Source organism: Panthera pardus, unplaced genomic scaffold (genome assembly GCF_024362965.1).
Source record: "Panthera pardus isolate Hobbes unplaced genomic scaffold, ASM2436296v1 HiC_scaffold_24, whole genome shotgun sequence".
Classification (NCBI taxonomy): domain Eukaryota; kingdom Metazoa; phylum Chordata; class Mammalia; order Carnivora; family Felidae; genus Panthera; species Panthera pardus.
This window is the reverse complement of record NW_026526810.1, coordinates 15,382,643-15,454,731: the sequence shown is the minus strand read 5'-3', so window position 1 is coordinate 15,454,731 and position 72,089 is coordinate 15,382,643. Positions and strand designations below refer to the sequence as shown.

The window sequence follows — 72,089 nt, the reverse complement described above, 5'->3', positions numbered from 1 at the left end:
AGGCATTCATTAAAAATAGCCAAATGGAGGGGAGCCAAGATGGGGAAACTGGATGGAAGTTTTTTGTGTGTCTCGCATCCATGAAATATAGCCAGACCAACACTAAAACATCCTGCACACCTAGAAAACTGATCTGAGGATTAACACAACAATCTTCACAACCTGAAATACAGAATTCAGCAGGTACGCAGCACAGAGAGGCAAACTTGGGAAGAGAGAAGCCGTGGAGGGCAGGGAGGCACTTTTGCATGTGGAGAGAGGATGGAGACGAGGCGGGGGCAGAAAATGGGGAAAGTACCCCTCCCCAAAAGCAGCTTGGAGAGAAAGTGGAAAATTGGAAAGAGCCACAGGGACTAAACTAAAAATGGAGAAAGGAGAAAAGAGAGGGTTCAAATTCCATTAAGACTACAAACAAGAGGAGCACAGAGTCTGCAACTCCACAGCTCCATACTTGGTGGTGCACTGGTGGGAAGGGTGAATCCCCAGGAGCAGAGGGGTCTGGGAGGTTCCTGGGCCACATGGGGAAAAACGGTTCCACTGCTGGAAGGACATTTGGTAGAGACTGTTGAGGCCACCTCATCCCAGCAGACCCCAGAGAATGGCCACATTCATTCGTGCTGGAACAAGGTCATGAAGGGTGAAGCCTGGTGCCAGATGTGTGTTGTGATTTTCCATAATCCCTGAAACTCTGCTGCTACACTATCTCGCAAACTTTTTCTGGGGTTGGCTGCCACCTGGCCAAGTCTCTGTGCATCAGCAGCAGCACAGTTCCACAAGAATTCCTGGGTGCAGCTGGCATTTGGCCATTGCTTGGTGAGACCCTCCACAGAGGGACAGAACGGGTCAAAGCCACAGTCCCTCAGAAGTAAGGGACCAGGGAAAACAGCCACACCTGAGACAAAACTTGGGAGAGAGGTACTACTTGGGGCTTGGTCATGGACAGTGTAAAAGCAGGGAGTGGACAAGAGGTGAAGACAAAGGGCAGGTGCACGATTGTTGATCGGGGAGAACAGAGTTCCGATACTAGAGACTGGGTAGCTGGGTGACGCCATTTTCACTGCTCTTGGGCATGCACATACACACCTACCAGCACCACAACAATCCACCCCAGTCGGCTAGCACCGCCATTTAGTGGAGAACGGAGATGTTACTCTAAGCTCCGCCCAACTGGTCCAACCTCACTCTTCAAGAACACAATTCTCACCACCTGCTTAGTTTATGGAGTATAAAGTGCTTCATGGTCTGACTTCTAGGGGAAAGTGAAGTGATTTCAGTGATATTTCAGTGTGTTAGCAAGTCCATCTATTCCATTTTCTTTATTTTTTTCACTTTTTCATTTCTTTTGCTTGAATAGAGAAATAGAAAAAATTCATTTTTTATTTTCAAATTTTATTAAAAATATTTTCTTTAATTTTTTTACTATATTTTTTACTTTTGTGTAAATTTTTTCAAATTCTATTATACTTCCATCATTTTATTGTAGTCTACTTCACTGTATTCACTTTTTCAAATTTTCAAACAATTTCTTTTTTTCTTTTTCTTTTTCATTTATTTTCTTTTTCTTGAATACAGAAAGAAAAATTCATTTTTATTCTCAATTTTTATTAAAAATATTTTTCTTTATTTTTTTACTATATTTTTTACTTTTGTGAAAAATTTTTCATATTCTATTATACTTTCATCATTTTATTTTAGTCTACTACACTGTATTCACTTTTCCAAATTTTTAAATAACTTCTTTTTTCTTTTTTCTCTTTTTCATTTATTTTCTTTTTCTTGAATACAGAAAGAGAAAAAAATCATTTTTTAAAAGTTTTTATTGAAAATAGTTTTCTTTAATTTTTTTTCTACTACATGATTTAGTTTTGTGTAAAATTTTCAAATTATACTTTACTTCCATCATATCATTTTAGTCTACTTTGGTGTATTCATTTTTTTCAAATTTTCAAATGATTTCCTTTTTTTTCTTCCTGCCCCCTTTTGTGTCTAATCTATCAAGACACTTTCAACACCCAGACCAAAACACAAGGATCTAGCACCATTTATTCGATTTTGTGTGTGTGTGTTTAATTTTTAGTTTTAATATTTTTAATTTTAATTTTTTCTACATCATTAATTCCTTTTATCCCTTCAAAATGACTAAATTAAGGAATTCACCCCAAAAGAAAGAGCATGAGAAATGACAGCCAGGGACTTAACCAACACAGATAGAAGCAAGATATCTGAACCAGAATTTAGAATCATGATAATTAGAATATTAGCTGGAGTCGAAAATAGATTAGAATCCCTTTCTACAGAGATAAGAGAAGTAAAAACTAGTTAGGATGAAATAAATAATGTTATAACTGAGCTGCAATCACTGAAGGATGCCACGGCAGCAAGGATGGATGAGGCAGAAGAGAGAATCCGCAATATAGAGGACAAACTTATAGAGAATAATGAATCAGAAAAAAAATAGGGAGATTAAAGCAAAAGAGCATGTTTTAAGAAGTAGAGAAATCAGTGGCTCATTAAAAAGGAACAAAATCATGGGGAGCCTGGGTGGCTCAGTTGGTTGAGTGTCTGACTTCAGCTCAGGTCATCTCACGTTTCATGAGTTCAGGCCCTGCATCAGGCTCTGTGCTGACCTGCTTCGAATTCTGTGTCTCCCCCTCTCTCTGTCCCTCCTCTGCTTGTTCTCTCTCTCTGTCTCTCCAAAAATGAATAAATGTTAAAAACAAATCTAAAAAAAGGAACAGCATCAGAATCATAGGGGTCCCAGAAGATGAAGAGAGAGAAATGGGGGTAAAAGGGTTATGTGAACAAATCATAGCAGAAAACTATCCTAACCTGGGGAAAGACATAGACATCAAAATCCAGGAAGGACAGAGGACTCCCATTAGATTAAAAAAAAAAAAAACAAAAAACAAAAAAACGGACCATCAACAAAGCATATCACCGTCAAAGTCACAAAATAGGTAAGGAGAGAATCATGAGAGCAGCAAGGTAAAAAAAAAAGTCCTTAACCTACAAGAGAAGACAGATCAGGTTTGCAGCAGACCTATCCACAGAAATTTGGCAGGCCAGAAAGGAGTGGCAGGATATATTCAATGTGATGAATCAGAAAAATACGCAGCCAAGAATTCTTTACCCATCAAGGCTGTCATGCAAAATAGAAGGAGAGATAAAAAGTTTCCCAGACAAAGAAAATTTAAAGGAGTTTGTGACCACTAAACCAGCCTTGCAAGAAATTTTAAAGGGTACTCATTGAGGGGAGAACAGATAAATAAATAAATAAATAAATAAATAAATAAATAAATACCAAAAGCAACAAAGATTAGAAAGAACCAGAGAACAACACCAGAAACTCTAACTCTACAAGCAACAGACTGGCAATAAATTCATATCTTTCATTACTCATTATACACCTCAATGGACTCAATGCTCCAATAAAAAGACATAGGGTAACAGAATGGATAAGACAACAAGACCTATCTATATGCTGTTTATAAAAGACCCACTTTACACCTAAAGACACCTTCAGATTGAAAGTAAGGGGATGGAGAACCATCTATCATGCTAATAATCAGCAAAAGAAAGCCACAGTAGCCATAATTATATCAGACAATCTAGACTTTAAAATAAAGACTGTATCAAGAGATGTAGAAGGGCATTATATCATAATCAAGGGGTGTATAGACCAAGAAGACCTGACAATTGTAAACATTTATGTGCCAAATGTGAGAGCACCCAAATATATAAATCCATTAATCAAAAACTTAAAGAAACTCATTGACAGAAATACCATAATAGTAAGAGACTTCAACACCGAACTCACAGCAATTGATGTATCATCTAATCAAAATATCAACACGGAAACAATGGCTTTAAGTGACACACTGGACCAGATGGATTAACGGATATATTTAGAACATTTCATCCTAAAGCAGTAGAATATACATTCTTCTCCAGTGCACATGGAACATTCTCCAGAATAGACCATATACTGGGACACAAATCAGCCCTAAGTAAGTACAAAAAGATCGAGAACATACCATGCATATTTTCAGACCACAATGTTATGAAACTCGAAATCAACCACAAAAAAAGATTTGGAAAGGTAAGAAATACTTGGAGACTGAGGAACATCCGACCAAAGAATGAATGGGCTAAAGAGGAAATTAAAAAGTATATGGAAGTCAATGAAAATGATGACACCACAACCCAAAACCTCTGGGACACAGCAAACACGGTCATAAGAGGAAAGTATATAGCAATCCAGGCTTTCGTAAAGAAGGAAGAAAGATCTCACACAACCTAACCTTACGCCTTAAGTAGCTGGAGAAAGAACAGCAAATAAAACCCAAAACCAGCAGAACACAGGAAATAATAAAGATTAGAGCAGAAATTAATGCTATCAAAACCAAAAACACAGTAGAACAGATCAATGAAACCAGAAGCTGGTTCTTGGAAAGAATTAACAAAATTGATAAACCACTAGCCAGTTTGATCAAGAATAAAAAGGAAAGGACCCAAATAAGTAAAATCAAGAATGAAAGAGGAGAGATCACAACCAACACAACAGAAATGAAAACAATGAAAAGAGAATATCATGAGCAAGTATATGCCAATAAAATGGGTAATCTTGAAGAAATGGACAAATTCCTAGAAACATACACACTAGCAAAAGTGAAACAGGAAGAAATAGAAAATTTGAACACACCCATAAACAGGAAATCAAATTAGCAATCAAAAATATGCCAAAAAAAACAAGAGTCCAGGGCCAGATGGCGTTCCAGAGGAATTCTACCAAACATTTAAGGAAGGGTTAACACCTATTCTCCTGAAACTGTTAAAAAAATAGAAATGGAAGGAAAACTTCCAAACTCTTTCTATGAAGCAAGCATTACCCTGATTCCAAAACCAGACAGAGACCCCACTAAAAAGGAGAATTATAGACTAATTTCCCTGATGAAAATGGATGCAAAAATCCTCAACAAGATATTAGCCAACCAGAACCAACAATACATTAAAAAAATTATTCACCACGACCAAGTGGGATTTATACCTGGGATGCAGGACTGGTTCAATATCTGCAAAACAATTAACATGATTCATCACATCAATAAAAGAAAGGACAAGAACCACATGATCCTCTCAATAGATACAGAGAACGCATTTGACAAAATACAGCATCCTTTCTTGATAAAAACCCTCAAAAAAGTAGGGATAGAAGGAGCATACCATGAGATCATAAAAGCCATATATGAAGGACCCAATGCTAATATCATCCTCAGTGGAGAAAAACTGAAAGCTTTCCTCCTAAGGTCAGAAACAAGATAGGGATGCCCACTGTCACCACTGTTATTCAACATAGTATTGGAAGTCTTAGCCTCTGCAATCAGACAACACAAAGAAATAAAAGGCATCCAAATCGGCCAGGAGGAGGTCAAACTTTCACTCTTTGCAGATGACATGATACTCTATATGGAAAACCCAAAAGATTCCATGAAAAAACTGCTAGAACTGATTCATGAATTCAGCAAAGTTGCAGGATATAAAAGCAATGCACAGAAATCAGTTGCATTCCTATACACCAACAATGAAGTGACAGAAAGAGAAATCAAGGAATCGATTCCATTTACAATTGCACCAAAAACCATAAAATACCTAGGAATAAGTCTAACCAAAGAGGTGAAAATTTTATACGCTAAAAACTATAGAAAGCTGATGAAAGAAATTGAAGAAGACACAAAAAATGGAAAAAGATTCCATGCTCCTGGTTAGGAAGAACAAATTTTGTTAAAAAGTTGATTCTACCCAAAGCAATCACACATTCAATGCAATACCTATCAAAATAACACAAGCATTCTTCACAGAGCTAGAACAAATAATCTTAAAATTTGTATGGAAGCAGAAAAGACCCTGAATAGCAAAAGCAATCTTATAAAAGAAAACCAAAGCAGGAGGCTTCACAATCTCAGACTTCAAGCTATACTACAAAGTTGTAATCATCAAGACAGTATGGTACTGGCACAAGAACAGACACTCAGATCAATGGAATATAACAGAGAACCCAGAAATTGACCCACAAACGTATGGCCAACTAATCTTTGACAAAGCAGCAAAGGATATCCAATGGAATAAATACAGTCTCTTCAGCAAGTGGGGCTGGGAAAACTGGACAGCTACATGTAGAAGAATGAACATGGACCACTTTCTTACAACATACACAAAAATAACCTCAAAACGCATGAAAGACCTCAATGTAAGACAGGAAGCCACCAAAATCCTCGAGGAGAAAGCAGGCATAAACCTTTATGATCTTGCCTGCAGCAACTTCTTGTTCAACACATCTCCAGAGGCAAGGGAAAGAAAAGCAAAAATGAACTACTGGGACCCCATCAATATAAAAACTTCTGCACAGTGAAGGAAACCATCAGCAAAACTAAATGGCAACTGACAGAATTTGAGAAGATATTTGCAAGCGACATATCAGATAAAGGGTTAGTATCCAAAATCTATAAAAAAACTTATCAAACTCTAACACCCAAGAATCACATAATCCAGTGAAGAAATGGGCAAAAGACATGAATAGACACTTCTCCAAAGAAGACATCCAGATGGCCAACCGACACATGAAAAAATGCTCAACATCACTCATCATCAGAGAAATACAAATCAAACCCACAATGAGATACCACCTCACACCTGTCAGAATGGCTACAGTAACAACTCAGGCAACAATAGGTGTTGCCAAGGATGCAGAGAAGAAGGTTTCTTTTGCATTGTTGGTGGGAATACAGGCTGGTGCAGCCACTCTGGAAAACAGTATGGAGGTGACTCAAAAAACTAAAAATAGAACTACCCTACGACCCAGCAATTTCACTACTAGGTATTTATCCAAGGGATACAGTTGTGCTGTTTCGAAGGGACACATACACCCCAAAGATTATAGCAGCACTATCAACAAGAAGCAAAGTATGGAAAGAGCCCAAATGTCCATAGATGGATGAATGGATAAGGAAGATGTGGTATATATATACAATGGAGTATTACTCGGCAATCAAAAAGGATGAAATCTTGCCATTTGCAACTATGTGGATGGACCTGGAGGGTATTATGTTAAGTGAAATTAGTCAGAGTTTTAAAGACAAATATCAAATGACTTCACTCATACGAGGACTTTAAGAGACAAAATAGATGAACATAAGGGAAGGGAAGCAAAAATAATATAAAAACAGGGAGCGGGACAAAACATAAGAGCCTCATAAATATGGAGAACAAACAGAGGGTTACTGGAAGGGTTGTGGGAGTGGGGATGGGCTAAATTAGTAAGGGGCACTAAGGAATCTACACCTGAAACCATTGTTTCACTATATGCTAACTAATATGGATGTAAATTAAAAAGAAATATTAAAATAAAAAAAAAGAAGAAGAAGAAGAAGAAGAAGAACTGTTGTCCAGGGAGCCCTCCCTCTGGGACCCCTGTCAAGACATCAGACGGAACTTGTCATGAGCTTTTCTTTTTCCTCCTAAGGAAGAAAGTGCACTTTGAATTACTGAATCTAAGTCAGGCTTTCCTGAGCCACTTCCTGAGTACACTCTTTGGGACTACCCAGGTGTTGAGGGAGTTGAGGAAGCAGCCTATGTACCAGCTCCCTACTCTTTAATACAAGACTATGCAGAGCCACTTGAACACGCTGACGTTTCCCCTCTCTCCTTGTGGGCCTGGTTTCAAGTCTGCCAAGTCTCAAACATATTGTGGGCAAGATCACGTGATATTTGTGTCATCACTAACCTTTGGGAGGGTGCAAGGAGATCCTAAGAAAGAATTGAAGAATATCCAAAGCACAAGCTTTATACAAAAGTAAACCCATTGAGCTGCGTTATCCAGAATTGGAAAACATTCAGGTACCCCCACCCCATCCCAAAATCAGATGATTTTCTTCTATGAAACAGCCTAGCCACAATACGTTTTGGAGCATGAAGAGAAGTGGCCAGAAAATGGAAACTTAAATTTTAGTATGATATTGCAAATGGGCTTATTTTTTTAGAGGAAAAAATGGGATGGGATTGCATATATTCAGTGCTTTATGGCATTATATCAAAATGAGGGAAATATAAATATACATACAAGGGAAATGTAAATTTTTTAAACTAAAAACCAAAGCTAAAATCCTAAAAATGCTTTCTATACTAAAATACCAGTTTGATGGTGTGCCTGGATGGCTCAGTCAGTTAAGTGTCCAACTTCAGCTCAGGTTGTGATCTCACGGTTTGTGAGTTTGAGCCTTGCATCAGGATCTGTGCTGACAGCTCAGAGCCTGAAGCCTGATTCAGATTATGTGTCTCCCTCTCTCTCTACCCCTCCCTCCCATGCGTTCTGCCTGTCTTTCTCAAAAATAAATAAACTAAAAAATTTTAAAAAATACGTAAATGATGAAGAAGACCCACTCCTTCAGGTCCACATAAAGTTAGAGGTCTTTTTCCCAAATCCCTGTCTCTACCTCTAAATTGGCCACTGGGTCCTAATGAGTTCCTCCCTTATTCCCCTGACACTCAGACCCCAGCTCCTTCAGCTATGTCAGTGCCTGCCCTTAATCTTTATTAGTGCCCTCAAATCCATTTCTGACTTCTCCTGTATCGTTTTATCCTCCCTTACCAGATATCACTTCCAGTTTAGAGACCAGTTTTAAGTCTGAGACTTGAATACTTTCACTGAGGCAAGTACCTGTTGGAAACAGGTATCTTATCAGTGTGCAGTTCCCATTTTATACTTCAGACATATACAATTGGAAGTCACACACCAAAGGGGTATGGGCTAACCACATTGAGTTTATAAATTCAATGCAAGGTATCTTTTCTACGCACAATCCGACCTGGGAAGACTTTTAAGCTTTTCGAACCACTTTTCTAATGGCAGAAGAAAAATATTTGCTAGCAAAAGCCAGGGAATAAGCTGATACAGAATATCAGCCAGGTCAGGCTCTTAGAGACCAAGTGAAGAGACAGTGCTGGATGCTGACTCTGAATGGAATCCTAACTCCTTTGATGGGAGAGAGAGTTTAGGGTGCTTTCATAACCTTCTTTTTAAAGCTGTGCAAGAGATTAGTATATCTCCTATAAACTTGTCAAAATTAAGGGAGAGTCAACAAGGGACAGTTGAGAATCTATCAGTCTTTTTGGAAAGGCTTCAGGATTGCTTGACATGGATTACAAACTTGGAAGGCTTAAGGTAGTCAAGTGGTTTTCAGTACCTAGTTCACATCTAAAAGTGCTCTAGAAATCCATAGGAAACTTCAAAAATTGGCTCTAGATTCCACACTAATCCCACTCATTTCATAGAGTCAGCTTTCAGGATGTACAATAATCAGGATGTGATGGAGGGAGAGAAAGAAGAAAAGAAAATGGAAAAACAAGCTGATCTCTTGGGAGTAGCTCTACAGCTGCACAAAGTAACCAATGAGAGGAAAAGACACTATAGGTAAGCGCTGTGTGCTCCCTCCATGGGAACAAGAGGGTACCAACAAAGTTGAGGTCCAATCAATATGCAGATTGTAAGCAGGAGAGGCATTGGAAATGGGATTGTCCAAACCTGAAAGGGAAGGGGGAAGAGAAAAACTGAATTATTTTAATTGTTCCTCACTGAAGATGAGATATAATCGGGTCATGGGCTCTCCAGTTGGTCTTGGAAAATCAGACCCTCACCTCTATATAACCTTAATGGTGGAAAGACAGCCAGTAAATTTTTTACTCATACCAGAACCCCTTTTTCTGTGTTTAATACCCAAAAGGGTGTCCTTTCTAATGAAAACTGTAAGACAAAAGGAGTCTCAGGAAAAGGAAAGACAAGATGTTTCTGGAGACTTTGAACTGTGAAATAGGATCAAAGTTGTTAAAAAATATATTTCTTGTATGTGCCAGAGTGTGTTGTTTTTCTTTTAGTGTGAGACATTTTTGTTCAGTATGAGGGCACAATGAGTTGGAAACAGAACAAATTAAAAATCCAAGTCCCTAGGGGCACCTGGGTGGCCAAATCTTGATTTCAGCTCAGGTCATGATCTCATGGTTCATAGGTTTTGAGACACGCATCGGGCTCGGTGCTGACAGTGCAGAGCCTGCTTGGGATTTTTCTGTCTACCTCTGTCTCTGCCTCTACACCACTTATGTTTTCTCCCTCTCTCAAAATAGATAGATAGATTTTACTTTTCCTCTGCAAAAAGTGAAAGTTTGACTTCCTCCTTGCTGATTTGGATGCCTTTTATTTTTTTTCTTTTATTGTCTGATTGCTGAGTCTAGGATTTCCAACACTATGTTGAAAAGTAGTGGTGAGAAGTGAGAATGGACATCCCTGTTGTGTTCCTGACCTTAGGGAGAAAGCTCTCAGTTTTTACCCATTGAGGATGATGATAGCTGTGGGTCTTTTGTATCATATTTATCATCTTGAGGTATTTTCCTTCTAGTTTTTATCAAGCAAGGATGCTGTATTTTGTCAAATGCTTTTTCTGCATCTATTGAGAAAATCATGTGGTTCTTATCCTTTCTTTTATTAATGTGATGTATCACATTGATTAATTTGTTGATATTGAACCATTCCTGCATCCCAGGAATAAATTCCACTTGATCTAAGTGAATAATTCTTTTAAAGTATTTTTCAATCCTGTCTGCTGGTATCTTGTTGAGAATTTTTGCATCCATGTTCATCAGGGAAATTTGTCTGTAGTTCTTTTTAGTGAAGTCTTTGATTTTTGGAATCAAAGTAATGCTGGCCTCACAGAATGAGTTTGTAACTTTTCCTTCCATTTCTATTTTTTGGAACAGCTTCAAAAGAAGTGGTGTTAACTCTTCTTTCAGTGTTTGGTAGAATTCTCCTGGAAAGTCTTCTTGCCCTGGACTCTTGTTTTTGGGGAGAGTTTTGATTACTGATTAAACTTTTTTACTGGTTATGGGTCTGTTAAAATTTTCTAATTTCTTCTTGTTTCAGTTTTGTTAGTTTATATCTTTCTAGGAATTTACCCATTTCTTCCAGATTGCCCAATTTGTTGGGTTATGTTTGCACATAAAATTCTCTTATAATTGTTTGTATTTCTGTGGTGTTGGTTGTGATCTCTCCTCTTTATTAGTGATTTTATTTGGGTCCTTTCCTTTTTCTTTTTGACCAATCTGGTTAGGGGTGTATCAATTTTCTTAATTTTTTCAAAGAATGAGCTCCTGGTTTCCTTGATGTGTTCTAGTGTGGTTCTTGTTGTTGTTGTTGCTTGTTAACATTGATTTTTGGTTTAATTTTTATTAGTTCCCTTCTTCTGCTCGTTTTGGGTTTTATTTGCTGTTCTTTTTCCATATCTTTCAGGTTTAAGGTTAGATAAATCTGAGCCCTTTCTTCCTTCTTTAGGAAGGCTGTATTGATATATGCTTCCCTCTTAGGACTGCCTTTGCTGCATCCCAGAGGTTTTGGGCTCTTGCGCTTTCATTTTCATTTCTTTCCATGTACTTTTACATTTCCTCTTTAATTTCTTGGTTAATACCTTCATTCTTCAATAGAATGTTCTTTAATCTCCAAGAATTTATGGTCTTTCCAATTTTTTCTTGTGGTTGATTTTGAGTTTCATAATGTTGTGGTCTGAAAATATGGAACGTATGATCTCTATCTTTTTGTACTTGTTAAGGACTGATTTGTGACTCAGTATGTGATCTTTTCTGGAGAATGTTCCATGTGCGTTGGAGAAGAATATATATTCCGCTGCTTTAGGATGAAATGTTTGACTCTATCTGTTAAATACATCCAGTCCAGTGTGTCATCCAAAGCCATTGTTTCCTTGTTGATTTTTCTGCTTCCATGATCTATTCATTGTTGTAAGTGATATGTTGAAGTCCCCTACTATTATGGTATTATTATCAATGAATCTCTTTATGTTTGTGGTTAATTGATTTATATATTTGGGTGCTTCCACGTTGGGCAGATAAGTATTTACAGTTGTTATTTCTTCTTGGTAGGTAAAACCCTTAATTATGATATAATGCCATTCTTCATCTCTTGTTACAGTCTTCATTTTAAAATCTAGTTTGTCTGATATAAGTACGGCTAATCCAGCTTTCCTTTGATGATCATTAGCATGGTAGATGGTTCTCCATCCACTTACTTTCAATCTTCAGTTGTCTTTAGGTCTAAAATGAGTCTCTTGTAAGCAGCATGTATATGCATCTTGTTTTCTAAGTCATTCTGATACCTTATGTCTTTTTATTGGAGCATTTAGTCCATTTAGAGTGAGTGCTGAAAGATATGAATTTAGTTCCATTGTGTTGCCTGTAGAGCTGGTATTTCTGGTGATGCTCTCTGGTCCTTTCTAGTCTTTTTTTGTTTTTGGTCTTTTTTGTTTTGTTTTGTCTTTTCTCCACTCAAAGACCCATCCTTAAAATTTCTGTTATCAACAGATGCAGAGGAGTATTTCTTCTATGGGTCAAAATATTTTTCTGCCTCTTCCTCCTCTTACTGTTTTTTTTTTTTTTTCAGGGCACATGCTAACTTACCATGCTCATGGCCTCCCAATTATTTTATTTTTCTTCTTCCCATACAGTGTGTATACTGGTCTTTGTAAGCACAGAGCAGTTCTCAGAATACTTAATAAGAACCACCCAAGGGATGCGGAGATTAGGACAGAACTCCAGTCTGATGTAGGTTTGACAGCAGAACTCAGGCACCAAACCCACTATCTTCACTACCTCAGCAGTAGCCCAGTAACTCTTTCCTTTGTATTTGACTTTTAGAACCTCCCTACATCCATGCCACACAGAATATTTATTCAGCTGCAACTCTTGAAGGCAAGACTGGGTTTATACGTTCATTGATAAGTAAAGTGAGGACCTCTCTGAGGACCAGAATATAGTTACCATGTCCTACAAATTGAGGCATCTCATGGATTCTTAGTTAAGATATAGCCCTGAGAAGCAACGGTGGTTGAAGTATATCCTTGGAAAGTGTCATTTTCCATTAATCATCTGGGGAGTTCTGCTCTTAATTCATCAGGCTCTCATCGACAGTGCTGGAGGATGGCATTTGTTTTTCTGACTGAACCAGAAAAATTTCCTCCATTTGTGTACTTGTGTTCTGTTAGGGGCACTGAGGGCATGGGCATTGGTTTCACACCAGCCCAAAGGAAATACATCCATGGATTCTACAACTATAGTACATTCATGTATGAGCTCCTTAGAACCCACCTGGAGCCACAGGTAGGAGCCTCTCACTGCAGTAATGGTGGCAACACACACTTCTTCAGGGATAAGAATATTCACTGTCTCAAGCTTCATATTCTCTTTAAATTCATGCTCAGAAATTGGCGGAAAAAGGCACCTCTGGGGAGTAGTTTCAGCACCACACTGTTTGAGGTATTTGGTCCAATCAAATTCTTGGCCAGGGTATCCAGGAGGGTGGCTGAGGTGTAAAGCATTTTTCAGACTCCATTGTATAGGGAAAATACCAGGACTGTGGGCATGGCATACAAAAGATCACCTTGAATGATTTTCTGATTTCAAATCATCCATTTCCACCAAGAAATACTTCTCATAAGAAAGCTTTACTACTGTAGTAGGAGAGATCCCACAAGGTGACCAGGGTTCCACAGCTTCCCATTTCATATTTACAGAGAATAAATGAGTACTAATCACTTGTCCCTAAATAAGTATGATGGCAATTGCTCTTCCTCCTCATCTTTCAGTTTGGCAAAATCTCTTGTCATTTGGCTTCAGATGTCAGATGGCTAGTGGGGGCTAAAGCTCATATCCTTACCGAGCAGCCCAACCTACCTGATGAAGAAATGGATCCAAGTAATACAACAAAATTCTCAAAATTGTCAGAATTTTCAAGTTCTTTCTAATGCAGCTTCAGTAAAAATCAAGTAATCAGTGAGTCTTGGAAAGGTTAACATTCTAACCTAGAGCCAGGATCAATGAGATCTAAAGGATTCCTTCCATTATAGATGCCCTCTATCAGTACACCAGGGGGATTGAAACCTCTCCTCAGGGACTGCCGCAGAAACTCATCCCAATCAGACACTATCTCTGATGTCTTCTGGAGTTTCAACGGTCTTTTTTTAAGTTTATTTATTTTGAGACAGAGAGCGGAGGAGGGGCAGAGAAAGAAGGAGAGAGAGAACCTCAGGCAGACTCTGCATGACAGCACAGTGCCCTATGCAGGGCTCCAACTCACAAACCATGAGATCATGACCTGAGCTGAAACCAAGAGTCAGACGCTTAACCAATTGAGCCACCTATGCTCCCCTCAATGGTCTTCTTATTCTGGTCACACCTTTCAACCAGGTAGAAGTCAGCCTTCTTGATGTCACACCAGAATTCTGCCCTCTGGCCCATCCCCATAGCTATTGCAGGGGAGGAGGAGCAACTGCTCACAGGTGGTAATGATGGTGGTGACCAGCCCAGTTGGTTTCAAGGTCTGTTTTCACAGCCACCTCCAGTCTTATCTCAGGATCAAACCTATTTTGCAAATGTGTGTCCACATGTTTAAAAGATCCATGGGGAATTACAGTGGACCCTGTCTCTTCTAGATAATATTCCCAGCTCAATTCCACTTCTTCCAAACCAGATCCAGCATCTGCATCAAGTTGTTGCTACTGGCTCATTTCCACAGAACATGAGCTATCTCCTCCCCACACAAAGGACAAGCCTTATGGTTGTGCTAAGATCTGAAGTTTACATGTAGGTGTCAAGTATCTGTTCAATGGGCATTCATGGGTCCAAATGAAAATGCTCTAAACTCTTCAGTTGTTGTCCCCCAGGAAGAAGGGCATTCTCCTAAATTATCACAACGTCATTAAAGCACTTACCAGGAATTTTCATGTGCACCCTCACTCAATCACTGGCTTTTCCTCCTCCAGTGCTCCTTTTCTTTCTTCCTTTCCCTGACCTGGCATTTCTCCTACTCCTGCTGCCCTCTTTCCCTAGCTCCCGCCCTCCTTCCTGCTGAGCTCTATGGGGCTGGTGGCTGGCTGGCAGCTCTTCCTGCTCTCTCTGCTCTGATTTTAAAACAAACACCTACTATCAGGGAAATACAAAATCAAAACCACAATGAGATACAACCTCAAACCTGTCAGAATGTCTAAAATTAACAAGTCAGGAAACAACAGGTGTTGGTGAAGATGCAGAGAAAGGAGAACACTTTTGCACTGTTGGTGGGAATGCAAACTGGTGCAGCCACTCTGGAAATCAGTATGGAGGTACCTCAAAAAATTAAAAATAATGACCCAACAATTACAGTACTAGGTATTTATCCAAAGAATACAAATATGCTGATTCAAAGGGGCACATACACCCCAATGTTTATAGCAGTGCTATCAATAGTAACCGAATTAAGGAAATATATATAAATAGACGATACAGACATAGATAGATATAGATAGATGATAAAGATACAGATATACATGTGTATGTATGTGTGTGTATATATACATAATGGAATATTACTAGGTTATCAAAAATAATAAAATCTTACTATCTGCAACAATGTGGATGGAACTAGAGTATATTATGCTAAGCTAAATAAGTCAGTCAGAGAATACAAATATATAATTTCACTCATATGTGGAATTTAAGAAACAAAAAAAAAGGATGAACATAGGGGAAAGGAAGGGAAAATAAGATAAAAACAGAGAGGGAGGTAATCCATAAGAGACTCTTAAACAGAACAAACTTCGTGTTTCTGGAAGGGAGATGGGTGGGGGTATCAGCTAAATGGGTGATGGAAATTAAGGAGGGCAATTGTTAGGGTGAGCACTAGATGTTATATCTAAGTAATGAATCACTTACTGAAACCAATATTTCAGTATTACCAATCTACTCCTGAAACCAATATTACAGTATTGGTTTCAACTAACTTGAATTTAAATTAAAAAAAAAAGAAAAAAAATAAATAAAAAGTAAAACAAATATCTTCCTGATGTTGGTTCTTGTCACTATTATCCTAAAGATGTCAAAAACTATAAATACACTGGAGCATCCTTGGGAGGTAAGTTCCCTAGTAAATATAAGTAAGATCACAGCAAAGGGAAACTACCTAAACAACTGTTGGATTTACAAACCAAAATTGGAAGGTCTGTATTTCATCCTGTATAAATGACTTTGACATAAAATGTGTTATGCATTCCCCTAAATCATTTGAAACTCCCCCTTGCATAGCCACAGAGAAATTCAACATGTAAATCTTGCTTCTATTATCAATGATACCAAATGGAGTGGAAGAGAATATCATTCTTAAATTGCATCTCAATGCAAAAACCATGTTATAAATGCACTTCTGATACAGGTAATGGTAGTCAAGAAGGCCTATTTTCTATAGTTCCTTTTAATGTTTATGATAATTAATTTTCAAATGAGACTTGCTGGTATTCAGAAAAGGAATATGATAGTACAACTGCAGAAAGATCAGTGTAGGGCATGGACAGGATTGGCCAAACCTACAGGATTTGGGGAACTTCTCTATTTACCACCCAAGGCATTTAACAGTGATGACCTGGGATTAAATAAATCATGCAGTCACATGGAATGGACCTTTGTCTTCTATATGCAGGGGCAGTCCAATATGGGGCCTCAAGTTGTTTAACTGGCTTGACTCAACCCAGTCCTGCAGATTCTGCACACAATCAAGGGTATATTATTCATTTGTGGATCACCCAATCATTAGCTTCAAATGGGCTGTTCTCCAGCTGGAAATTTTATGTTCACAATTTTTGTTCATGTGTGCATTGATAATGTCCAGTTTCTTGGACAATGTACTTTGGGTCTAATGAGTCCCAGGAGAATTACCATATGCAATCATACTAATCTTTTCAATGGGAAAAAAAGCCCTAGGACTGATCCAGGCTGGCATTGGATTGGCTTTTGGATTAGCCACGACTTGGGGAGGTTTCATATATCATAAAGTTACTCTAAGGAATCTAATACACTAGGGACATTAGATAAAAATATAGGCAACACCCTCAAATACTTAAACATTTCTCTGGATTCCTTAGAATCCAGTGTTAGACAATAGATTGACCCTAGACTACTTATTAGCAGATGGAATAGGGAAACTATATTATATTATAATTATATATATATTTATATAATTTATATAATATGTATAATTATATATAATTTATAATTATATATTTATATATAATATATGTTATATAATATTATATAATATATATTATAAACTACATTACAACTATATTATATATTATATATATATATATATATATATATATATATATATATATACACACACACACCTCATGCTATACCTATATTAATACTTCAAGTAAACTATAGATAAATATATAAAAAATATTCTGGACAAGGAAACTTGGCTACATACTTTTAACCAAAAGAGATAATTCCCTGGTGAGGTTCTGCAGGCTATAAAACAGCACTATCCAGTATTACATGGTTTCTTTCCTTTCTGGGGTCACTACTAATCCTACTACTTTTATTACTATTTGGATCTTGCATACTTAAGTGTATGGTACAATTTGTGCATACTGCATAGAGGACATAAAATTACAGATGGTAGTAGAAAAAGGGTATGAACACCTTGGGGTTAAACTTGGTGACCCACAAACATATCTAAAACTAGCTGAGAAAAAAATTCTGCTCTTCTATCAATCCTATGACTATATCCATGTTCAGCAGGAAGTAGCTACAGACAACGACTTTCACCTGATGCCCCTCACGAATGAGGAGCAAAATAAAACTGGGGGAGGGATTTTGTTACCAGAAAGACCTCCAATGAACCCTCTTCTTCTTCACAGGAGTGTTTGGCCTTATCTTTTAGCGGTAAACAACAGGAAGAACTCCAAGCAGCCTAGGCCAATTTGAGCTTGACCAATTCATGCCTGCACAGATGGACCATGAAGTGACCAACAGTTAACCTCTACCTCATTAAAATGTCAAAACCTCCGTCCAGAGAAGAGCACAAACCTCAATAATATAACATGTAATGTATGTATAGACATGTTTCTTTAATATATATGTACAACTTTGTGCCCACCACAGCATATGATGATAAAACTCCCCTTTCTGAATATTTATCCTAACCCTAAATAAAAGAAACTCACTCAACCCTGCTTGAGGAGTCACAGCTTTGGAAGTTGCTTTCTGTGATTTCCTTATTTGCTGCAAATAAAGTTTCCTTTGTGTGACAACTCCACTTGATGTAATCTCTATCTGTAATTCACCAAAGAGTGAACTCACATTAGTTAAGTTATAGTTTGGCTACTGGGTTTCTTGATAGCAGCGGTTTTGGCAGAAGTATCAGTGAGATGGTTCCCTTCAGCCTCCAGAGAGTTGATTCTGGAATGCCCAGGAAACTTAATAATAATGAGACCTGTCAGCAAATGCATGCCATCTAATGCATTTTGGACACCAAAGACATTTTTAATTTTATTTTCATCGGAGTAAGGAAACTGCATTGTTTTCACATCATTATGAATTTATGAGCTATCCCAAATGCATACAGACTATTGGTATAAATTTTTGTGGTGTTATTCATGGCTAAGATACAAGTACCTAAGTTTCAATTAAGGGTTTATGACTCAGCTTGCCCTGCCAAATCAGCCACATATATAAAATGATGCTTTGATGACTTAATAAGCAATTGCAGTTGCTTGCCCAATGTAATACTTACCATTTTCATCCTTTAAATAAGAATCATCATCATTCCATGAAAAATCACCATAGATTATAGGAATTTCATGTAGATTTCTTAGAAAGTCAAAAGGTGATCTGTCAACAGTAAGCCTTTGTGAGGGATCTTGTTCTGGATCTAAATATGTTTTTTTTTTTAATTTTTTTTTTATTTTATTCTGAGATCAGATGCCCTAAGTACTGAACCTGAGTTGAAGCAAACTGCAATTTTTTCTTTGGAGATTTTAAGTTCCTGTAGGGCCTTAAAGGAACAAAGGTTGTAACAGGTGGATATTATCTTCCTGTGAAGAGGTTTGAGAAGAGAAGCAGAAAAGCAAACAATCCATGTATTGAACAAAGTGGAGCCCACCGAAAGCTTTATAGTATTCAAATTAGCTTTTAATATTTCTGAAAAATAAAGAATCTCGGCGATACCCTGGGGCATTACTGTCCACAATGTATTTCTGTTCTTCCCAACCAACCCTCCTCTCCCTCCCACCCCCTATCAACCCTCAGATTGTTCTCAGTTATTAAGAGTCTTTTATGGTTTGGCTCTCTCCTTCTCTAGATATTTTTTTTTTCCTTCACCTCCCACATAGTCTTCTGTTAAGTTTCTCAGGATTCACATAAGAGTGAAAACATATGGTATCTGTCTTTCTATGTATGATTTATTTCACTTAGCATAACACTTTCCAGTTCCTTCCACGTTGCTACAAAAGGCCAGATTTCATTCTTTCTCATTACCATATAGTATTCCATTGTGTATATAAGCCACAATTTCTTTATCCATTCATCAGTTGATGGACATTTAGGCTCTTTCCATAATTTGGCTATTGGTGAAAGCATTGCTATAAACATTGGGGTACAAATGCCCCTATGCATCAGCACTCCTGAATCCCTTGGGTAAATTCCTAGCAGTGCTATTGCTGGATCATAAGTAGATCTATTTTTGAGTTTTTTGAGGAACCTCCACACTGTTTTTCAGAGCAGCTGCACCAGTTTGCATTCCCACCAACAGTGCAAGAGGGTTCCCGTTTCTCCACATCCTCTCCAGCATCTATAGTCTCCTGATTTGTTCATTTTAGCTGCTCTGACTGGCGTGAGGTGGTATCTGAATGTGGTTTTGATTTGTATTTCCCTGATAAGGAGTGATGTTGAACATCTTTTCATGTGCCTGTTGGCCATCTGGATGTCTTCTTTAGAGAAGTGTCTATTCATGTTTTCTGCCCATTTCTTCACTGGATTATTTGTTTTTTGTGTGTGGAGTTTGTCGAGTCCTTTATAGGTTTTAGATACTAGCCCTTTGTTCGATATGTCATTTGCAAATATCTTATCTCATTCTGTCAGTTGCCTTTTAGTTTTGTTTGTTGTTTCCTTTGCTATGCAGAAGATTTTATCTTCATGAGGCCCCAATAATTCATTTTTGCTTTTAATTCCCTTGCCTTTGGGGATGTGTCAAGTAAGAAATTGCTATGACTGAGGTCTGAGAGGTCTTTTCCTGCTTTCTCCTCTAGGGTTTTGATGGTTTCCTGTCTCACATTCAGGTCCTTTATCCATTTTGAGTTTATTTTTGTGAATGGTGTAAGAAAGTGGTCTAGTTTCACCCTTCTGCATGTTGCTGTCCAGTTCTCCCAGCCCCATTTGTTAAAGAGACTGCTGTCTTTTTTTCCATTGGATATTCTTTCCTGATTTGTCAAAGATTAGTTGGCCATATTTTTGTGGGTCTAATTCTGGGGTTTCTATTCTATTCCATTGGTCTATGTGTCTATTTTTGTGCCAATACCATGCTATCTTGATGATTACAGCTTTGTAGTAGAGGCTAAAGTCTGGGATTGTGATGCCTCCCGCTTTGGTCTTCTTCTTTAAAATTGCTTTGGCTATTTGGGGTCTTTTGTGGTTCCAAACAAATTTTAGCATTGCTTGTTCTAGCTTCAAGAAGAATGCTAGTGCAATTTTGATTGGGATTGCATTGAATGTGTAGATAGCTTTGAGTAGTATTGACATTTTAACAATATTTATTCTTCCAATCCATGAGCATGGAATGTCTTTCCATTTCTTTATATCTTCTTAAATTTCCTTCATAAGCTTTCTACAGTTTTCAGCATACAGATCTTTTGGTTAGGTTTATTCCTAGGTATTTTATGCTTCTTGGTGAAATTGTGAATGGGATCAGTTTCTTTATTTGTCTTTCTGTTCCTTCACTATTAGTGTATAAGAATGCAACTGATTTCTGTACATTGATTTTGTATCCTGCAACTTTGCTGAATTCATCTATCAGTTCTAGCAGACTTTTGATGGAGTCTATCGGATTTTCCATGTATAATATCATGTCATCTGCAAAAAGTGAAATCTTAACTTCATCTTTGCCAATTTTGATGCCTTGATTTCCTTTTGTTGTCTGATTGCTGATGCTAGAACTTCCAACACTATGTTAAATAACAGCGGTGAGAGTGGACATCCCTGTCGTGTTCCTGATCTCAGGGAAAAAAGCTCTCAGTTTTTCCCCATTGAGGATGATGATAGCTGTGGGTTTTTCATAAATGGCTTTTATGATCTTTGAGTATGTTCCTTCTATCCCAACTTTCTTTAGTGTTTTTGTTAAGAAATGATGCCGAATTTTGTCAAATGCTTTTTCTGCATCAATTGACAGGATCATATGGTTCTTTTCTTTTCTTTTATTAATGTGATGTATCACGTTAATTGATTTGCGAATGTTGAACCAGCCCTGCAGCCCAGGAATGAATCCTACTTGATCATGGTGAATAATTCTTTTTATATGCTGTTAAATTCGATTTGCTAGTATTGTATTGAGAATTTTTGAATCCATATTCATCAGGGATATTGGACTGTAGTTTTCTTTTTTTGCTGGGTCTCTGTCTGGTGCAGGAATCAAAGTAATTCTGGCTTCATAGAATGAGTCAGGACGTTTTCATTCCCTTTCTATATTGGGACAGCTTGAGAAGGATAAGTATTATCTCTGCTTTAAATGTCTGGTAGAATTCCCCAGGGAAGCCATCTGGTCATCGACTCTTATTTGTTGGGAGATTTTTGATAACTGATTCAATTTCATCGCTGGTTATGGGTCTGTTAAAATTTTCCATTTCTTCTTGTTTGACTTTTGGAAATGTGTGAGTGCTTAGAAATTTGTCTATTTCTTCCAGGTTGTCCAGTTTGTTGGCATATAATTTTTTATAGTATTCCCTGATAATTGCTTGTATTTCTGAGGGATTGGTTGTAATAATTCCATTTTCATTCATGATTTTATCTATTTGGTACCACTCCTTTTTCTTTTTGAGAAGCCTGGGTAGAGGTTTATCAATTTTGTTTATTTTTTTCAAAAAAACAACTCTTGGTTTCATTGATCTGCTCTACAGTTTTTTTTAGATTCTATATTGTTTATTTCTGCTCTGATCTTTATTATTTCTCTTCTTCTGTTGGGTTTGAGGTGTCTTTGCTGTTCTGCTTCTATTTCCTTTAGGTGTGCTGTGAGGTTTTGTCTTTGGGATTTTTCTTGTTTCTGGAGATAGGCCTGGATTGCAATGTATTTTCCTCTCAGGACTGCCTTCGCTACATCCCAAAGCATTTGGATTGTTGTATTTTCATTTTCATTTGTTTCCATATATTTTTAAAATTTCTTCTCTGATTGCCTGGTTGACCCATTCATTTTTTAGTAGGGTGTTCTTTAACCTCCACGCTTTTGGAGGTTTTCCAGATTTTTCCTGTGGTTGATTTCAAGTTTCATTGCATTGTGGTCTGAAAGTGTGCATGGTATGATCTCAATTCTTTTATATTTACTAAGGGCTGTTTTGTGATCTTGGAGAATGTTCCATGTGCACTCGAAAAGAAAGTATATTCTGTTGGTTTGGGATGCAGAGTTGTAAATAAATCTCTCAAGTCTATCTGATCCAATATATCATTCAGGGCCCTTGTTTCTTTATTTATTCTCTGTCTAGATGTTCTATCCATTGTTGTAAGTGGAGTATTGAAGTCTCCTGCAATTACCACATTCTTATCAATAAGGTTGCTTATGTTTGTGAGTAATTGTTTTATATATTTGGGGGGTCCCATATTCGGTGCATAGACATTTATAATTGTTAGCTCTTCCTGATGGATAGACCCTGTAATTATTATATAATGCCCTTCTTCATTTATTGTTACAGCCTTTAAATGAAAATCTAGTTTGTCTGATATAAGTATGGTTACTCCAGCTTTCTTTTGATTTCCAGTAGCATGATAGATAATTCTCAATCCCCTCACTTTCAATCTGAAGTTGTCCTCAGGTCTAAAATGTGTCTCTTGTAGACAGCAAATAGATTGGTCTTGTTTTTTATCCATTCTGATACCCTATGTCTTTTGGTTGGAGCATTTAATCTATTTACATTCAGTGTTATTATTGAAAGATATGGGTTTAGAGTCATTGTGATGTCTGTAGGTTTCATGCATATAGTGATGTCTCTGGTACTTTGTGGTCCTTCCAACATTTCACTCACAGGATCCCCTTTAGGATCTCTTGTAGGGCTGGTTTAGTGGTGATTAATTCCTTCATTTTTTGCTTGTTTGGGAAGACCTTTATCTCTCCTTCTATTCTGAATGACAAAGTTGCTGGATAAAGGAATCTTCGCTGCATATATATTTTCTGTTCATTACATTGAAGATTTCCTGCCATTCCTTTCTGGCCTGCCAAGTTTCAGTAGATAGGTCTGCCACTAGTCTTATTGATCTGCTTTTATAAGTTAGAGCATGTTTATCCCTAGCTGCTTTCAGAATTTTCTCTTTATCTTTGTGTTTTTCCAGTTTCACTATGATATGTCGTGCAGAAGATCGATTCAAGTTACGTCTGAAGGGAGTTCTCTGTGCCTCTTGGATTTCAATGCCTTTTTCCTTCCCCAGATCAGGGAAGTTCTCAGCTATGATTTGTTCAAGTACATCTTCAGCCCCTTTCTCTCTCTCTTCCTCTCTGGAATTCCTATGATACCGATATTGTTCCACTTGATTACATCACTTAGTTCTCTAATTCTCCCCTCATACTCCTGGCTTTTTTTTTTTTATCTCTCTTTTTCTCAGCTTCCTCTTTTTCCATAATTTTATCTTCTAATTCACCTATTCTCTCCTCTGCCTCTTCAACCCATGCTGTGGTTGCCTCCATTTATTTTGCACCTCATTTATAACATTTTTAGCTCCTCATGACTATTTCTTAGTCCCTTGATCTCTGTAGCAATAGATTCTATGCTGTCCTCTATACTTTTTTTCAATCCCAGTGATTAATTTTATGACTATTATTCTAAATTCTTGTTCCATTATATTATGTAAATCTTTTTTGATCAATTTGTTATCTGTTGCTACTTTCTGGAGTTTCTTTTGAAGAGAATTCTTCCATTTCATCATTTTGGGTAGTCCCTGGGGTGGCTCCAAAGTGCAGGACACTTCCCCTGTACTGTGCAGAGTAACTGGTGTTGGTGGGCGGGGCCACAGTCAGACCCGATGTCTGCCCCCAGCCCACTTCTGGGGCCACAGTCAGACTGGTGTGTACCTTATCTTCCCCTCTCCCAGGGTCAGGACTCACTGTGGAGTGGTGTGGCCCCTGTCTGGGCTATTTGCACACTGCCAGGCTTGTGGTGTTGCTTCAGTGGCATCTGGCGTATTAGCCAGGGTGGATCCACAAGGTGCACAGGTATGGGAGGGACAGGCCTAGCTTGCTTTGCTGCTGGTGATCCCCTGTGCGAGAGGCCCTGCAGCACTGGGAGGGAGGCAGACTGTAGGAAGTATGGATCCACAGAAGCACAGCATTGGGTGTTTGCGTGGTGCAAGGGAAGTTTGGTGACGGGAACTGGTTCCCTTTGGAATTTTGGTTGGGGGATGGGAGAGGGAGATGGCGCTTGCCAGCACCTTTGTTCTGCTGAGCTGAGCTCTGTATCCCCAGGCTCAACAATTCTCCCTTCCGTTGTCCTCTCGCCCTCCCCGTTCTCAGAGAGCAGAGCTGTTGCCTTTTAACATTCTAGATGTTAAGTCCCACTGGCTGTCAGAACTCATGCAGTCCAGCCCCTCTGCTTTTACAAGCCAGACTCAGGGGCTCTACCTTGCTAGGCAGGCTGCCCCTGCACCGCCCCAGTGCCCTTCCACCAGTCTGTGTAGTATGCACTGCCTCTCCGCCCTTTCCACCCTCTTCTGTGGGCTCTTGTCTATGCTTGGCTTTGGAGAGTCTGTTCTGCTAGTCTTCTGGTGGTTTTCTGTGTTATTTAGGCAGATGTGAGTGAAATCTAAGTGATCAGCAGGACATGGTGAGCCCAGCAGCCTCTTACGCTGCCATCTTCTCTCCAAAACCCCCCATTCTGTTTTGTCAGCTTCCCATGCCATGTTATGTCTGATTCTAGCCTGAAAACTCCAATTTTGTTTCCTTCTTAGACACTCCTTGATTCTTCACCCTTTGTCCCCACTTATGAGGAAGGGAAACTGGTAATCTCTTATGTCATCTTGCCAACCATGTCAAGTATCCAGTTCGAGTCTCTTGTCTCTGTGAAGAATATATGGATAACTCCCAGAAATGAGCCTTAAGAAGCCCTGACACTTGTATCTCCTCTTGCACTTCTTCGTTAAACACCTTATTAATTGTTTCTTGATCCAACGCAGTTAGATTAAGAAGTAAATGGGACTTTGGCTGAGTAAAGTTGGGGACATCTGGAACCACTTTCAAGCTTATAGTCTCAGATCATGGGAGCCCCTTGTCATTTCTCTTTCTTCTCCATGATCTGCATGCTAAGAATGCCTGGGACCAAATCCAAGAGTGTAATCTAGCCAATGTCTGAACCTAGGCACTCCATCCTGGAAATAAGATCCATAATAGTGGCTCATAAATAATACAGAAAATGGGGAGCACCCAATGCTTCCCTGAAGACTCTTCCTTTGGTTGCACATTGAATAATCGGGACCATATTAAACTAGATGAGCAAAAGAAGTTAGTTTTCTTTTGTGACATCACTTGGCCCCAATAAAATTTGACCAGGAGAAATGGACACTAAGTGGATCCCTTAACTTTAATATCATTCTACAGGTGGACTTATTTTACAAGCAGTCTTAAAAGTCATTAGGGATTCCTTACATGCAGGGTTTCATGAAACTATACCAGGATTTTAATTTGTTTAATTACTTCCATGCCTGTGTGGACTCTATCTCTGTCTTTGATTCCAAAGATTCTGAATAAAACTTACTTTCAGATCCCCTCTTTCAGCATACACCACAACCTACATGTTCAAATTCTTTTCAGACTCCTATATCCCCCTTTATCCCCCCAAGAACCTTCCTCTTATCCTAGTCAAGCCTTTAGAGGACCAACAGGGATGGAACCAAGAGTCTCAAAGCTATCTCAGATGAAGTTGCAATCAGACTGTAAGTTAGCCTCCACCTTTACTACACCCACTACTCAGAGTCACTCTCCCCTTGGAGAAGTAGTTGATAATAATGGAGGAGTTTCTAGGATACATGTCCTCTTCTCCATGGGGAACCTAAGAATTTTTAAGGACAAATTTGGTAGATTATCATAAAACCTATAAATTTAGGGATGATTCATCAGCATGAGGCTGACATTTTTGCTGACCTGACAGGATGCTATTGTCATTTTATCTCATTGCTGTACCTTTAATGAGAAGAATCATATTGTAAGAAAAAGTAGAAATTATACAGATAGTCTAGTGACTGTCAACTCTCATCAAGAGATTTAACAAGTGGGTGGTGATGAGGTGCCAGAACAGGATCCCCACTGGAATTAGGATAATATTGACCAGACTACATGAGACATTACATAACCTGCTAATCAGAAGGAATAAAATCATGTATGATGAAACTTGTAAATTATAAGATAGAAGAAATCACTCATGGGAAGGATGAAAACCAAGCAGTTTTCCTGAGGTGGGTAACAAGCATTCTGGAAACATACCAACAAAGACACAGAATCTTCAGAGGTTTTTTTTTCTGTGGTTTTATTATGAGCATATATAAATGCAATAGATTACTGAACATTAATTTTGTATCCTGTAATTTCACTGATCATTTATCCATTCTAGGAGTTGTTTTTTTGTTTTTGTTTTTGTTTTTCTTGCTGGAGTCTTTTAGGTTTTCTATATAGTGTACCATGTCATTTGCAAATAGTGAAAATTTTACTTCTTTCTTACCAATTTGGATGCCTTTATTCCTCTTTCTTATCTAATTACTATGTTAGGACTTCAAGTACTATGTTGAATAAAAAAGTGGTGACAGTGGACATACTTGTCTTCTTCCAGGAATTAGAGAGAAAGCTATCAACTTTCCCCACTGAGTATGAGGTTCACTGTGCATTTTTTCTTTCTTTTTTATTGTTTATTTATTTTGAAGTCAGGGGCAGAGACAGAAGGAGAGAGAGAGAGAGAGAGAGAGAGAAAGAGAGAGAGACTCTCAACCAGGCTCCACACTATCAGCTCAGAGTCCAACCCAGGGCTGCATCTCATGAATGGTGAGATCATGACCTGAACCAAAATCAAGAGTCAAGTTCTCAACTGACTGAGCCATTCAGGCACGCCTTCTTGTGCATTTTTCATAGATGGTCTTCAGTATGTTGAGATATACTCCCTCTAAACCTCCTTTGTTCAGGGCTTTTATCATGAATCGATGTTTTACTTTATCATACTTTTTTTTTTTCTGCATCTATCCAAATGATCATATGTTTTTTATCCTTTTTCTTATCTTTGTGTTTGATTGATTTGCAAATATTACTACCCTTCCATCCCAGGACTAAATCCCACTTAATGGGGTTAAGTGATACATATTTTTTTTAGTTTTTAAAATAATTCCAGTTAATTAGCATACAGAGTAATATGTATACAATATAGTGATTAAACAGTTCCATAAAACAGCATCACAAGTGCACCTATATACCCATCATGTATATACCCACCTCCTCTCTACTTTTTCCTGTGTTAACCATCAGTTTGTTCTCTGTAGTTAAGAGTCTATTTCTTGATTTGTCTCTCTCTTTTTCCCTGTTGTGCATTTGTTTTCTTTCTTAAATTCCACATATGAGTGAAATCATATGGTATTTGTCTTTCTCTGGCTGACTTATTTCACTTAGCATTATACTCTCTAGCTCCATCTATGTTATTACAAATAACAAGATTTCTCTTAATAAATGAGTAATATTCTTGTGTGTGTGTACCACAACTTCGCTATCCATTCATTAGTTGATGGACAATTGGGCTATTTCTATAATTTGGCTATTGAAGATAATGCTGCTATAAACATTGTAGTGCCATATCCCTTTGAATTAGTATTTTTGTATTCTTTGGGTAAATATATAGTAGTGCAATTGCTATATTGTACTGTTTTCCGGAGTAGCTGCACCAGTTTGCATTCCCATCAACAATGCAAGAGGGACCCTCTTCTCTACATCATCACCAACACCTGTTGTTTCTTGTGCTGTTGATTTTAGTCATTATGAAAGGTGTGAGCTGATATCTCATTGTAGTTTAGATTTGTATGTTCCTAATGATGAGTGATGTTGAGAATCCTTTTATGTGTTTGTTGGCCATCTATTTGTCTTCATTAGAAAAATGTTTATTCATGTCTTCTGTACATTTTTAAATTGGATTATTCATTTTCTTGGTGTTCAGTTTGATAAATTCTCTATAAATGTTGGATGCTAACCCTTTATCAGAAATGTAATTTGCAACTATCTTCTCCCATTCAATAGGTTGCCGTAACTGTGCAGAAGCCTTTTATTTTGATGAAATCCCAATAATTTATTTTTTTATTTTGTTTCCACATAGTAGTGGACTTCCAAATGTTCAGATTTTGAACTATGCTGCTTATAATACTTTGCAATACCATCCATAAGCAAGGTATCCCTCCCCACCACCTTACCCACATTTATATCTCCCCAAGTCAACTCCCCGCACCTCCTACCTTACAAAAGGATTGCTCTTCTACTCATATACTTGCAGCTTTTGTTCTCTCAGACATCCTATTGATTTGTTGAGTGTTAAGAAAGATTTGATAATTATCTAGCTGTGTTCAAGGGACAAAATAAGCTTAGGGTTCTTCTAATCCTCTGCCATCTTAACTCCTAAATTTGAGAATAAAGAGTAAAGCTGTGAAATCCTAGGTGCCCAACCTTTTGCCACAATAAAAGTGGAGTTCTAGGTTCCAGTGATCTCTCTCTCTCTCTCTCATGTTTTTTTTTTTCTCTCTCTACATGTAACCATACTGTGTGGCCCCAGGAGAGCCATGTAATTCCTAGGACTTGCAAGTAATAAACCTTATTTTTTTGTAAGTTCTCTGATGGTTGTTGCTGAGATGCATCTTGTAATTATAACAAACACAAGGGAAGAGTTAAGGTGGTGGAGCAGCATGGAGACCCTGAGCTTGTCTGGTCCCTGAAATGCAGCTAAATCAGAACCATACCATTTTGAACACCTAGTAAATTGATCTGAGGATTAACACAACAATCTGTGTAACTGGAGCCACAGAACTTTGCTGGTACGTGGGGGAGAAAAAAGTCTATAGATGGTACAGAGCAGTTTTCATGGAGAGAAGAAAGAGAGAGAAAGTGAAAGGGGGGACAGTACAGTGCATTGTGATTCTGCAAGAAAATCACTCTCCCAAAAGTTGCTGGAGAGAAAGAGAAAGAATGAAAACACAGGGCACTGAACAAGAAATATGTTCCCTAAAACCATTGACTTGGAGAAAGGAGAGGGTTTCAATACCACCAGGATTATATAAACAGTGGAGAACAGAGTCTGTAGTTTTGGAGTGAAGTGCCTGGTGGTGCTCTGGTGAGGAAGTTGAGCTAATCCCCAGGAGCAGGCCACACAGTCTGAGGGATCTGTGTACAACATGGGAAGAATCAGTTCCCCTGTTTGAAGTGCATTTGGTGCAGGCCATAGGGCCTCCCATAGGCAAAATTCCCAGCAGACCACAGAGAGTAGCCATGTTTGCTGATATTGGGAAAAAGACTTCAGAGTGCAACAAAACCTCGCACTAGCTGTGTGTTGTGATTTGCCATAATCTCTGAATCTCTGCCACTGAATGATCGCATGACATTTTCTGGTGCACTTAGCCATTGCTCACCAAGAACCTCCATAGAGTGTTGGCATGGGTCTAAACCGCAAGGATCTCTGAAGTGTGGGGCTTTGAAACACAACCCCATCTGAGGTAAAACTCTGGAGAAAGGTGCTGACTGGCAGGCAGACAGCTTTGACACAGACAAGATAGAGGCGGGAAGTGGATAGAGGCCTTAGACAAAGGAGGAGTGCTTGGTCACCAGTCAGTGAGAACCTGAAGTTCCTGCACAATAGACTGGGGAGCTGGGTGAAGCCATTTTCACCTCTGCCCTGCACATGCATGCATATCGATCTGTGGGGGGGCCGGCCCCGGTGCCAGGCTGAGACCAGGTCGAGCATTGTTCCCTGTTCCATAGACTATTTTTGTCCCATAGTTTTACTCCCGTTGTCTGTGCTGCTGGCACAGTTCCCCTACCTGAATTAGATGCCACGTGGTCTGCTTTCGCTTTCCTCCTTGTTGTCTCAGGTCCCTGTTCGGGCGCCACTTGTCATGACCGGCACGACAAACACCGAGGTCAGGGTCCTGAGGGTAGGGGAATGCAAGAAAAAAGAGAGAGAAGAAAGTTTGGGAACAGGAGGGTCCCCTGGGCTGATGGCCCAAGTGACGGCTTTATTGTTGCTGTACACAATCTTTTATAATATAAGACTCTTATGGATCAGGTCATTCTAAGAATAATCAGGTTTCACATAATCGCTGCCAACCAAAACATTTAGTTCTGTGTTTCTTGTGAATTTTCTAGACCGGTCACAACAAGACCTTGTTGATAAGATTGTTAGCAAAACACAATTCCCATGTTTGTTTTTATCTGACTCGGGGTAGAAAAAGGGAGGTAGCATTACTGACAACACCTGCAGACCACAGGCTTCAGGAATTAACTTTCTCAGCCTTGACAAGGCTTTCGTATGCCCTTGAAAGTGGGGGAATGGGAAGGTGAACCACCGGGTTGGCTAAGTCAACAGGGAACGTTGCTCGACCCGGTCTCAGCCTGGCGCCGGGGCCCGGCCTCCCACATGAATGGGAGGGGGAACCACCGGGTTGGCTGAGTCAACAGGGAACATTGCTCCACCTGGTCTCAGTCTGGCACCGGGGCCCAGCCCCCCACATCGATCCACCCCAGTAAGCTAAGCAGCACCGCCTGGTGGAGAATGGAGCCACTACCTCAAGTCCTGCCCAACTGCGCCTTCTAAACATTCCCCCAGAAGACCAGCACAACTCACTTCACCTGCTTATCATACAGGCTATAGAGTGCTTCATACTTTCAGTAATAGGAGAAATAATGTAACTTCCTCTGGGTTACATTCTGCTTGTGAGTTCATTTATTTGTTCATTTTCTTTGCTTGTTTTTGATTAAGTTGTTTTTTTCTTATTTCTTTCTCTTTTTCCCTTTCTTGGATACAGAAAGAGAAAATTTTATTACTTTAGTTTTTAAAAATTTTTAATGTTTTATTCTGCTTCATTTTTGTTATTTTATTCTATAGGGTTTTTTTTTTAATTTTCTTACCTTTTTTAAAAATTTTTCTTTCCCTTTTTCTCTGTCCTATCAGGATTCTTTGAACAAGCAGACTGAAACACACCTAGGATATAGCTTTCTTTATTTGATTTTGTGTTTTGTTTTTAATTCTTTAATTTTTGTTTTTTATTTTGTTAATTTTTTTTCTTCCTCCAAAATGACAAAATGAAGGAATTCACACCAAAAGAAAGAACAGGAAGAAATGACAGCCAGGGACTTAATTAACACAAATGTAAGTATGATGTCAAATAGAATTTAGAACCTTGATAAAAAGAATACTAGCTGGGGTTTAAAAAAAGCATAGAAGACAGGAGAATCCCTTTCTGTGGAGAAAAAAAAGAAATAAATTCTAATCGGATCAAAATTAAAAATGCTTACAACCAAGATGCAATCTGGAATGGATGTCATGATGGCAAGGATGAATGAAGCAGAGCAGCGAATAAGCAATATAGAAGATAAAATTATGGAGAAAAATGTACCAGGAAAAAAAAAGAGGGAAATAAAGTCAAAACCAGTCAAAACCAGTCAAAATCAGTGTACAAGACTTGGAGAACTCAGTGACTTATTAAAAAGCAATACCATCCAAATCATAGGAGTCGCAGAAGTTGAAAAGAAAGAAAAAGGGGCAGAAGGTTTATGTGAGTGAAGTGGAATGGAAAACTTTCCTATTCTGAGGGAGGGCACAAACATCAAAATCCAAGAAGCAAAGAGAACTCCCATTAGATTCAACAAATCTAACAATCACGAAGTCATATCATAGTCAAATCACAGAATACACAGACAAGGAAAAAATTATGAAAGCAGCAAGGGAAAAAGTCTGTATTCTATAAGCAAAAAGATTATCCACAGAAACTTGGCAGGATATATTCAACATGCTGAATCAGAAAAATATGCAGTCAATAATTCTTTATCCAGCAAGAATGTCATTCCAAATAGAAGGATACAAAAAGAATTTCCCAGACAAACAAAGCTAAATGAGGTCGTGATCACTAAACCAGCCCTGCAAGAAATTTTAACGATGGGTCTTTGAGTGGAGAAAAGACAAAATAAAACGAAAAATACCAAAAGCAAAAAAGACTAGAAAGGACCGGAGAGCATCAACAGAAATACCAACTCTACAGGCAACACAATGGCACTAAATTCCTTTCAGTTCTCACTGTAAATGTAAATGGACTAAATGTTCCAATCGAAAGACACTGGGTATCAGAATGGATTAGAAAACAAGACCCATCCATATGCTGCTTACAAGAGACACATTTAGACACCTGTAGATTGAAAGTAAGTGGATGGAGAACCATCTATCATGCTAATGATCATCAAAGGAAAGCTGGAGTAGCCATACTTATATCAGACAAACTAGATTTTAAAATAAAGACTGTAATAAGAAATGAAGAAGGGCATTATATCATGATTAAGGGTCCTACCTACCAAGAAGAACTAACTACTCTAAATACTTATCTGCCCAACGTGGAAGCACCCAAATATATAAATCAATTAATCACAAACATAAAGAAACTCATTGATAATAATACCATAATAGTAGGAGACTTCAACACCCCACTTACAGCAACGGACAGATCATCTAAACAGAAAATCAACAAGGAAACAATAGCTTTGGACCAGATGTACTTAACACTGGACCACACTGGACCAGATGTACTTAACAGACATATTCAGAAACTATCATCCTAAAATAGCAGAATAAACGTTCTTTTTGAGTACACATGGTACATTCTCCAGAAAAAAACACTGGTTCACAAATCAGTCCTCAACAAGTACAAAAAGATCAAGATCATATCTTGCATTTTTTTCAGACCACAATGGTATGAAACTCAAAATGAACCACAAGAAAAAATTGGAAAGACTGTGAATAGTTGGAGATTAAAGAACATCCTACTGTAGAATAGATTAATCAAGAAATTAAGGAGGAAGTTTAAAAGTACATGGAAGCCATGAAAATTAAAACACAAAAGCACCAAATCTTTGGGATGCTGTAAAGATGGTCATAAGAGGGAAGTATATAGGAAAGCAGGTCTTCCTAAGGAAGGAAAAAAAAAAAAAAAGCTTCAAATACGCAACCTAACCTTACACTTAAAAGATCTGGAAAAAGAACAGGAAATAAAGCCCAAAAACAATAGAAGAAGGAGAATAATAAAAATTAGAGCAGAAGTCAGTGTTATAAAAAAAATCAAAAAACAAAAACAAAAGCCTACTAGTACAGACCGATGAAACCAGAAGCTCTTCCTTTGATAGAATTAACAAAATTGATACGCCCCTAGCTAGATTGGTTCTAGGAAATCTAGGAAATCTAGGAAAGGATTCAAATAAATAAAATCACTCGTGAAAGAGGAGAGATCACAACCAACGCCACAGAAATACAATTATAAGAGAATATTATGTGCAAATATAACCCAACAAATTGGACAATCTGGAGGAAATGGGTAAATTCCTAGGAACATATAAACTACAAAAACTATAACAGGAAGAAATTAGAAAATTTTAACAGACCCAAACCCCAGTAAAAAAAAAAAAAATGAATCAGTAATCAAAACTCTCCCAAAAAAAAACAAAAGTCTAGGGCCAGAAGGCTTACCAAGGAAATTTTATCAAAAATTTAGAGTTAGCACTGCTTCTTTTGAAGCTGTTCCAAAAAACATAAATGCAAGGAAAACTTACAAACTCACTCTACAAGTCCAGCATTATTTTAATTCCCAAAACCAGACAAAGACAACACTAAAAAAAAAGAACGACAGAAAAATTTCCCTGATGAACATGGATGCAAAAATCCTCAACAAGATACTAGCAAACCAGATTGGACAATACTTTAAAAGAATTATTCACCTAGACAAGTGGAATTTATTCCTGGGATGCAGGGCTGGTTCTATATTTGCAAATCAATCAATGCAATACATCACATTAATAAAAGAAAGGATAAGAACCACATGATCCTCTCAATAGATGCAGAAAAAGCATTTGACAAAATACAGCATTATTTCTTGATAACAATCCTTGAGAAAGTAGGGATTCAAGGAACATATTTCAATCACAAAGTCCATATACAGAATACCCACAGCTAATATCATTCTCAATGGGGAAAACTGAGAGCTTCCTGCTATGATCAGGAACACAACACTCTTACCACTCTCACCACTGTTATTCAACATAGTGTTGGAAGTCTTAGCCTCAACAATTAGACAACAAAAATAAATAAAAGGCATCCAAATTTGCAAGGGAGAGGTCAAATATTCACTTTTCACAGTTGACATGAAAGTGTACCTGGAAAACCCAAAAGCCTCCACCAAAAAACTGCTAGAACTGATATATGAATTCTGCAAAGTTGGAGGATATAAAATCAATGTACAAACATCTGTTGCATTTCTATATACCAATAATGAAACAGCAGAAAGAGAAATCAAAGAATCTATCCCATTTACAATTGCACCAAAAATCATAAAATACCTAGGAATAAAGCCAACCAAAGAGTGAAATATCTATACATTGAAAACTATAGAAGGCTATGAAAGAACTGGAAGATGGCACAAAGAAATGGAAAAACATTCCATGTTCATCGATTGGAAGAACAGATATTGTTAAAATGTCAATACTACCCAAAGCAATCTACACATTCAATGTAATCCCAATCAAAATAGCACCAACATTTTTCGCAGAGTTATAGCAAACAATTCTGAAATTTGTATGGAACCACAAAACAGTGAGAATAGCCAAACTAATGTTGAAAAAGAAAGCTATGGCTGGTGGCATCACAATTCTGGACTTCAAGCTGTATAACAAAGCTGTAATCATCAAGACAGTATGGTACTGGCATAAAAGTGGACACTTAGATCAGTGGAACATAATATAGAATCCATAAATTGACCCACAAATATATGGAATATCAATCTTTGACAAACCAGGAAAGAATTTCCAAAGATATTTATCCAAAACAATATCCAAAGGAGGGGGGTTGGACACAGTCTCTTCAGCAAAGGGTGTTGGGACAACTGGACAGCGACATGCAGAATAATTAACATGGACCACTTTCTTACACCATACACAAAAATAAACTCGAAATGGATGAAAGATCTGAAAGTACTATAGGAAGCCATCAAAATCCTAGAGGAGAAAACGGGCAACAATATGTTTGATCTCGGCCACAGCAACTTCTTACTTGACATGTCTCCAGAGGCAAGGGAAACAAAAGCAAAAATGAACTGTTGGGACTTCAACATGATAAAAATCTTCTGCATAGAGGAGACAATAAGCAAAACCAAAATGTAACCGATGAAATGGGAGAAGATATTTGCAAATGACATATCAGATAAAAGGTTAGTATCCAAAATCTATAAATAACACCCAAGTCACATAAAGAACAGATAAATCAACACCCAAAAGAATAATCCATTGAGGAAATGGGTAGAAAGAATGAATAGACACCTTTCCAAAGAAGACATCCAGATGGATAACAGACACATGAAAAGATGTTCAACATCACTCATCATCAGGAAAACAAAATCAGAACCACAATGAGATACCACCTCACACTTGTCAGAAAGGCTAAAATTAACACTCAGGCAACAACAGATGTTGGTGACGATGCAGAGAAAGAGGATCTCTTTTTCACTGCTGGTGGTAATGCAAACTGGTGCAGCCATTCTGGAAAACAATATGTAGGGTCCTCAAAAAATTAAAAATAGTGCTACCCTATGACCCAGAATTTTTACTAGTATTTATCCAAAATATACAAAAAATGCTAATTTTTATGGAACAAAACAGATGAACATAGAGTGAGGGAAGCAAAAATAAGCTAAAAGCAGGATGGAGACAAACCATAAGGGACTTTTAAATACAGAGAACGAACTGAAGGTTTCTGGTGAGGTTTTGGGTTGGGGGGAAAGGCTAAAGGGGTGAGGGACATTAAGGAGGACTATTGTTGGGACGAGCACTGAGTGTTATATGTAAGTGATGAATCACTAAATTCTATTTCTTAAATCACTATTACATTATATGTTAACTAACTTGGATTTAAATACAAGAAAAAAAGACAAAAAAAAGAACCACTAGTTCTGGTCCAACTACAATGTTGGTTCCATTTGGGGAAATGTTACTGGGAGCTCATAATAGGTAATATGGGCCTAAGAGAGTGTTCTCAGGCATTCCTAGCAGATGGCATCATTATTGATTGGCTGGTAATAACACAAAAGAGCACTGCATGGAACATATCAGCCAAAAATATAATAGAAAAATATTTACTCGTTGTCTAGAATCAGTAATTTAATAATACCGAATATTGGATGTGAGGACGTTACTGGACTGGATCACAGCATTACAGTTGTAATAATCGATTATGAAGTGCCCTTTATTCTCCATTTTTAAAACATGCAACATTGGATTAAAGTCAAGAAGCAATGCATATAATACCTCTTTGTTAATTATGTTTTATAGAGGTCTTAATTCTTGAATGTCCTATTTAATTTACATTCATGGTCTAGTACATTTTAATAATAAGTTTGTAAATGCCAAAGATATAGCTTAATTTTAATGCATTATTCATTGTATTATAGCATGAGTGCCCACTATGGCATATTCTAGGACAATGGGTGCTATTACTATGGGAACTTTAACTTCAGTTAAAGTTATATCTTATATCACAGTTGGTCAGGGGACAATTTGCAATAACAGCAAGGCAAAAAAACTGCACAAAGTTTATGTTCAGAATAATACTTTTTGTGGAGGGCCATGGTCCATGAGGCAGATACTCTCATAGTGACCCAATATATGACTCACAACTCAAGAGCATCTCTGAAAATCACTCTCCACCTACTCAGTGGGGTAGGCTTAAATGTGTGGGAAAAGAACAAAAACTTGGTTTGCTCACTTCCTATCAGTGCTGTCTGCTCAGTGAATCAGAATCATTCTATGGCACTGGAAGGGAATTCATACTTGGCTTCCTCTAAAGGATCCTTTGGAAACCTACCTAGTTTATTAAGAAAACAGGTGTTCCTAAGAGTATTCCTAAGAGTTCCTAAGAGACAATAGGCAAATAACACATCTCAGACCATAAATAAGGGAGGATTCAGCTTTCAAGTTCCAAATTAATGTTGGGACTTGAAGACCAGCTGGCAAAGGCAGATAGCAGTGGTATCAAGTGCAAGCAAGGTAGCACCTTCCCAGATTGATGTAAGTCTTGGTGTTATTCCAGTATGTTGAGGCAAGAAGATCAAGAGAAAACTGCCATTGAAAAGATAGTTTGTTACTCAGTTTCCATGAGGATGGTGTACACACCACACACGGCCACCTGGGGAACACCTACGTAATTAGGAGGTAGAAGGAATGGGATGAAAGAAAGGATAGGACTCTAAGAAAGAAAAAGGCTCTATATTGGTAACTTTACATAGAAAATGAGTTGTATATTTTCTCTAGAAGTTGGCTAGTCAGGGGAGGAATGGTCTCCTCAGGGTCAGTAAAACCCCAAATGTCAAAACACCAGAATGAAATACATGCTTAATAGCAATATGTTGCATTACTCTTTATAAACTGAAAAATGCTAGAGTGGGAAAAAGTAAATCCCAACAAAGTCCAGGAAAGTAAGTGAATGAATTGGCTAGTGAAGACTAGAGAGAATACGTCCTAGTTGGAAAGGGGCAGATCTACTCAGTCCTTGCCAGTTGTTGCTCTATGAGAATTTAGGGTCAGGAGGGCCATTTTGGAATTTTCACAAGAAGCTAAAAGATACAATTTTATGTAAAATCTCACATTTTAAAAAGTTGGAAGCTGATATAATTTGTCTTTAATTTTTGTACAGAAAAAACAATACATGACTTTATATTGAATTTGACCTTGACATCCAGTTTTATACCTCTGTTAAAAATAAATGTATCATGACCATCAACACTGTAATCATCATTTTTACCATCACCATCATAATTGCTTTCATATTTATTATTAAGTTCCTATGATGTATCAAAATTTATGTCAGTTATATTACATATATTATCTCATTTAATACTCACAATTAGTCCCTGATGTATCATATCTTTTCCATTTTATGTGAGAAAACTTATGCTTGTAGTTCTCATGGGACATAGCAAAGTTGAGATTGAAATCTATGTCTGCTGGTGGTTTTATATAGCTCTTATCGTAGGGTTGTGGTTTCACCCAGGAGAAGCCAACCAAGAAGATCTCAGCTGTAGCCTCCTTTCCTCCACTGAGTGCTCACTTGTAGAGTGGTAGCATTTGATGGTTAATTTTATCCATCAACTTGAATGGACCATGGTACCTAGTTGCTGGTCAAACACCAGTGTAGATATTATTGTGAAGGCATTTTTTAGATGTGATTATTAAGTCAGTAGACTTTGAACAAATTAGGTTATCCTTTATAACATGGGTAGGCTTTATATAGTCAGTTGAAGCCTTAAAACAAAAAGACTAAGATCCACCAGAGAAAAGGAATTTTGTCTCCAAATTGCCCTCAGACTTGAGCTACAGCATTAACTCTTCCTGGGGTCTCTAGCCTACCAATCTGCCCTACAAATTTCTGACTTACTAACGTTCATACTTGCATGAACCAATTCCTAAAAGTAAAAAGTAAATCTCTCTCTCTCTCTTTCTGTCTCTACACACACACACACACACACACACACACCCTATTAGTTCATTTTTTTTTAAGAACCCGGAAGTACACATATTTTGGTACCAAGTATAATTCTAGAAGAACAGAATCATAAGGATGCATTTTCTGAATTAGTCCCAACAGGCTCCAAAAGGTAGATATAAAGTATAACTCATGAAAAGTCATTCTAAAAAAAGTACATGACTTTTTCCCAATTTATATTCACAGAAATATGAGGGACATACATAGGAATGGATAGTAAGCATGTGAGGTAATGGAACAGTGGAAGGAACACAAAGCTGGATGAGGCTGAGTTTATTGGCATGGGTTCACTAAGCAGATATCATAGATTTAATATTGTAACTCTAGGCGTTATAAAGGACTATGGAAGTTTGTTTGATTGGTTGGGTGAAACGTAAACTAAGAGTGGGGCACAATAAATTTAGATGCCATAACTGTTTCAATACACTGTATGGGAAGGAATCCAAAGGCTAAGGGTGATTGGAACGTTAGAGAGGATTTATCATGCCAGATCCACTCAACTACCCTGGGAGATTCAGACAGCACACTTTTCACCACAATTATTGGAAATAAATTTGTGCAGGAAGAGTAGTCATCTTTGAGAAGCTCTTTGGAGAGCTTTCTAACTCTTCTCTGTAGGTCAGAAATTAGAATGAGAACTGCTACCACCAAACTGGGAAACCTAAATGCAATTGGGACAATCAGATTTTTTTGGTGGCAGAGGCCAAGTGGAGGCACTTAGTATCCAAGAGCAAGTTGGCATTGTTACCATAATGGACAGCACAGTCCAAGCAGCACTTAAGAAGTCTGATTTGTAGACACTTATGCTTTTGGCTAGTTAATTGGGAAGTTCTTAAAAGTAAAAGAGATGGGCTGTCTACTAAATTCTTACATGGTCTGTAGAAGTGGAACAGTTCTAGATCATGTGAGCAAAAGTCTAACTTAAATCATAAAAAACATAGAATCTTGGTTTCTCAATCATTTCCCATACTTGATCCAGTTTACAGATCCAGAACCCCTTGAATGAAGAGGAGGCCAGATCTTGAAAAACCTCGCTGTGCTACCCAAAATGATGGTGTTAATCTTTCTCGCAGCCTTTCAACTATGGAACTATGACCTTTCATTGGGGTGATTGTTCACCAAAAAATAGGAAATAATAAGACCTTTGGGGGATTACTGGACACTGTCTCTGAATTGAAACTAATTCCAAAAGACCCATAATGTCACAGTGGCCCACCAATGTAGGAGCTAATGGAGGTTGATTGATGGAGTTAGAGCTTAAGTCCATCTCACAGTGGGTGTACGGGTCTGTAAGTTCATCCTATGGTTATTAAACCAGTCTGGAATGCGTAATTGTATTAGACATACTCAGCAACTGGCAGATTCTCCTCATTGGTTCTTGTGCTGTGGAGTGAGGGGTATTAGGGAAAAGGAAAGTCCTAGTGGAAGCCACTGGAAGTAAGCATGTTTTTCTTTTTCTTTTTCTTTCTTTTCTTTTCTTTTCTTTAATGATGCTTCAAAATCTTGGGGCTTTGCTGACACTGAAAAGGACTGCCCCTCATAGAATTATTTAATTCATAGGAATAGCAAATAACTCCCTGGGAGAAAACCAGTCAATCCAGAGCCCATATTCAACCAGTTCTTTTATTGTGTTCTCATAGGGCTCCCACTCACAGGCCCCTATTTATCTGTCTTTATCAACCTGTGGCCAGGTACTCAGCAACTGGGGACAGCTTCTATACCTCAGAGCTCACTGACATTGTTCAAACTAGCCAATCCTAAGCCTCCTTACTCTACTTCATTCCTTCCTTTCTGGGGAAGCTATAATAAACTCTTTTGTCCATCTTTTTTCTCAATTAATTCTACCTCATGAGAGATTTCAGTGCTTCCCCATGTGGCCCTGTGTTTCATAGCATGTGCCTGTCTAGTAGGAACTGTGAGTAATGAACTACCATTTCAATGGCAATTATCTCACCACACCTGAATAATAATAAAACCTACATTTTAAAACCAGACTGTCTTTACTAAACCAAAAGCAATACGTATTCCTGTAGGGATTGTGGATAAACATGCCATGAACAAGGAGTTGAAGGACGCAGGATTGTTGACTGCCACCATAGTTCCATTAAACTGCAAACCTTAAAACTGCCAATTATTTTACGAGAAAAAAATGGGTTTATTTGGTAATAGCAGAGAATTTCAATTCTTGGGACAAGGTACAGCAAAACTATAGTCAGGTCTGGAGAACCAAAGAGAAGAATGCTCTTTTACAGAGTAAAGGGGGAAGCTGGGAGGGATTCTATAAACAAAAAGTCCACTGGAGTAAACTGGGAGTTCCAAGTGTAGTGGCTTTTTAAATTTTTTAAATGTTTATTTATTTCTGAGAGAGACACAGAGAACAAGTAGGGGAGGAACAGAGGGAAAGGGAGACACCAGAATCTGAAGCAGGCTCCAGGCTCTAAGCTGTCAGCACGGAACCCCACTTGGGGCTCGAACTCATAAACCACAAGATAAGGACCTGAACCAAAGTCAGAGGATTAACCAACTGAACTAGCCAGGCACCCCTGTAGTGGCCTTTTATTGGCTGAGTTGTGACAGTCTCTCATTGGCTGGGCTGCTGCTGGGGAAGGAGGAAACCTTTCTTATTCCTGCTGGGATTGCAAAGTAGTATCCACTAGCGAGGTAAATCTCTTCCTGTGGGGTCTCCAATTGAGGACTAGTGGCTGGGTATGAGGGCCCCCCTGCTGGCCTCCCAACTTCATTCTAAATGATATTTTCTTTTATTAATTTTCACACATCTTACTTACTTGGCCTGTTCAGGAAACAGATATATCTTAGAGAATAATGGCAGATTATCATAAGCTTATCTAGATGGCAACTTCTATTGTAACTGCTGTATCAGATATAATTTCATTGCTTAAACTGATAAACATATACTTCAGTACCTGGTATGTAGCTATTGATCTTGTAAATGCTCTTTTCTTCTATCTGATATTAAAGACTATCAGAAGCAGTTGCTTTCAGCTGTCAAAGTAGCAATACACATTCACTATCCTACTTCAGGGGTGTATCAATTTAACTTGTGTCATAATTTAGTTCATAGGGATCTTGCTCACCTTTGTCTTCTATAAGATATCACACTGGTCGTACCTTGATGACATCATGCTGATTGAACTAGTAAGAAGTAGCAAGTACTCCAGAGTTATTGGTAAAACATGTGCAAGTCACAGTGTGGGAAATAAATCCAACTGAAATTCAGTGGCCTTCTACCTATAAGTCCAGTGGTATGGGGCATGTCAAGCTATCCCTTCCAGGATGAAGGGTGAATTGTTGTGTTGGCCCCTGCTACAACCAAAGCTGAGACACAACATCCAGTGGGCATCCTTGAATTTTAGAGACAACATATTCGTCATTTGTATGTGTTACGCTAGCCCATCTAAAAACTTACCCCCAAAACTTCTAGGTTTGAATGGAGCTCATAATAAGAGAAGGCTCCTCAACAGATCCAAGCAGCCATACAAGCTTCTCTGGAAACTTGGACTATATGACACCATAGATCCAATGATATTTGATGTGTCAGTGACAGATAAACATGACTTTGGCAGGTCCCTACAGATGAATCACAGCATCCAGGGTTTTCAAGAAAAGTTCTGCCATCCTCTGTTGATAACTACCCTCCTTCTGGGAAACAACTTTAAGTTGCTAGTGGGCCTTAGTAGAGAATGAAAACCTAACTGTTGGATACTAAATTACCATGTTATGTGTTCATCATGAACCGGATATTGTTTTATTCACCAACCTATAAAGTTGGGTATGCACAGATGCATTCCATCATCAAACAGAAGTGGTATAGACACTACTGATTGAGAGTCTGCCTAAGATCAGGCTTAAGCAGGCCCAGGAGCACAAGTAATTTGCATGTCGAAGTGACCCAAATGCCCATAATTCTCATTCCTGTTACACTACCTTCTCTCTTCTGGCCGGTACCTGTGGTCTCACAGACAGTTCTCTACAATCAGCTGACAGAGAGAGACAATTCAGGCTCTGTTCACAGATAATTTGCATGTTATGCAGACGCCATGTGAAAATAAACAGCTGCAGCAATTAAAAAGACTAAGATGAAGAGAAAACCTCCCAGTGAGCAGAATTTTGATAAGTATATATGATGGTTCACTCTGCGTGGAAGAAAAAATTACCAGACTTGAGATTATATACTGATTCCTAGGATGTGGCCATTGGTTTGGCTGGTTTGTCAGAGACTGGAAGGAACATTATTGGAAAATTGGTGATAAGGAGGTCTCAGAAAGAAGTATGTGGGTTGACCTTTTTTTATTTTTCATGTTTTATATATTTATTCAGAAAGTCTTTAAACTATGGAATTATGCATTTTTAGCACTATGAAATCTGATGTTCTGAAATCCCTTTTCCATATAATTCTGTTTATCACAATGTTATAATCCTAGAGAAATTCTCTTATCTGAAGTTTTTAATGCATTCAGATACTTTTCATGATGTCTGATGTGATCAGTAATAACAGTTGCAATGAAATATTTAGCTATGTTCATAATTCTCATAATCTAAAAACAACAGGAATTTATTTTATGTACAGGCAGGTATGAATTTATCAAGTAGTAACAGTCAATCAGAAAGGAACTGATCACCTTTTCTTTGATCAATTAGTATGTCCAGCTGAGAACCTGGGTAGCACTTCACAAGATGGGTAGCATCATAAGTCTTCCATTTACTTTGATCTGTTCCCAAATATCCACTAAAGGCTTTTTTACCCCAAGGGCAAAAAGATCACTGGGTTGCAAATTGGAGCAAATGTTGGCAGAGATTTGTACTTTCCAGGATTCTTCAAAGCACAAAGTTCCCCTTGGAGTGTCCAAAAATAGACATCCTTTGGATATCCACTGGAAAATGGCATTTATGATTTGGAGAAGCTCCTCAGTTACATAAAAGTACATTCTGCAGTTAGTTTTCCAAGGATCTTCAGTGGCACCCACAAAAAAAACCCAGCACTGGTGTCAAAGTCCCAGCTCTAATTTTCTCCTTTAATATTGCAACCACAAGGGCTGGTATCTTGAACAATGACAACAACCATGTTCTGAGGTATCTTGATGATAACCAGACTTTGACATAAAATTTTGTTTGGTGCAAGTTAAACCAGACAGCCAATATAGTGCAGGGCATTTTCCACTTTTTACCTTTGGTGGTAGATAACAAAGTTCATTTTGCATTCAGCTCAACACTGTCATATTCAAAAAATGTCTGCAATTCTTTTGATGCTATTCTCCTGACCAATTGCTACTTGCTTTTTTGTCTGCACCAAGGGATAGATGATCCTTGGTGATTGATGGCAGTGGGGGGAGAAGAAGCAACTGGAACCAGTTAGATCTTTTTGAATGGGCAAAATGTGAAAATATTTGAGTCCCATGTAAATGCTCAACAAAGGGTTCCCTTATCAGAGGAGGATGATTCTAACAATATAGTGGATACGATGACCCATTCTATGGATAGCAGTCAATGTTTTCCCCTGCCACCCATCATCACTCAATGGGCTCATGGATGCAGTGGCCATGTTGGCAGGGATGGAAGATATCATGGGCCCAACAACATGGATTTATGCTCAAAAAGGCCAATATGCTTATGGCTACTGCTGAGTGACCATTTACCAGCCATAGAGGCCAAAACTGATTCTCTTATATGGCATCATTTCCCAGGGTGTTCAGCCAGCAAGCTGGTGGCAACTTGATTCCATTAGACTCCATCACAGCAGAGGTAGTGTTTCATTCTTTTCTTTTTTAATTTTTTAATGTTTTTTAAATTTATTTTGAGAGAAAGATTGTGTGTGAGTGGGGGAGGGGTAGAGATGAGGGAGAGAGAGAATCCCAAGCAGGTTTTGTGCTGTCAGCACAGAACCTGATGCAGGGTTGCATCTCATGAACTAAGATTATGACCTGATCCAAGATCAAGAGTCAGATGCTTAACCACCTCAGCCACCCAGGTGCCCCAAGGTAGCGTTTCATTCTAATTGAAATATACACATACTCTAGATACATATTTTCATTCCCTGTATGTGATGCTTTTGCCAAAATTACCTTCTGAAAACTTAATGAATGCCTTCTCACCATTATGCTATTCCAACAACATTGCTTCTGACCAAGGAACTCATCATGTCACAGGAAATGAAATGTATCAATGATTCCATGTTCATGAAATTCATAATCATACCATGTTTTCCACCATCCTGAATCAGCGGCCATGACAGAACAGTGGAATGGCCTCTTTAAGACTTAGTTACAGTGCCAGGTAGATGACAGTACTTTGTGAGACTAAGGCAATGTTATAAATAAACGGCATATATACTCTGAATCAACATTCAATATGTTGCTGTTTTTCCCACAGCTAAGTTCATGGGTCCAAGAAGCAAGGTGTAGCAGTGGGAGTGGCACCAGTCACTCTTACCTCTAGCAATCCACAGTGCAGAAGCTTTTTATCTTGATGAGGTCCAAATAGTTCATTTTTGCTTTTAATTCCTTTGCCTTTGGAAATCTGCCAAGCAAGAAATTGCTGTATGCTCTTTAACTTCTTGGTGAGGTCAAAGATGTTGTTGCCTGTTTTCTCCTCTATAGTTTTTGTGGTTTCCTGTCTCACATTCAGGTCCTTTATCCATTTTGAGTTTATTTTTGTGAATGGTGTGAGAAAGTGGTCTAGTTTCAACCTTGTGCATGTTGCTGTCCAGTTCTCCCAGCACCATTTGTTAAAGAGACTGTCTTTTTTCCATTGGATGTTCTTTCCTGCTTTGCCAAAGATGAGTTGGCCATACGTTTGTGGGTCTAGTTCTGGGGTTTCTATTCTATTCCATTGGTCTATGTGTCTGTTTTTGTGCCAATACCATGCTGTGTTGATGATTACAGCTTTGTAGTAGAGGCTAAAGTCTGGGATTGTGATGCCTCCTGCTTTGGTCTTCTTCAAAATTACTTTGGCTATTCGGGGCCTTTTGTGGTTCCATATGAATTTTAGGATTGCTTGTTCTAGTTTCGAGAAGAATGCTAGGGCAATTTTGATTGGGATTGCATTGAATGTGTAGATAGCTTTGGGTAGTATTGACATTTTGACAATATTTATTCTTCCAATCCATGAGCAGGGAATGTCTTTCCATTTCTTTATATCTTCTTCAATTACCTGCATAAGCTTTCTATAGTTTTCAGCATACAGATCTTTTACATCTTTGGTTAGATTTATTCCTAGGTATTTTATGCTTCTTGGTGCAATTGTGAATGGGATCAGTTTCTTTATTTGTCTTTCTGTTGCTTCATTGTTAGTGTATAAGAATGCAACTGATTTCTGTACATTGATTTTGTATCCTGCAACTTTGCTGAATTCATGTATCAGTTCTAGCAGACTTTTGGTGGAGTCTATCGGATTTTCCATGTATAATATCATGTCATCTGCAAAAAGCGAAAGCTTGACTTCATCTTTGCTGATTTTGATGCCTTTGATTTCCTTTTGTTGTCTGATTGCTGATGCTAGAACTTCCAACACTATATTAAACAACTGCGGTGAGAGTGTGCATCCCTGTCGTGTTCCTGATCTCAGGGAAAAAGCTCTCAGTTTTTCCCCGTTGAGGATGATGTTAGCTGTGGGCTTTTCATAAATGGCTTTTATGATCTTTAAGTATGTTCCTTCTATCCCAACTTTCTCAAGGGTTTTTATCCAGAAAGGGTGCTGGATTTTGTCAAAGGCCTTTTCTGCATCGATTGACAGGATCATATGGTTCTTCTCTTTTTTTTTTAATTAATGTGATGTATCACGTTGATTGGTTTGTGAATGTTGAACCAGCCCTGCATCCCAGGAATGAATCCCACTTGATCATGGTGAATAATTCTTTTTATATGCTGTTGAATTCGATTTGCTAGTATCTTATTGAGAATTTTTGCATCCATATTCATCAGGGATATTGGCCTGTAGTTCTCTTTTTTTACTGGGTCTCTGTCTGGTTTAGGAATCAAAGTAATACTGGCTTCATAGAATGAGTCTGGAAGTTTTCCTTCCCTTTCTATTTCTTGGAATAGCTTGAGAAGGATAGGTATTATCTCTGCTTTAAATGTCTAGTAGAACTCCCCTGGGAAGCCATCTGGTCCTGGACTCTTATTTGTTGGGAGATTTTTGATAACCGATTCAATTTCTTTGCTGGTTATGGGTCTGTTCAAGCTTTCTATTTCCTCCTGATTGAGTTTTGGAAGAGTGTGGGTGTTTAGGAATTTGTCTATTTCTTCCAGGTTGTCCAATTTGTTGGCATATAATTTTTCATAGTATTCCCTGATAATTGTTTGTATCTCTGAGGGATTGGTTGTAATAATTCCATTTTCATTCATGATTTTATCTATTTGGGTCATCTCCCTTTTCTTTTTGAGAAGCCTGGCTAGAGGTTTGTCAATTTTGTTTATTTTTTCAAAAAAACAACTCTTGGTTTCGTTGATCTGCTCTACAGTTTTTTTAGATTCTATATTGTTTATTTCTGCTCTGATCTTTATTATTTCTCTTCTTCTGCTGGGTTTAGGCTGCCTTTGCTGTTCTGCTTCTATTTCCTTTAGGTGTGCTGTTAGATTTTGTATTTGGGATTTTTCTTGTTTCTTGAGATAGGCCTGGATTGCAATGTATTTTCCTCTCAGGACTGCCTTCGCTGCATCCCAAAGCGTTTGGATTGTTGTATTTTCATTTTCGTTTGTTTCCATATATTTTTAAATTTCTTCTCTAATTGCCTGGTTGACCCACTCATTCTTTAGTAGGGCGTTCTTTAACCTCCATGCTTTTGGAGGTTTTCCAGACTTTTTCCTGTGGTTGATTTCAAGCTTCGTAGCATTGTGGTCTGAAAGTATGCATGGTATAATTTTAATTCTTGTAAACTTATGAAGGGCTGTTTTGTGACCCAGTATATGATCTATCTTGGAGAATGTTCCATGTGCACTCGAGAAGAAAGTGTATTCTGTTGCTTTGGGATGCAGAGTTCTAAATATATCTGTCAAGTCCATCTGATCCAATGTATCATTCAGGGCCCTTGTTTCTTTATTGACTGTGTTTCTAGATGATCTATCCATTTCTGTAAGTGGGGTGTTAAAGTCCCCTGCAATTACCACATTCTTATCAATAAGGTTGCTTATGTTTATGAGTAATTGTTTTACATATTTGGGGGCTCTGGTATTTGGCGCATAGACATTTATAATTGTTAGTTCTTCCTGATGGATAAACCCTGTAGTTATTATATAATGCCCTTCTTCATCTCTTGTTACAGCCTTTAATTTAAAGTCTAGTTTGTCTGATATAAGTATGGCTACTCCAGCTTTCTTTTGGCTTCCAGTAGCATGATAAATAGTTCTCCATCCCCTCACTCTCAATCTAAAGGTGTCATCAGATCTAAAATGAGTCTCTTGTAGACAGCAAATAGATGGGTCTTGTTTTTTTTATCCATTCTGATATCCTATGTCTTTTGGTTGGCGCATTTAATCCATTTACATTCAGTGTTATTATAGAAAGATACGGGTTTAGAGTCATTGTGATATCTGTATGTTTCATGCTTGTAGTGATGTCTCTGGTACTTTGTCTCACAGGATCCCCCTTAGGATTTCTTGTAGGGCTGGTTTAGTGGTGACTAATTCCTTCAGTTTTTGTTTGTTTGGGAAGACCTTTATCTCTCCTTCTATTCTAAATGACAGACTTGCTGGATAAAGGATTCTCAGCTGCATATTTTTTCTGTTTAGCACACTGAAGATCTCGTGCCAATCCTTTCTGGCCTGCCAAGTTTCAAAAGAGAGTCTTATAGGTCTCCCTTTATATGTGAGGGCACGTTTATCCCTTGCTGCTTTCAGAATTTTCTCTTTTTCCTTGTATTTTGCCAGTTTCACTATGATATGTTGTGCAGATCGATTCAAGTTACGTCTGAAGGGAGTTCTCTGTGCCTCTTGGATTTCAATGCCTTTTTCCTTCCCCAGTTCAGGGAAGTTCTCAGCTATTATTTCTTCAAGTACCCCTTCAGCACCTTTCCCTCTCTCTTCCTCCTCTGGGATACCAATTATGTGTATATTATTTCTTTTTAGTGTATCACTTAGTTCTCTAATTTTCCCCTCATACTCCTGGATTTTTTTATCTCTCTTTCTCTCAGCTTCCTCTTTTTCCATAACTTTATCTTCTAGTTCACCTATTCTCTCCTCTGCCTCTTCAATCCGAGCCGTCATCGTTTTCATTTTGTTTTGCATTTCCTTTAAAGCGCTTTTCAGCTCCTCGTGACTGTTCCTTAGTCCCTTGATCTCTGTAGCAAGAGATTCTCTGCTGTCCTCTATACTGTTTTCAAGCCCAGCGATTAATTTTATGACTATTATCCTAAATTCACTTTCTGTTATATTATTTAAATCCTTTTTGATCAGTTCATTAGCTGTTGTTATTTCCTGGAGATTCTTCTGAGGGGAATTCTTCCGTGTGGTCATTTTGGATAGTCCCTGGAGTGGTGAGGACCTGCAGGGCACTTCCCCTGTGCTGTGGTGTATAACTGGAGTTGGTGGGCGGGTCCGCAGTCAGACCTGATGTCTGCCCCCTGCCCACTGCTGGGGCCACAGTCAGACTGGTGTGTGCCTTCTCTTCCCCTCTCCTAGGGGCGGGATTCACTGTGGGGTGGCGTGGCCCGTCTGGGCTACTTGCACACTGCCAGGCTTGTGGTGCTGGGGATCTGGCATATTAGCTGGGGTGGGTAGGCAAGGTGCACAGGGGCAGGAGGGGCAGGCTTAGCTCGCTTCTTCTTAGGTGATCCACTTCAGGAGGGGCCCCTCTTCCGTGGGCCTCTCGTCTGCGCTTGGCTCTGGAGACTCTGTTCTGCTAATCCTCTGGTGGTTTTCTGGGTTATTTAGGCAGGTGTAGGTGGAATGTAAGTGATCAGCAGGACGCGCGGCGAGCCCAGCGTCCTCCTACGCTGCCATCTTCCAGCACTATCCTAATGAAAAATATTTTTAATGAAAATAGAAAATAAAATTTTTTTCTCTTTCTGTATTCAAGAAAAAGTAAAGAAACTAAAAAGAAAAAAGAAAAAAAATTGAATAGATGGACAAGCAAACAGGCTGAAATACAATTGAAATTAGATCGTTTTCCCCTAGAAGTCAAAGAATGAAGCACTTATAGTCCGTAATCTAAGTAGGTGGAGAGTCATGAGGTGTTCCTCAAGACAAAGGCTGGCCCAGTTGGGAGGAGCTTAGTATAATGGCTCCATCGTCCACTAGATGGCACTGCTTAGTTTATTGCAGTGGATTTTTATGGCGCTTTTAGGTGTGTATGTGCATGTGCGGGAGGGGTGAAAATGGCATCCCCAGCTACCCAGCCTCTAGTATCAGAACTCTTTTCTTTCCTATCAGCAATCACGCATCCATCTTTCTCTCTGCCTTCCATTTACTCCCTGCTTTCACAGTCCATGACCAAACCATCAGGTTACCAGACTGCACCTCCTCCTGAGTTTCATCCCAGATGCGGCTCTGTTTCCAAACCCCTCATTTCTTAGGGATGGCCGCTTTGATCCGCTCAGATCTTCTGAGGCAGGTTCTCACTGAGCAGTGGCCAGGTGCTGACTGCACCCAGGGATGTTCGCAGGACTGTGCTGCTACCAATGCCCTGTGGCTGGGTACCAGCCTTCTCAAAGTTCATGCAATCATGTAACAGCATTTCAGGGATTATGGAAAATCACAACACACATCTGTCACCAGGCTTCACCCTTAAGGACCTTGTTCCAGCACCAGCAAATATGGTTATTCTCTGGGGTCTGCTGGGACCTTTGCCTGTGGGGTGGCTGCACAGCCTTTACCAAATGTCTTCCCAGCAGTGAAACCGCCTCTCCCTGTGTGGCCTGAGGACTGCCTGGACCACACTCTGCTCCTGGGGATTTGTCCTTCCTACCAGAGCACGACCAGGTATTAAGTTGTGAAGTTTCAGACTTTCCACACCCCTGTTTATAGAGTCTTAATGGAATTTAAACCCTCTCCTTTGTCCCTTTTTAGTTCAGTCCCTACAGCTATTTCCACTTTTCCACTTTCTTTTGTGCTGATTTTTGGGGGGGGGGAGGTTTCCTGTAGCCTCCTCATCTCTGTCCTCTCTCCACAAGCAAAAACACCTCCCTGCCCTCCATGGCTTCTCTCTCCCTCAGTTCACGTCTCTGTGCCATATATCTGCTGAGTTCTGTGGTTCAGGTTGTGCAGATTGTTGTGTTAATCCTCAAATCAGTTTTCTAGGTATGCGGGATGGTTTAGTGTTGATCTGGTTGTATTTCATGGACTCAAGATGCAAAAACAAGAAAACAAGAAAACAAAAAAAACAAAAAAAACCTTCCATGCTGTTCCGCCATCTTGGCTCCTCCCATACTATATTTTTAAAATAAAATAAGCTAGAGAAAAGAAAGTTATTAAAAATTATAAGAGAAAATACATTTATAGTATTATACTTATTTAAAAATCCATGTATAAGCAGACCCATGTAGTTCAAACATGTGTTGTTCAAAGGTCAACTATGCATTATTTGGCTTGCCATAAGGTAAAATGATGTTTAGTGCTGCCAGGCAATCAGCAGAGGACTTAGAGTTTTGCAAGCATTTGACAGAGAAAACATTTGTGAGGAAAGTACTTAGCTGTTTTGGAATAATAGATCCTATAGAATTCTCAGGGTCGTTCAACAGAGGCGTTTTGGCAACTTGGTCTTGAGGTCAACAGTCACCATAGAAGAAATTCCTGATGTTCATCAAGGTTGGGGTGCATTGTTTCCCTTTTCCTCCTCTTGGGTTGTGTCATTTCCATCTGGGGTGAGGTCATCTCCAATGGTGATTTCATGTGCTGGAACAATGATGTCTGAGTAGCTGGTATGCTTGAGGATGGGACAGCTCAGGAAAAAGTAGCTTTCCCAGGTGCAGACCCATGAAGAATAGGAGTGGCTGGCAGGTATTAAATTCTGATAAAAGCATGGCTTTGGATGGAACAAGAAGTATGGACTCTACTGCTAGTTGAGCCAATCTCAGTGAGCTCTGTCAGATCATCAGGGGTGCATCTTGCAATAAACTAATGTCTGTGATGGAGCTTTGTGGATACTCATCCATAATGCATATAGATTCTGGGCTCTTTGGTAAGCTAATTATAGGTAAATTTGTAAACGGCAGCTTTACAACAGAGATTTTCCCATTAGAATTACAGAAAGAACATTAGAGCATAAACCTGCCAGCTATATGGGTCTCATTTGGTTACATTGGAAGGGCCATTCTGCTTGGGATATCATTTCAGGCATGGTATGAAGAGGGAGTGAGTTACTTAGGCATTATTTTCATTGGCATCATTTAATATAGAGAGACACAAGTTCTGGATCAGAATCCATGCCTAATGTCATGATAGTTCAAACTCCTCTAACAGGGTCTGCCAGCACCTGGTGTTCAGCCATCCTGCAATGTACTAATGCACCTGGGTAATTTTCTCCTAGCACATCTCCCAAGACAGTGTTAGACCTAAGGGGTTTTTCTAGTAACCCTACTACCCAGACTGTACACAATAAGAACAATAGTTATAATAAAGAAGAGCATTTGCATTTGATTAGTGTGTGGGGATGGCTTCCTTCAGGGCAAGCAATATCAATACTGCCCAAAGGCTGAATATAGTTGAATATAGTTTAGAGCAAATGGTCATTTACTTCTTTATCTAAAATGAATTAGGGGCCAGGCCTATGTCTGCTGATAGCAGACACTAGACACTAAAGCTCTTTACAAATGTCATGCATTTTGGGGTCTGTGGAAATTCTGCTTAGTTGCCTCATTTCTGTGGTGACTAGCAGTTTAGAGAAGTATTAAATACTCTGAATTACCAGTCTGTCCCTTTTCTTTCTTCCTGCTTTACAAATTATTTTAAAATGTTTTGAATCTCAAGATGTCAAAAGTTTCAAGTTTCAGTTTTCAATTCTAGGATTTAAACTTAAGAATTATTACTGACAAGATCTGTGGTGGACATACTTGGCCAGATTTAGGTGCTCACTTCTTTCTTTGGGATGTCCTAATCAATTTCACTAGGGATATGGTCAGCTACCAGTAATACAGTGGTATCAGGATCATTGGGGCTGGACCTGAGACCCCCAAAGCATAAAACCAGTGCTTTGCAATGTTGGTATACCACAGCACTGAGCTGTATACAGTCTTCTTCTACAATTATTTTATATTTAATGAGAAAGTTGCAAAATTCTTCCAGAACTTTAGGTAGTTTCAACACTAGGTACACAGGCTTTTTACATGGGCCATTAGATCTTATGTCACCATGCACCAGGTTTAAGACTGACAATACCCCATATGTTCCAGGGATGACTTGCAGACAGCAGAAAGGTATACAGCAGTACAGCAGCAAAGTATACAAAAGGATTAAAGACCCACACTGCACTTGCCTTTGTGAGGAACCATGACTTCCTGAGCCAGGGTGTTCCAATCATACTGGCTAAGACTCAGGGTCCTGGTGCCACCTGAAAACACCATGGTTAGAGAAGGAGAGTCTGTCTCTCCTGCTTCCAAGGGCACTCCCTAGAACACTCATCTGGTAGCATACCCTTGAGTTTGAGGTTGCTACTCTCATGTCCTGAACCTTAACTAACACTGCAGAACTTGTAAAAATCTTAGCCAGTTCACCTGACAGTCAGCAGCTGGATCTGTGCTTAGAGTTAGGAAATATACCTGAAACCTAACACCCAGTGGGGGAATTACCTTATGTGGGGCATTAACAGGCAGAAGACATATCTATAGTACCTAAAACTAGGACTGATGAGCAATGCTCCATGCCTGGCTCAGGAGGACTCTGGTTGCTTCAGAACTTGCATCTAAGGATGGGAAGATGCAACAGCGCTCTGCATAGGTAGTAAGTTGCAGTGTGAAGTGACACAAAGGCCAGCAAACAGTGGACCTCCCCCAAATAGGATTTCCCACGTGGAAGAGTCAGTTAGTCAGCGATTTGTGTCTGAAGGTCTACTCTACCATCCTATGTGGTGATGCCAATTGCTATGATTTTATCAAATGAACATTTGTTAAGTGGAGCACAGGGTGCTTCATGGAGGGTGATTCTGTTATCTGTTAAATAATGGATTACAAGAGAAATTAAAATAGAAACTTTATTTCTCAGAGGACTTGGAGGAGGTACAGAACATACCTGGAGGAACGACATTGGAAGGTCAAGGTAGGCTGAGGCCTAGAACCTGGGGAACATACCTTCACTAGAGTCTGTGGGTAGAGTGCATTGGAGTTTCCAGACAAGGGCCAAATTGGTAAATCCAAATCAAAAGAGTGGGGTTTTGGCAATCTTGATGGGGTCTTATCTATGGGTCATACAAGGGGAAAGCTCTGGAAGGCAGGGTACACTAGTGATCATATGGGCTTTTGGAGTACCTAGGTAGCTCAGTTGGTTGAGCATCTGACTCTTGATTTCAGTTTAGGTCATGATCCCATTTTTCATGGGATCAAGCCCCGTATGAGGCTCTGTGCTGACAGTGTGGAGCCTGCTTGACTCTCCCTTTTTGCCCCTTCCCTGCTTGTGCTCTCTCTCTCTCTCTCTCTTTCTCTCTCTCAAAATAAATAAATTTCCAAAACAAAATCTTAAAAGAAGAGCTTTTGATAATGTCATACCAGGAACTTACATTTACTTGTGATTCTAAGAGCTGTTATCTAGAGCGTGCATTAGGGTGATAGTGTCATTTCAAGTCCCTACACCCCTCTTGGCCAAATAAAATGAAATCTGAGGCAGCCAGTACCTTACAGTAGATCCACTTTATCTGTGTTATTACTTTCCATGGTTTCAGTTACCTCCAGTCACCTGCTGTTCAGAAGCAGATGATCCTCCTTCTGATATATGGTCAGAATGTTCATAATAGCCTAATGCTACATCACAATGCCTAGGTCATTTTCCTCACTTCATTTCATCACATGGGCATTTTGTCATCTCATATCATCATCAGAAGTAGTGTGAGTATACTACAGTAAGATATTTTGAGACCATATTTATGTAACTTTTATTTAGTCTATTGTTATAATTTATCTATTTTATTATTAATTATTGTTGTTAACCTCTTACTGTGTCTAATTTATAAACTAAACTTTATCATAGGTAGTTAAGTGTAGGAAACATACCATCTATAGGGTTCTGTACTATTCGAGGTTTCATCTGCTGGGGTTGTTGGAACATATCCCCCCACAGGTGGGGGGACTACTGTACCATGGACTATCTTAACTAAACTTTCCACAAGATAAAGCAACAGTAACAGCTAATATAAAAATAAAATACTCATTCTGTACAATACAAAATTTGCCTAAATGTAGTGATAAATTCAATTTCAAAAGTGCATTAATATTTTAACAGTTATATTTCAAAGAATGTCTTGCTTTCTTATATACATTTCCTGTGTCTCTTCTTAGTCTCTCAACCATTTTGAGGGGAAGAGATGAAAAACTGGTAGGCAGCTATAGTCAGAATTTCTTAATTCAGACATTTTACACTTGCAGTAGAACTCAAGGAAAAGGGGGACAAAAGGAAAAGCAGTTAACTTTGCTGAAACTGGTGATCCAGGTTCAAATAGACTGACAGATAAGACGTTTGCTTCAAGAGATGATGTTACATAAGACCATAGAGAAACAAGGTGAGCAGAGCAACACTACACTACATGATTCTGAATTTGTTGCTTTGCCTTTGCTATAAGATCCAGTAGATATATTATGTAACAACACTTATAAGGAATCAGAATCTTGACGATTTCCTCATGGTCTTATTCTACTTTTTAGCTCATTGCTTGGAAAAACATACTGGAAACACACAAACTATATGATAGGCCTTGTAGACTGTAGACAAAAAAGACATGGAATTGTATTAGGTTAGAAGCATTGCAGAAATACTTGGCACAGATGTACTGTATCTTTGTCCTAGGTTTGTGAATGCCTGAGAAGCATCACATGTATTGTGGGAAGTAAGTGCACACTTTCAATTTCATTAGATCTCCACTTGTTCATATATGCTTATCCTTAAAACCCTTAAATTTGACTTTTGATATACTTAATAAAAATACATTTTCTTTCTTTGTGATTAAAAACGATTACAGTTTCTTTTTAAAAATTTTTTTTCAATGTTTATTTTTGCAAGAGAGAGAGAGAGAGAGAGCACGAGCAGGTGAGGGGCAGAGAGAGAGGAAGACACAGAATCCAAAGCAGGCTCCAGGTTCTGAGCCATCAGCACAGAGCCTGATGCAGGGCTCAAACCCATGAACTATGAGATCATGACCTAAGCTGAAGTTGGACACTTAACCAGTTGAGCCACCCAGGAGCCCTTACAGTTTCTTTTTTAAAAAAACAAAGTCTTGAACATAAAAATATATAAAAACAACCAACTTCACCAACTGTCCATCAGTAATCCTTGCTGGTGGGCTCACCATTTACAAGGAAGACATAATTCAATGCAACCTGTTACAGAGATTGTCCTACCAGCAAGGACTTGTAAAGTGAAGGATCATTACTAGGTTTCTTTTATCAGATTGTTAATCAACTGAAGAGCTTCATCTACCAACTAGTAATTATGCATTAAATCAATGAACACAGTTACTGGCTTTAGTGAAGTGTGACCAACTGTCACTATAGCTTGTGGTGATGTCTATATCCGATGCTGACTTTAAGCCTTAAGATGCAGGTGTAGTTAAGAACAGAATAAAACCCTGCTCCTCTTGGCTACTCACTGTGAACAGTGTGCATATGACATTTGACTTGAGTGTTAAGGATTTATCTTGCTGATGTTAAAAACAACACTAACAACATTTTTACCTCATCCACCAGGTGATGAGTCTCTGAATCCAGGTCTTCAGGAGCAGGCTCCACCTCCTTCACCAGATGAGATGTTATAACTACCTCCCACAAAAGCTTTTGCCAAATTTTTATTTTGGGATGAATGATGAAGTACAGGGTTCAAGACTGTCTTCTTCCAGAAGCATTCTGCACTGCTTTGTAACACTTACTTTCTTGTACACTGTCCCAATTTTAATCTTCTGTGTCTTTTTTCCTTCTCCAAACTGTCTTAAATTTTCTTCATTCTTTTCAATGTGTGCATTTAATTATTCTTGCATTTTCTTTTTTTAAATTTATTTCTTTAAATTCAAGTTAGCTAATATACAGTGTGGTATTGTTTTCAGAAGTAGAACCCAGTGATTCATCATTTACATATAACACCTGGTGTTCATCACATTAAGTGCTCTGCTTAATGCCTATCACCCATTTAGCTCATTCCCCACCCACCACCCCTCCAACAACCCTCAGTTTTCTGTATTTAAAAGTCTCTTATTGTTTGTCTGCATCTCTGTTTTTATCTTATTTTTTCTTCCCTTCCCCTAAGTTCATCATTTTTTTTCTTAAATTCCATATATGACTAAAACCATTTGTCTTTCTCTGACTGACTTATTTTTCTTAACATAATACACTCTAGTTCTATCCACATGATTGCAAATGACAAGATTTCATTCTTCTTGATCACTGAGTAATATTCTATTGTAAACCACATCTTTATCCACTCATCAGTCTATGGACATTTGGGTTCTTTTCATAATATGGCTATTGTAGATAGCACTGCTATAAACATTGGAGAACATGTCCCCCTTCAAGTTAGCAGTTTTGTGTCCTGGGGATAAATACCTAGCAGTGCAATTGTTGTGTTGTAAGGTAGTTCTTTTTTTTTTTTTTTTTTTTTTTTGAAGAACCTCCATACTGCTTTTCAGAGTGGCTGCATCAGTTTGCATTCCCACAAATAGTGCAAAAACATTCCCCTTTCTCCACATCCTTGCCAACATCTGTTGTTTCCTGAGTTGTTCATGTTAGCCATTCTGGCTGGTGTGAGGTGATATCTTATTGTGGTTTTGATTTGTATTTCTCTGATGATGAGTAATGCTGAGCATCTTTTCATGTGTCTGTTAGCCATCTGGACTTCTTCTTTGGAAAAGTGTCTATTCATGTTTTCTGCCCATTTCTTTACTGGATGATTTATTTTTTGGTGTTGCATTTGATAAGCATTTATAGATTTTGGATACTAACCCTTTATCTGATATGTCACTTGCAAATATCCTCTACCATTCCATTGGTTGCCTTTTTAGTTTTGTTTACTATTTCCTTCAGTGTGCAGAACCTTTTTAGATTAATGACATTACAATAGTTCATTTTTGCTTTTGTTTCCTTAGCCTCCAGTGATTTGTGTAGTAAGAAGTTGCTGTGGCTGAGGTCAGAGAGGTCGCTGCCTGTATTCTTTAGTATTTTGATGTTTCCCTGTCTCACATTTTGGCTTTTCATCCATATTTAGTTTATTTTTGTGTATGGTATAAGAAAGTGGTCCAGTTTTATTATTCTGCATGTCACTGTCCAGTTCTCCCAGCACCATTTCCTGAAAAGACTGTCTTTTTTTTCATTGGATACTCTTTTCCTGCTTTATCAAAGTTGGTTGGTCATACACTTGTGGGTCCATTTCTGGGTTCTCTATTATTCTATTCTATTCTATTCTATTCTATTCTATTCTATTCTATTCTCTATGTGTCTGTTTTTGTATCAGTACCATACTGTCTTGATGACTACAACTTTATAATATAGCTAAAAGCCCAAAATTGTGATGCCTCTGTTTTGCTTCCCCCCCCCCCCCCAATATTACTTTGGCCATTTGGGGTCTTTTGTTTCCATAACATTTTTCGAATTGCTAGTTCTAGCTCTAGGAAAAATGTTGATGTTATGTTAGTAGGGATTACATTGAATGTGTAGATTGCTTTGGGAATTATAGACACTTTAACCATGTTTTCTCTGCCAATCCATGAGCATGGACATGGACTCTTTTTCCATTTCTTTGTGTCTTCTTCAAGTTTTTTCATAAGTGTTCTAGAATTTTCAGCACACAGATAGTTTACCTCTTTGCTTAGGTTTATTCCTAGTTATCTGGTGGCTTTTGGTGCAATTATAAATGGGATTGATTCCTTGATTTATCTTTCTGCTGCTTCATTATTGGTGTATAGAAATGCAACAGATATATTTACTTTGATTTTATTTCCTGTGAATTTGCTTAATTCATGTATCAGTTCTAGCAATTTTTGGTGTAGTATTTGGGTTTTCCACATACAGTATTATGTCATCTGTGAAGAGTTAAAGTTTAACTTCTTCCTTGCCAATTTGTATGCCATTTATTTTCTTCTGTTGTGTGATTGCTGAGGCTAGTACTTCTAGTACTATGTTGAACAAGAGTGGTGACAGTGGATATCGCTGTCGTGTTCCTCACCTTAGGAGGAAAGCTCTTAGGTTTTCTCCCATTGAAGATGATATTAGCTGTGGGCCTTTCACATATGATTTTTATGATATTGAGGTACGTTTCTTTTATTCCTATTTTCTTGAGTGTTTCTATCATGAAAAATGCTGTATTTTTCAAATGTTTTTTCCACATCTATTGATGGGATCATATGATTCTTATCCTTTCTTTATTAATGTGGTGTATCACATTGATTGATTTGCCAATTTTGCACCATTCCAGAGGCCCAGGAATAAAGCCCACTTGATTGTGGTTAATAATTATCTTAAAGTACTGTTGAATTCAATTTACTAGTATCTAGTTGGGAATTTTTGAATCAAGGTTCATCAACGATATTGGCCTCTAATTCTCCTTTTCAGTCGAGTCTTTGGTTGTAGAATCAATGAAATTCTTGCCTCACAAATGAGGTTGGAAGTTTTCTTTCGATTTCTATTTTTTGGAACAGCTTCAAAAGAAAATGTATTTTCTCTTCTTCAAATGTTTGGTAGAATTCCCCTGGGAAGCCATCTGGGCCTGGACTTTGGTTTGATGGGAGATTTTTGATTTGTGATTCAATTTCTTTACTGGTTATGAGTCTGTTCAAATTTTCTATTTCTTCTTGTTTCAGTTTTGGTAGTTTATATCTCTAGGTATTTATCCATTTATTCCAGATTGTCCATTTTTGGCATATAATTGCTCATAATATTCTCTTATATATTTATGTGGTGTTGGTTGTGATATCTCCTCTTTTATTAATGATTGTATTTTGGGGGAGTTCTTTCCTTTTTTTTTTGAGAAGTCTGGCTAGGAGTTTGTCAATTTTGTTAATTATTTCAAAGAACCAGCTCTTAGTTTTGTTGAATTGTTTTTTTTTTTTTAATTTGATATCATTTATTTCTACTCAAATCTTTGTTATTTACCTTCTTCTGTTGGTTTTGGGCTTTATGCCCTGTTCTTTTTCCAGCTTCTTTAGGTATAAAGTTAGGTTGTGTGCTTGGTACTTTTCTTTTTTCTTGACTTAGGCCTGAATTATATATATATTACATATATATAATATATATATAATTATTTATTTATAATTTATAATTATATATTTATAATTTATATTTATAATTATATAATTATAATATATAATATATATATATATATATATATATATATATATATATATTCCTCTTTTGACCACCTTTGTTGTATTCCAAAAATTGTGGACTGCAGTGTTTTCATTTTCATTTGCTTCCATGTAATTTTTAGTTTCTTCTTTAATTTCCTGGTTAAGCCATTCAATCTTTAGTAGGAGATTCTTTAATCTTCATGTATTGGTGGTCTTTCCCAATTTTTTTCTTGTGGTTGACTTCAAGTTTCATAGCATTGTGGTCTGAAAATATGTATGGTATGATTTCAATCTTTTTGTACTTGTTGAGGGCTGATTTGTCACTCAGTATGTGATCTATTCTGGAGAATGTTCCATGTGAACCTAAAAAGAATGTTTATTCTGCTGTTAGGTTGAAATGTTCTGAATATATCTATTAAGTCCATCTGGTCCAGTGTGTCATTCAAAGCCATTGTTTCCTTGTTGATCTGCTGCTTATATGATCTGTCCATTGCTGTAAGTTGGGGTGTTTAAGTGCTCTACTATTATCACATAATTATCAATGAGTGTCTCTATGTTTATTATTTTTTTAATGTTTATTTATTTTGAGAGAGAGAACACACCCATGCATGCATGCTTTGTGCATGCATGGGAGTGGTGGAAGGGCAGAGAGAGAGGGCGAGAGAAAACCCAAGGCCCAATGTGGGGCTCAGACTCACAAGTCACAAGATCATGACCTTAGTTGAAATCAAGAGTCAGACACTTAGCCAACTGAACCACCCAAGAACCTCTGTTATTAATTGATTTATATATTTGGATTCTTCTAAGTTGGGTCCATAAATATTTACAATTCTTAGCACTTCTTTTTGGGTAGACCTCTTTATTATGATATAGTGCCTTTCTTCATCTCTTGTTACAGTCTTTGATTTAAAATCTAGTTTGTCTGACATAATTATGGCTACACAAACTTTCTTTTGACCTCCATTAGCATGATAAATGTCTCTCCACTCCATCACTTTCAATCTGAAGGTGACTTTGGGGCAAAAAGAGTCTCTTGTAACCTTCATATTGACGAGGCTTTTTTTTTTTTTTTCATCCATTTTGACACCCTGTGTCTTTTGATTGGAACACTTAGTCCATTTACATTCATAGTAATTACTTATAGATATCTACAGTATTACATGTAAAGTCGCTCTTCCTGTAGATTGTCTCTGTTCCTTTCTAGTCTTTTTTGGTTTTGGCCTCTCTTCCCTGATCAAAGTGTCTCGTTTTATAATTCTTGCACAGCTGGCTTAGTTTTCATGAACTCTAGGTTTTGCTTCTCTTAGAAACTCTTTATCTCTCTTCTATTCTGAATGACTGCCTTGCTTTATAAATTATTCTTGGCTGCATATGTGTCCCATTCAGCATATTAAATATACCATGCCACTCCCTTCTTGCTTACCAAGTTTCTGTGGACAGGTCTGCTGCTAACTTTAACTACCCATGTAGGTTGTGAACATTTTGTGCCTAGCTACTTTCATAATTCTCTTTATCTTTGTATTTTTCAAGTTTCACTATGATTTGTCTTGGTGTTGACTTGTTTTGTTGATTTTGAAGGGAGTTCTCTGGGCCTCTTGGACTTGAATGCCTGTTTGCTTCCCAAGATTAGGGAAGTTCTCAGCTATAATTTGTTCATATAAATCTTTTCATTTTTCCCCACTCTTATTCTTTGGGGACTCTATGATACAGATATTATTGTGTTTTAAAATATCTCTGATTTCCCTAATTCTAAATTTTTGATCTAATATTTTTCTTTCTTTCTTCTTTACCGCTTCATAATTTTCCATAATTTTATATTCTATATCACCTATTTGATCCTCTGCTTCTTCAATTGTAATTACATCCAGTCAGCTTTAACACTTTTTATTTTGCCCCAAGTAGTTTTTAGGTCTCTTATCTCTGAAGCAAGGGTTTCTCTGGAGTCTTCTATGCTTTTTAAAAATCCATCTAGTATTCTTATCACTGCTGTGGTAAATTCTTGTTCAGATATATTATTTCTATCTGTTTTGAGCAAATCCCTGGTTATGGTTTCTTCCTGATCTTTCTTTGGGGGAAAATTCCTCCATCTCATCATTTTGTCTAGGTTTCTGTGTTTTGTGTGTTATGAAAGTTTGTTATGTTTCCTGCTCCTGAAAGTAATGCTATATTAATAAAGGATTATACATTGTTCAGGGTCCAGTGCTTCAGGAAGTGTTTCTGGTGTAAGCTGTGTACACTCTGTTGTTGTATTTTGGATTCTCTTTCCCACTGGTTAGTCGCCTGCAGAGCTCCTTTTTGTTTTCAGTAGGGAGTGTTTGGACTTTTATCTAAGTGTGTTTTGATATATTTGTTCAAACAAGCATGTTTTTTTTTTTTTAAAGCCTTATCCAAAAAAAAAAAAAAGATAAAAATTAGGGAACAACAACAACAAAAAAACAACAGACACACAATCATAAAGTTATAAGCCTGATTTTAAAGAAAAATAAGGCAAAAAGAAGAAAAAGAAAGAAGAATCCTGTTCCCAAAAACAAGAAAAAAAGAAACAAAAGAACAAATAAATGAACAACTACAACAACAACTATAAGCCTGATTTAAAAAACAAAAACAAAACCAAAAACCAAAAAACAAAAGACTGATCTTATTACTGAAGGTGATACTTTGGAGCACTCTGTGATCAGTAGACTTGGTGCATGCAGGGGTTCCTGTTTTGGTCCTCTAGGGAGAGGTCCACTGTGAGACTTCCCTCATAAAGATGACCCTGTAGTGCGCAGAGTGGGCGCGGGGGAGAATGGGTGGGTAGGATTTGGTGTAAACAGTTCCAACCTCCACTGGGGACACTGTTACTCGCTGAAGTCTGACAATGTTGGTGGGCAAGGCAGATGGCGTCACCCTACTCTCTTGTCCCCAGGGAGGCAAGCTGTTTCCCACCCTTGCCCTGAAAGACAAGGGAACAATCTACCCTCCTGTGTCACAGGCTTCCATTAGATCCCTGACCTTAACCCTTCTGTGCCTTGGTCATAGACGTGCCTGGTGCCATAGCTCCCTGGTGTTTTATCTCTGGCACATGACTGGGATTCAATGCTTCAAATCTTAAAAGGCTGGTCAGGACACAGACCCACTACACCGACTCTGGAGGAGAGCCTCACAGTGTTGCGCCTGGCAGTATTCTGTCCCAGAAAAGCAGTCTCACAACTGAGCAAGTGTCTAGAGTTTATGGTGAAGAACAGTGAAAAGCTGTGGCCACTTTATCTGTCTTCTGCAAACACTCTTTCCCCTGAAGTTGAACTGCCACTCAAATGCACCAGCTGAGTCTTTTGTCCTTGCAGAGGCAATATACCCTCTTCCAAATGCACTCAGGGAAGGGAAACTTCCCTGCCATGTGCAACCCAGAGGATTCCCCACACCACGCTTTCCACTGTCCACTCCAAGGCTTCCCCTCCTTCTACCCAGGAGCACCATTTGTCCACTCCAGAAAATGGTGTAGATTTCCAAAAACTCAGAACTTCAGGTCCACTGTTTGCAAAAACTTGCAATATTCAGTTCCTAAGGACTCCCTGTCAATGGTTTGGAGGGAATGTTTTCCTTCTGCAAACCCAACACACTGCTCTCTCTCTCCCTCTGTTTTACCTCTCTGCAAAAAGGGCTGCCACCTCTCTGCAGCACCCTTTGCAGCTTTTCTCTCCCCCAGTTTCCCCTCTGCACCATGTACCTCCCATGTTTTCTCCCACAAATTATGCAGATTGTTCTCTTAATACTCATATCGATTTCCTAGGTGTTCAAAATAATTTGAGGTTGATCTAGGTATGTTAGAGGGACTAGACAAGCCCAGCGTCCCCTTACTACATCACTATCTTAATTCCTCTGACTCATTTTCTTTTTTGTTATTGTTGTTTTAAATTTTAAATGTTTTCATTTTAATTCCAGTATAGGTAACATACAGTGTTATATTAGTTTCAGGTGTTCAATATAGTGATTCAACAATTCCATACAATTGGATTATATTTTGATGTTGAGTTGTGTAGTTTCTTTATATGTTTTTGATACTAACACTTTATCAGATGTGTCATTTGCAAAATCTCCCATTCTGTAGCCTGCCTTTTAGTTTTGTTGATTGTTTCCTTTTTTGTGCAGAAGTTTTTTTTTCTTTTATGCACTCCTAATATTGTATTTTTGCTTTTTAAAAATGTTTTTTATTGTTTATTTATTTTTGAGAGAGAGACAGAGTGAGAGCCAGAGAGGAGCAGAGAGAGAGGAAGACACAGAATCTGAAGCAGACTCCAGGCTCTGAGCTATTAGCATACAGCCTGACAAAGGACTTGAACCCATGAACCATGAGATCATGACTGAGCCAAAGTTGGATGCTTAACCAACTGAGCCAACCAGAGGCCCATATTTTTGTATTTATTTGCCTTCCCTCAGGAGACCATCTTGAAAATTTTGCTGCAACTGATATAAGAGAGATAATTGCCTGTGCTTTCTTCCAGGACTTCCATGGCTTCAAGTCTCACATTTAGATCTTTAATCCATTCTGAATTTATTTTTGTGTATGGTGTAAGTAAGTGGTCCAGTTTCATTTTTCTGCATGTTGCTGTCCAGTTCTCCCAAAACCATTTTTTGAAAACACTCTCTTTTGCCCATTTTATGTTCTTTCCTCCTTTGCCAAAGATTAATTGACCATTTATTTTTTAAACTTTTTATTTAAATTCCAATTAGTTAACATACAGTTTAATATTAGTTTCAGGTATACAATACAGTGATTCAACACTTTCTACAATACCCAGTATTGTACATCACAAGTGTACTCCTAATCCTCATCACCTATATAACCTATCCTCCACCCACCTCCCCTTTGGAAACCATCAGTTTGTTCTCTATAGTTAAGAGTTTGCTTTTGGTTTCTATTTTTCCCCATTGTTTTGTTTCTTAAATGTTATATATGAGTGACATCATATTGTCATCTGTGTTTTTCTGACTGACTTGTTTCACTTAACTTTATACTCCTTAGGCCACCCCTGTCTTTGCAAATGGCAAGATTTCATTCTTTTTTATGCATGAGTAATATTCCCTGTGTGTGTGTGTGTGTGTGTGTGTGTGTGTGTGTGTGTATGTATCACATCATCACTCTGGCTGCTTCCATAGTTTGGCTATTGTAAATAATGCTTCAATAAACATGGGAGTGAATGCATCCCTTTGAACTCATGTTTTTGTTTTCTTTGTGTAAATACCCAGCAGTGTTATTAGTAAATCATAGGGTAGTTCTATTATTAACTTTATGAGGAACCTCCACACTATTTTCCAGAGTGGCTGCAATACTTTGCATTCCTACCAAAAGGACACAAATGTTCCCTTTCTTCCACATTCCTCACCACCACCTGTCATTTCCTATGTTTTTTTTTTTTTTAATTTTAGTCATTCTGACAGATATGAGGTGCTATCTTATTGTAGTTTTGATTTGTATTTCCCTGACTGGCCATTTGTGGGTTTATTTCTGGGTTTTCTATTCTTTCTTTTAAATGTTTATTTATTTTTGAAGGAGAGAGAGAGACAGAGGGAAACACAGAATCCAAAGCAGGCTCCAGGCTCTGAGCTGTCAGCACAGAGCCTGACACGGGGCTCGAACTCACAAACAGATCATGAGCTGAGCCAGAGGCAGATGCTTAACTGACTGAGCCACTCAGGTGCCCCCAGGTTTTCTATTCTGTTTCATTGATTTGATTCTATTTTTTGTGCCAGTACCATACTGTCTTTGTCACTACAGCTTTCTAATATAACTTAAAGTCTGGGATTGTGACACCTCCAGTTTGTTCTTTTTCAAGATTGCTTTGGCTATACAGTCTTTTGTTGTTACATACAAATTTTAGGGTTGCTCTACATCTGTGATAAATGCTGTGATAAATATTTTGATAGGTATTGTATTACATCTGTAGATTGATTTGAGTATCATAGACATTTTAACAATATTATTTTCTTCCAATCCATAAGCATGAAGTATCTTTCCATTAGTTTGTGTCATCTTCAATTTCTTTCATCAATATTTTATAGTTTTCAGAGTACAGGTGAATTTGCTTCTAACTCCACAACACTTAGATCAGTTAAACTTCCATCTGAATATATTTGATGTTTTGAATTAAAATCATTCCTAGAAAAAGAAAAAATGGATTATTACCTATGGCATATTTTCATTTAGAAAATCTGAAATACATATATATGTATATGTATGTATATATACATATATACATACATATACATATATATGATATAAACATATTTTGTTCATGGATATACATTTCCATGTATATATGCACATGTGCACATATATTTAGCATCTGTGGTTGCAGGTTTGAAATACCTTAATGGAGACAACTTGCTTATCTCGGACTAAAGGTAGATGTTTATCTTCTATCATATCCCAGCCGTATTGTGTGCTTTAAGCTATGTGTTTATAAAGTACCATTTATATTTGACATTCAACCTTTAACTTTTAAGCTTTTCAGCCCCACACCATTGTCTTCCACTTCTGCCTCACAACTGGGTGAGATGATAAGAAAGCCTGCATCCTCCTCCCTTTGGAACATGTGATAAATTCAATCCATGCATGTCCAACCACTGTACAAACTTCAAGCCAGTCTCTTTCCCCTATTATCTCAAGGCATTTTTGGACCTGCCTGGGAGCTATGCTACTCTCTTAGAAAGCCTTCATTTTGTGAGTAATAAACGTTTCCATATGTTTTTGGCCTGTGTGTGTCATTATCAATCTGGATATCCAAACAAAATTTGGAGGGAAGGTTTATCTTATGTCTTCAAGTTGGCTATAACATGATATCTCTGTCATATAGTGTCTTTAAATTTCCTCTGACTCAATTTTGAGGTCCTGCACAGAGGCCAGTCAGTTCCCCTTTTTGAATAGCTGATTAGGTCCACACCCCAAGTGGCTTTACAAACAGGACCACTAGACCATTCACACTGACTTTTGGGTAGCTTTGTAAGAGGACTGCTCTAGGATTACTATTGGTTCCAGACCACTGCATAAGTGGCTTGGGACAGAATTTCCACCTGGTGATGTAACTACAGTTTAGCCTTGCTGCTATGTCTGCTGCTGGTTGCCATACATACCTCTCCTTTCCCAAATTTCCTGGGTGTCCAAATATTCAAGATGATTACTGCTAATTGGTTAAACCCAAGGGACTGTATGTGGCCCAGGTGGGGGGCCAATTTAGGGCAATCAGAATGATAATCCGCTTGAGTCATATTTTCCAGGGGTGGGCATTCAGCTGCGTTTCCAGTCACACTCTGTGTTTGGCAGAGGCCTGTTCTAGGTGTCTGTTACTTTTGGGGTGTCAGTACTTATTATTTGGGGAAGAACTCTAGTTTATCCTTGTGTTCTAGAGAAAGTCCTGTGGTAGAAGGTGTTAGTAGAACGTGCTCATGATGTAAAAGTGGCACCCAAATCACATTGTCAATGTTGTTCAGGCAGGGGTAGCAAACTACCTGTCTTCTTTCCTACTATGTACCCTGCAGCTGTCACGAGCTGTCTTGCTACCCTTCAGGTGCTACCTGAATAAGGTGCTATGTAGCACACTTTGGGGCCAGTAGCCCAATGTTTAATCCAAAGGGGAGAAGGAAAGAAATATTCAACCCCTGAACCCTTCTATCAGAACAGTTGCCAAAGTAATTCTATCACTTGAAAATTGCAAGACCTCTTCCCATGTTCTCTGAACTTAATAAATGCAGTTGAATATCAATATAAGAAGGGACTGATGGTTTGTACTAAAGGGCTAAATGTGCTGTCCCAAGGAGAGGTTTCTTTAGTTCTCTAAGTGCAAACCCCAATCCTGGGAGGTACATTTGGAGGCTTGGAACAAGAGGCAGTTGCTACTGGCCTATCCTCCTCCCTTTCCCTAACCAAGAAAGTCAGTTCTAGTGATTTATCAGAGACAAACTGATGGCTACCAGAGGGTAAGGGGTGGGGAATGGGTTAAATAGGTGGTGGGGATTAAGGAGTTCACTTGTCATGATCAGCACCAGGTGTTGTATGGAATTATTAGATCACTATACTGTGTATACCCAAAGCTAATATTACACTGTATGTTAACTAACTGGAATTTATTTTTTTTTAATTTTTATTTTAGAAAGAGAGAAAGTGAGCACACAAGAGGGGGAGAGGGGCAGAGAATCCTAAGTAAGTTTCAAGCTCAGTGGAGAGCCCAATTTGAGGCTTAATCCCACGACCCTGGGATCATGACCTGAGCTCAGATCAAGAGTCAGATGCTTAACTGCCTGAGCCACCCAGGTACCCCTTAACTAGCTTGAATTTAAATAAAAACTTACACAAAAAATACATGGCTTTAAGTGAATAGAAGACAAAAACAGAAAAATAAATAAAATTGAAGAGCAAATTTAATGATAAAATTCTATAATTTAATCCAGTTGAAAACCAAAATTTATCTGAAGTTCATTCCTATTTTATTCTTTTTGATACTATTGTTAAAGGGTCTCACTGATGTCTTCTATTATTTCTCAAGCCCAGTGAGTATCCTTATAATTATTGCTTTAAATTCTCCATTAGACATGTTACTTATATCTGTTTCACTTACATCTCTGGGCCCATGGCCCAGTCTTGTTCTTTCATTTGGGATAAATTCCTCCATCTTCACTTAGATAAAGAGGCCTTTATCTAAGCCTCTACCTTGTTATTTGTGTTTGAAAATCCAGTTATGTCTCCTGTTCCTGAAAGTAATGGCCTTATGAAGAAGAGGTCATGCAGTGTCCAGGGTCTGGTGCTTCAGTAAGTGTCTCTGGTATGTACTGCATGCTCTCTGCTGTTGTGTTTTGGTTGATCTAGCCTTCAGGTTAGTCATCTGCAGAGGCTTTCCTTGCCTGGAGTGGACAATGTTTGGTCCCTAGCCTGAATGTGGTGAAGTTTAACTAGGTATTCTCTTGTCTGTTTGTGCAATGATACCTGACACCACTTCCACCAGAACTGAGGCCCTTGCAGAACTGTCTGGTTAGGAGACCTGTTGTAGGCAGGGGTTTTTGCTGGTCTTTCTGGGGGAGAGACCTGCTGCCCTAGGACTGAGATAAGTTACTACTGCAGAGTGCAGGGCAGTGGGTCTTGGTATAAGCAAATGAGGCAGCCACTGTCAGTGCTGGGCTACTTCCTAAGGGTTGCTCTGTGTTTATGCTAAGGAGTAGGGGAGGGCATTGGTGCCAGCCAGCTCATTTATTCACAGAGAGGCATCTCTGTGATCACTGCTTCTCGGTGGCACACTCCCAGAAGAGCAAATAACCTCCCTACCATGAGCCCCAGCATTCTTTAGATTGCTGTTTCAACACTGTCTGCCCTTGTGTGTTTTTGCCTGCCTTCTCTCCATAGGTAGGGCAGTGCCCTTTTGGTTCTATCCCAGTCAATCCTGCTGTCCTTTAAAACTCCAGACTTTAAACCCTACTAGTTGCAAGAACTCACAAAATTTAGCCCCTCTCATTTTCCAAGCCAATGGCTTTGGGGAAACATTCTTCTTGTGCACTCCGCTGAGTGCACCTCTCTCTCTTGCCTTTCTCTGTGACCATGGCTCCTTCCCCTATGCAGTACTGGGATTCATTTCTCCCCTAAACCACATATCCACACTTCCTACCATCTTCAATGTGGCCTCTTCTCTCCTTTAGTTGTGAAGTTTGTTCTGTCTGTCTTCAGTTGATTTGTGGAATATTTAGGATGATTTGATAGTTATCCAGTTGTGTACATGGGATGAGATGAGTCTTGGGTCCTTTCATTCTGCTTCCATCTTCTTGTTGCCCCATTCAAAGTAACTATTGATAGATATTTATTTATTGTCATTTTATTACTTGTTTTATTGGGGGTTGTTTTGTACTTTTTCTTTGATCTTTACTTCTCTTGCTCTCTTTTATGGTTTTCTGGCTTTGTTTAGTGATATACTTGGACTAATTTCTCTTTATTACTTGTATATCTGTTATTGTGTTTTGATTTGTGGTAACCATTAGGTTTGTATATAACATCTTCTGTATATAATAATGTATTTTAAGGTGATGGTCAATTGAATTTGAACTCATTCTTTATTCTTATCCCTCCACACTTCAGGTATATTGTGTCATAATTTACATCCTTTTATTTTGTGTATCCCTTGACTGATTTTTTGCAGACATACTTATTTTTACTGCTTTTGTGTTTCCTACTTTTCATAGTCTTATTCATGGTCTTTCTTTTCCACTCACAGAGTAGCCTTTAATATTTCCTGTAGGGCTCATTTAGTTATCAAAAACTTTTAGTTTTTATTTGTCTGAGAAACTCTTTCTCCTTCTATTATTAATGACAACCTTGCTAGATATGTCATTCTTGACTGCAGATTTTTCTTTTCCATCACTTTGAATATATCATGTCACTCCCTTCTGGCCTGCAGTTTCTGATGAAAAATATGAGAACCTTATGGGATTTCCCTTGTGTTTAATTGTCTTGCTTTCTCTTGGTGCTTTTAAATTTTTTAACATTACTTTTTTACTTTTTGCCATTTAATTACTATGTGTGTTGCAGTGGACCTCCTTGGTTTTATTTGGTTGGGGTAGCTGTATGTCTCTGGATCTGGACATTTGTTTCCTTCCCCAGGTTCGGGACATTGCCAGCTATTTTTTTCTCTAAAAATTTTCTGTCCCATTTTTTCCATCTTTTGGGATCCCTATAATGCACATGTTATTATGCTTGATGGAGTCACTGATTTTCCTGAGTCTATTCTCATTTTGCCTATTTTTTTCTCTCACTTTCTCATATTGATTACTTTTCATTACTCTGTCTTCCTGTTTGTTAATTTGTCTCTCTGCTCCCTCTATCCTGCTATTTATTCTATCTAGTGTATTTTTGCATTTTATTTATTGTGTTCTTCATCTCTGATTTTTAAAAATCTCTTCATTTAGGGTTTCACTGATGCCTTCCTCTCTTTTCCCAAGCCCAGTGAGTATCTTTATGATCATTACTTTAAATTCTCAATTTCAGCCCTAACAGAATAGCAAGGGCAGTCAGCTTGTCCTGGACCACAATTCTGTGACTTCTTGGCATTCAGCTGGGATTCAAAACCCAAAATCTTAAAAGACCCAACACAGTGCAGATCCAGATATGCTCCCCTCCTCCGGAGTAGAGCCCCACCACCTGCTGATGAAAGGCTTTTGGCTTGCACCTGCAGGGTCTTTTTGTCCTTGCGGAGGCAATAAACCATCTTTCCAAAGTACTCTGGCACGATTGTTCTCCCAGTGTGCCCTGGAGATTGCTACACCACACTATGCACTCCAGGGCCAGCTCCTTCTTCCCCAGGAGTGCACGCCACATCTCCACTCAGGGGAATGTCGTGCACCTCCAAAACCTCTGAGTCTCAGCTCCAAAGGCTGTTTTCAAAAAGAACTAGCACATCCCATACTTCTTGTTCCCCAGTCCATGATACAGACAGGTTTTCCTATTGTGCTAACTCAAAGCCACACTTTCACAACCCCTCTCCCTTTCTCTCCCTTTTGTCTCTCCACAGAAAGGGTTCCCTCTCCTCCATGGTTATGCCATTTTATCTCCTCTCTTCACTTCCACACACCTCACTCCTGTCAAGCTGTCTTGCTCCAACTGTGGAGGTCCTTCTACCCTCCACAGATCAACTTATTGGGTGTTCCAAGTGATCTGATCCCAATATAGCTGTGTTTGAGGGACAAGGAAAATCCCTGCCTCCCTACTTCTCCTCTGGAGTTTAAGCTGTATTACAAAGCTATAATCATCAAGACAGT

The 72,089-nt window shown here is 38.4% G+C and overlaps 2 pseudogenes; both read right to left on the bottom strand.

Annotated features, from left to right (window-relative positions):
• Window positions 1-12,534: 12,534 nt before the first annotated feature.
• LOC109258933 (scm-like with four MBT domains protein 1) lies at window positions 12,535-14,615 on the bottom strand (annotated as a pseudogene).
• A 28,715-nt stretch (window positions 14,616-43,330) lies between these two features.
• LOC109258924 (S-formylglutathione hydrolase-like) lies at window positions 43,331-71,539 on the bottom strand (annotated as a pseudogene).
• Between the last annotated feature and the right edge of the window lie 550 nt (window positions 71,540-72,089).